Source organism: Benincasa hispida, chromosome 8 (genome assembly GCF_027475165.1).
Source record: "Benincasa hispida cultivar pf3 chromosome 8, pf3_genome.v1.1, whole genome shotgun sequence".
Lineage (NCBI taxonomy): Eukaryota > Viridiplantae > Streptophyta > Magnoliopsida > Cucurbitales > Cucurbitaceae > Benincasa > Benincasa hispida.
This window is the reverse complement of record NC_143485.1, coordinates 326,941-399,029: the sequence shown is the minus strand read 5'-3', so window position 1 is coordinate 399,029 and position 72,089 is coordinate 326,941. Positions and strand designations below refer to the sequence as shown.

The window sequence follows — 72,089 nt, the reverse complement described above, 5'->3', positions numbered from 1 at the left end:
TTGTTCAACTAAGTCAAATACTCCCTCATCTTCTCATAAGAATCTTTGTTGTTATGCCCTCCTTTCTTGCCTATCCCTCATCATTTCCATCATGCCTTGAATGGCTTGAGGAATAGCCATATTAGTATCTTGTACTTGTGGTACTCCTTCATGCTATGACATTTTTAAGTTAGTAATAAAAGGTCCTCACCACACTTTTCACCAATTTCACTCGAGAACACTCGTGTTTATCACTCAAGGATAGGCTTTTGGTACTAGGTCAAAGATGCAAGGGTTGGCTTATATTTTTGGTGCAATCTTACTAAAATTTTGATAAAAACCAATTCAAAATGATCAACTCTCACAAACTAAGACTAGAGTAGCTAAAATTAGGCTAAAAGAAAACAAATATGGATTTTTTTCTCTTTTTTTTCAAATGAATGACAAGAAACTTTCATGTGCCTTGGATCTTTGATTTCTTTTCTTCTTCTTTTTTCCTACTGTTTTTTTTCTTTTTTTTCTTGCTGAGTTTTTTTTTCTTTAAGATCCAAGAGCTTATGAAGAAGTTTTCAAGACAAGTTGTAGTATGTCTTGTAGTATAAGATGTAAACAATTTCTTTGGAGATTTTATTTTTTAAAATAAAGTAAAGATAACACCTCTAAAGTCGGCCAAGAACGATGAACAAATACACTGATACCAAATGATAAGCACCTGCAATGCTTGTTGGATGCAAAGTTAGAGGTCCTTCTAGGATCCTTGCAAGCACTCACAAAGAAAGCTAACTTAGATCAAACTTAGAATTTATGATGGTCACTCTTAGATCCTAAGACAACTCACTCCAGAATTAGCTTGATCAAGACTAATCCAATGAATTGATTTAAACATTAAATCTAAAGCAAGATTTGAAAGAAAAAGACAACACCAAAGGGTTGAATAAGCACAAACTTTTTTTTAATATGGATAATATGAGTTTTGAAGAGAATTATAAGCTATTTTATAGGTCAAATGGTCGTGGATAGACCAAGAAACTCAAAAGTCATTCAAATACAATTAATTGCGAATTATAGAAAATAATACCTAGAAACTTGAAACTTAATTGTATAATAAATTATAAGTCAAAATGCAAAACGAAAAATGTAGAAAGTATTCAAATTGCCTTAAATATCTCCTCTAGAAGGCGGTTAAGTAGATGTGCACGTTTGACAAGGTTTGACATCACATTTTCCCATGCAGTGCACACTTGACAGCATTTTCTTCACAAAATCTACACACTTATTTTACCACCGTGTCATCTTCCAAACTATAGGACTTATCCCATGCCATCTTCATGCTATTCTCTTCTTGACTCATTGAACTAACATTATATAAAACCTTGGTCTCAAAATAATTTGTCGGTTCTTGTGAATTTGCTAGTTTTTGCAGATGTAGTGTGAATGCCTCTTGAATCTTCTTTGCCTTGCTTCTTGTAATTGGTCCTTTAGGTCTGTCTTTATGAGTAATCAAAACCAAGCTTAAAATAATTGCACATTAAGCAAATAGGATAACTTCTTTAAAATTTTCTTGGCTTCACGATAATAACCTTCCTCCGTAGCCCATTAAATTTAGTGATTCATGGCTAAAATAAAAGCGGAAGCACAGAAGGGACCAGTGATGAAAAGTGAAATGTTGATATTAAGAAAGCAATATAGTTAAAGAATACAAAATGATAATGTCTCAAACAAAAAGTATTACAACAACTATAATTGTAAAGAAGTGAGGTGAGTAGTCAGTTGATAGCAATTTCTTGCGTTCAACAGATTGTTTTCAAGGTTGCTAGTGTAATTGAGGTTGAATGAAGAGAGAAAGTCTTCTCAGACTATTTTCCGACAAAACTTCAATGTTGGATCGGGTGGAAAGTGAAGGTGGATTGTTCTCCTAAAACTCTCAGAGCTTTTCTCGATCATTCCCCGTTATTCTCTTCATGGCATCAAGGCTTTATTTATAGAACCATGCGTTGTTCTTTGTTGGGATTCCCACTCTAATCTGTCGTCACCATCTGACGCGATAGGTAAGAATGTCAGCATTGGACTCATGGTCAACGTACTGAAGATATGACAGAAGATCTGTGGGGACAATTTCAAAGAAACAAAGTGTCGTGGCTCGATCATGAAATGTGGTCAACAGTTACTTTTAAGGTACTTTGGCGCAAACTTAATGTTTAGCATGAATTCTAGGCATGATTGATGCATAATCTTCTTCTTACCTTTATTACTTTAAACGAAATAACTACAATAATCTATATTTCTACAAGTTATCACTATTACATACTATTTTTAGATGACTTTAGTAGATTTGTGTGGGTTTATCCCTTAAAAATAAAGAGTGATGCCTTAGCAAACTTCAAACATTTCTTAACAATGGTGAGAACTCAGTTCAATTCAAGAATCAAAACTATTTAGTTAGATAATGGTGGAGAATACGTAAAAATCCATCAACTGTGCAAACAACATGGCATTGAATCACGCATGTCATGTCCTTATACCTCTCAGCAAAACGGTCGTGTTGAACGAAAACACAAACATGTTGTGGAAACTAGACTCACCTTGAGGGCTCAAGCATCTATGCCCTTGTACTTTTGGTAGGAGGCTTTCTCTACTGCAACTCAACTAATCAATGGTCTTCCAACACCTATTGTAGCCGAAAAATCACCCATGGAGGTATTGCTTGAGAAAAAACTTGATGTACATAGTCTACGTGTTTTTGGATGCATCTGTCTTCCCTATATTCCTAGACTAACAAATTTGGTTTTCACTCTGAAAAATGTGCTTATCTGAGGCCAAGCTCATCACACAAAGGATACAAATGTATAAACAACAGTGGCAGAATATACATTACTCGACATGTGAAATTCAATGAAGATGAATTTCCCTTCTCAACAACCTTCGACGAAATGGGTCTTGCTAATTGACCCACATCGAACTCTAAAACCCAATCCACATCCAATCTCACAGCCCAACACCGAACCTGGTCCTCTCTACCATTAATTACACTCATACCCTTATATCAGCCCCCATCTAAAAATTAAGATCACTAATTAAATCAACCCATAAACCAAACCCAAACCCAAAACCAACCCCTGTCCTCCACTCTAGCTCCTTCACTAGACACCTCCAACCCCTATTCTCTTCCTCAACCAAGTCATCTAATGATCACAAGAGCTAAGGTCAAAATTTTTAAACCTAAAGTCTGGGTGTCCAAGATAACTAGAAACTAAACTACCATAGAGCTTACCCGTGTATCTAATGCTCTTGCTACTCCACAGTGGAAGACTGCCATGGACAATGAGTATCAGGCCCTTATGCACAACCGGATGTGGACTCTTATTCCTCTTAAGCTTCATCAAAATGTAGCTGACAACAAGTTGATTTTTTGGATTAAGTGAAACACCGACGACACAGTACAACGATATAAAGCCCACCTTATTGCAAAAGGATTTCACCAACATTCGGGTATTGACTTCTTTGAAACATTTAATTCTGTTATTAAGGCATCCATAATTCGGATTGTCCTCAGTCTTGTTGTCTCTCATCAATGAATTATTTGGTAGCTGGACTTTAATAATGCATTTCTAAATGGAAACCTTGATGAAGAAGTGTACATGTGCCAACCGCCAGAGTACGTTGACCCGTACTATCCAAATTATGTATTGTCTTAACAAAGCTCTCTACGGCTTAAAACAAGCTCTAAGGGCATGGGCAAACATGTTGAAAATTATTATATTATCATGGGGCTTCAAAAACTCAAGGTTAGACACCTCTCTATTTATTTTACAAAACGAAAAACTTGTCGTACTTCTCTTGATATATGTTGACGACGTCATTGTGATTGGAAATGATGGTGCTCTAATTTCTCAGTAAATCACCACCCTTGACTTTAAATTTGCATTAAAAGATTTTCAGAAACTAAATTACTTCCTAAGAATTCAACTTCACTATATAGGTTCAGGATCTTACTAAATCAGTCGAAATATGTTGACGACTTATTCTTCAAACTAAAAATGGGAGATACTAACCCAGCACAGTCAACATGTGCTACTGGAAAACATCTGTCTCTTCACGATGACAATCGACTTGAAGATCCCTACCTTTATCGGAGCACCGTGGAAGGCTTGTAGTATCTGACACACGTACGACCTGACATAGCTACATATTAAATTACCTCAGCCAATTCCTTCAAGATCCAACTGATATTCATTGGCAGGTAGTAAAATGAGTTTTGTGCTACATAAGTGGCACAAAACATCATGGAATTCTTATTCAACCAAGTTTGGACACACAAATAATAACCTACTTAGATGCTAATTGGGCTTCAAATGTTGACGATCACTGTTCTATTGTTGCCTACTGTATATTCATTGGTAACAATTTAGTATCCTGATCCTCAAAGAAACAAAGTTTCGTGGCTCGATCAAACACTGAATCAAAATATCGAGCCCTTGCGCATGATGTTGGGTTTTATGTCCTAAAACTTGTGGTTTGTAAACAATAAAACTTATTCTGAAAATTCAATAAATTGTTATTGGTTATATTGTTTTTTTCGAAATCCAATAAACCTAAAGTCCTTTGACTATTACATGAGTACTTGAACTTTATGTGGAGACATACAAGTGGATCAAGTTCGAGTAAATAGTCAAAATGATTTATAGTATATGAATAAGATTGGGTGCCTTATTCTGGTAACACTATTGGATACGGCATACTCTGTAGTCATTACAGAGAGTTGTAAAGTGCTACATACGATGTGACCCTAATTCGTGCATGTTATGACATGAGGAGTGAAGGCATCCTATGCAATTGAGTTTTGTATAAGATCAGACCACGAAACTAGTCACTCTTACTTTATAACATTGCTTATTGTTTAAGATTGACTGTTTCAAAGCGATGACCTAGGTAACTTGACCTTAATCCTGAGCTAACTATGAACTCTTGTTTATTCGGGATTATCCTTTGATCTTCAAACGGTGAGAGTAGACCAACGTCTCTGCTCAATAAGCCTCCCATTTTAGGGATATGACCATACTAATAGCTAGGAACATAGGGTGCAAGACAGAATTCACTCCAACCCGATTAGGGTTAGTAGAGAGGTTGTTCCCTTTAAGTGTTGATTCTGGGTCTTGAACAAGAGGTCTCACCCTCTCATTGGCCTAAGAGGGATTCGATTTGTTGATTGGATCCAAATCAATTGTTCATTATGGGATCAGTAGGTCTTAAGGAACAAGAGGTAATTTTGGGGGTAAAACAGAGATTCGACCCAACTGTTATTATGAATAACCTGTGAGGGGTTAACTTACTAATTATGGTTATATCGAGTGGACATAATATATCTACAGTGAGGGGAGTTCAACTATGGACTTTAGTGAAATCACCCATTAGTTAACGAATAGGGGTTAATTCGGTCTAATGAGTTTAGCTGATTAATCTCGGATCATTGGAGCCCATGATTTGTCGGTCTGCGAGGTCCCTCTACTAGCTCGTAAATGGATTAGCTCTAGAGTATCATGATAAATTAATTTGAAATGTTCGAATTAAACAAATTGGAGAAATAATATTTAAATATGATTTAAATATTCGAAGATGGAATTGTGTAAAATTAATTTAATATTTGATATTAAATTAATTATAATTATTTAAATTATTTAAATAATTATTTATTAATTTTATTAAGAAAATTGATTTGTGAAATTAATTTTATAAAATTAATAATATTTTCAATTTTATAAAATAAAATTGATTTATGAAATCAATTTATTAAAAATTGAAAAAGAAAGAAATACACAAAATGGAATTTAACATTTCTCCATTGTCTTCTTCAAGTAGCTCACTAACAACCCACTTCTTAAGTCTTCATTTACTCCAAGCATGAGTTGCATCTCATGTAGCTAATCTATTTGCATGCGTGTCTGCAATATATTGAAGAGATTGGAGTGAATTTGAGGCAATGCAACCGAAAGAATTTCTCTTAAAATTCGTGTGAAGAAGTTGTTCTTCTGTTGGGTTGCTGCTGTGAGTTTGTCTCTTATTCCCTTAATTCAGGCTTATTTTGAGTCCCACAACTCAATCTAGAATACCAAGAAGATAGTAGGGAAGATCATGGGGTGGTCTACATCAAGATTTTGAGAAGATTTGCAGCTGGATTCAAGCTTTAAGGAAGTTCTACAAAGGTATGTCACGAAACCCATTTATTTCTGCTGAAGCATGCTTTCATTTCTACAGAGATCACATGGCTTCAACAAGTGTTATCTGAACTACAATTCTCCCCTCATAAAAAATCAATCATGGTGTGATAACATATGTGTCAGAGCCCTTGCCACGAACCCAATGTTTCATGCGAGAACCAAACATATAAAGATTGACATTCATTTTGTACGAGATAAAGTTTTAAATGGAAAGCTTGAAGTTCGATATGTCCCATCAAGTGCTCAGTTAGCTGACTGCCTCACAAAGATCCCACATTCCCACTTTGAAAGTCTACATAGCAAACTTCGTGTCATAGACCTCCCCTCTCGTTTGAAGGGGATATCAATGAAGTGAGTCGGCATGTTGAAAAGCCCAATACACAGTCAGCACAATCCAAGTATGTTGTCAATACAATCAGCTATGTAAGAGAATTCACAACTCATTAAATCCAGAAGCATCAGTTTGTTGAAAATCTGTTAAAAAGAATATTCTCCCGCAACTAAGATTGTGCCATGTGTAATATATTTTTCACTATTTATCATTAATATTTTTGCCCTAATTATTCATTCGAAGACAAGAAAATCAAGGGAAATTCTCTCATCATCTATTTTACTTGAATTCCAATTCTAATCTCTATTTCATGCAAGTAAAGATTGTTGAAAGTTTGAGTTTCTGATTTTTATACTATTCAAAGTCATTATTTTTAGGAATCCCTCATTGACTTATATTTCAATTATGCGCACATTGGCTTCTATTTTATGGATTTGATCAAACTATTTGACCATGTTATACCCCTCCCATATTACCTTTTTAACTTAGAAGGAGATGTGAGGATAGTAGATACCAACTTTTTTATGATACTTACTATCCACACCTGAATCTACTCTACTCGATAATTCCTTATAGTTATTTAAACATCATAATTCAAACTATTATTAATTCAACAACCAACATTCAATATTCATACAAAATATTTTACATGTCCCACCACCAACTGTATACAAGCAAACCCCTAATATACTAAAACCACGTAATAAGACCAATCATGTGACAGACATCATCTTTAAATGGTAACCTGAACTCCTTCACTACTTGGGGGGTAAAAATAAAAATGGAAAGAATGAGCTAGGAAGCCTAGTGAGTGACATTTTATATAAACATAGAGTTTTCCTTTGATAACCTTTTTTAGAATTCATTTTAAGCACTTATAAATCCACAATAAGATATTAAGATATCCAAACCAGTACCAAGCATAATCATAGTAAAACAGCCTTTGGAACATATCAAATCAGTAAAATGGCATGACCGCAAATTTTCCTCCAAATATATGTAAGAGTGAATATCCAATAAATTCCAACTAAGTCCCAAACACCACACCAATCCATGTACCCAATTCAACCCGTCTCATGTGCACATGTTGACAATTTCTATCAGACATACTCAAGTACGTTGAAAATCCCAGTTAAAGCACGGTAACAATCCTAGTTAAACGTTCAAAAAGTATGTTGACACTCCTTGGGTACATAATTCTGGTTTAAAATCCATTTCACTAAAGTAAATCACAAATTTGTTATTAAGTTAGGAAATAAACATGGTTTTCCAAATGGAATAACTAAAATTAATGATTCCATCTAAAACTAATTAATTCCATAGAAATTACAATTAACTGCAGAAATATGCATAAAATAGATCATGCCAGTACTTTTCCACAATATGTACATACTATAATACCATATAATATAATATCAACCAATGCATTTGAAAATAAACCACTCACAATCACCGTCAAGAATTCCTTGGCCTCTGAGCCTTCCCAAAATCTACTTGGATCCCTAACAACTTCAATGGTTGCAAAACTAGGCTTTTGGCATCCAAAGACAGTGGTGGATATAGGGACAGTTATTGGTGACAACTCCCAACTCATAGTTTAGCCAGTTAGATGGGTAGCTTATCAATGAGTTGTGCTGATGATAGCACTCAATGCATAGGCTGTTATTTTGGACGAGTAGACAGACCTCTTGAGTGCATAATATGCATTGGTGGGTAGTTCAAACCTCTTCTTTTTCTTCTTCCATTCACCTCAGCCTTCTAAGACCTTCCCTCTTATCCCTCTTTTATTTTAAGAAGCTCCGAAGATGAATGTATAACTTGTGAACTTTCCCTCTTGGACTTAATATTTATAGGCTCCCAAAACTATCCTTGTCATCTAACAACATCTCCTAGCTTGCCAACTCCTTCTTCCTTATTTGTCTAAGTATCCATTTCTAAGGTTTCTTTACCTTGGAGTCTGCCACCTCCACCTTCTATACTAACCAAAATTTTCCTATGCTGCCACCTACCTCTCTAAGGTGTTCAACTCAAAATCAGCCACCTCCTTCTATACTTAGCCAAATTTTTACTATGTTGCCACTTGTCTCTTTAAGGTGTTCACCTCCTACATGCATTGGCCTCTTCCTCTTTTCCTTTCACTCCACGTTTGACTTACTTATAAATGCATGGTCCTCTTTCTTGTCTTCTTCTTTTAAGTTTGTAAGCCTTCATCCAACTATTTCTCCCTCTTTCTTGACTATGCATCCAAGATGCTTCCTTTGCATCTTCTCCCTCTACTTAGAGTATGTGTCCAAGACTACTTTTTTAGGATGATGTATCCAATTGAAATCCCTTCTAGATCACGTGGCCAATTTCACCTTTCTAAGCTATGCACCCGAGGTAACTTCCTAGGTTGTGTTGACCTATATTCTATCTTATCAGTTTTGGCTTTTCCGGTGCATGGTTTATCCCTTGTCACTAAGTATTTAAGCACACTCACCTCCCTATTGCTCAAGTATGCGTCCAAACTATCCCTATCAAGTCATACGGCCAACATGTCTCTATCAAGTCATGCGTCCAATATCTAGGAGGTGAGAGTATTTAAACTTCTTTAAGTGTGTTGCTTTGCACATGTTTCCTAGATAAGTATTTCATTTGTCTATATATAAGGTATGCGCCCAATGTGCCTCAACCATGCGTCCAACCCTAAGAAACTAAGATGATGAGTTGAACTTGCTCTTGTGCTGTCCAACACTTAGTCAAATTTTCATCCTTGACCTTCCATGCATCCAACACTTTTATTGTGAATATTTTGAACCAATTCTTAGGTATAATGCATTGGACTTGATTTGATTGTGTGTTCCCCAATGCAAGCTACATAGTTCAACTCCTACCCCCCTTTTCCCTATTAAATACTTAGTCAAATTTTCAACCTTCTATTAGGAATGGCCTAAACTCGCAGTTCATAAATGTTGTTAAAATATTCCATTTATCAATAAAAATGTTGTTGAGTTTTTTATTCAATAAATTACTATTGATATTGCATCCTTCTATGAAAATCCAATAAACGAATCCATGGCTATAGCATGAATACTTTAACTTTATGTGGTGACATAAAAATGAATCAAGTTTTAGTGTGTCGCCAAAATGGGCTATAAGTATACGGATGAGATTGAATACCTTATCCTGGTGACACTATTGGATGCGGTCCATTTTGTATACTATACAAATGATGTGATCTAGAAATCATTCATGTAGAGACATGTGAGTGGGGGCATTCTGTGCAATGAGTTTGCATAAGACTGGACCTCGAAATAGTCATTTTTCTTTATAACAACCGTTTACTGTTAAAACTGACTATCTCAAACTCAATGACCTAGGGTAACTCGATCTTAATCCTGCGCTTACTATGAACTCTGATTTATTCGAGATTATCCTTTGATCTGCATGGGTGAGAGTAGTCCAACAACACTACTCAATAAGGATCCCATTTTGGGGATAAGATCGGATAGATAGTTGGAGATATGGCTTTGCAATGTGGAATTCACTCCTACCCAATTTAGGGTTAGCAAATGGGTTGTTCTCTTAAGTGTTGATGCCTTGTCTTGAACAACGAGGCCCCACCCTCTCATGAAATAGAGGGTTATGGTTTATAAGTTGGACTATAAATCAATTGTTTAATGGAGGATCAGTGGGAGCTTAAGGAGCAAGATGTATTTATAGGGGTAAAATGGTAATCTTTGACCCAACTGTAAATACGAATGACCTGTGAAGGATTGACTTACTGATTATAGTTAAAATGGACAGAAATATATCTACAGTGAGGAAAGTGCAACTATCGAGCTTTAGTGGAATGTCTTGGTAGTTAACGAATAGTGATTAATTCGGTTTAAAGAGTTTAACCAATTAATTACAAGTCGTTGGAGCTCATGATCTATAGATCCATAAGGTCCCTCTATTAGCTCGTAATTTAGATTAGTAAATTAGGTAATCTTGATAAGATTTGAAATTAGGGTTTAGAATTTGAAATGTTCAAATTCAATTAGGGTTTCTATTTATTGTATTCAATACAATTAAAATGTTTACTTTTATCGAAATTAAATGAAATTGGAGAAACAATTAATGTTTAAAATATGACTTATATATTAATTTCATTATGATGGAATTGTTTATTTATTAATTTAATATTAGATATTAAATTAACAAAATTAATTAAAAGGTTTAATTAATTAGTTTTATTTAAAATTAATTAATTGAATTGATTTTTATAAAACTGATCAATGAAATTAAATAAGTTTAATTTAAAAAAAATTGATTTTGGAAATCATTTTTTGAAAAAAAAAAATTGAAAATCAAAATCAAAGTGGAGATTTCTAAAAGTAGGAAATCTCCACTATGATTTATACCACCTTATTCCATTTTCTCTATGAAGTAGGAGTTGGCCTTCATGCAAGCCATGAATTTGCATGGTGAAAGCTCTATAAATTGAAGTGCAGAGCTGAATAATGATTCATGCTTACAAGAACTTCAAAAGAACTCTGCAGAAACCTTCAAACCCTCTTCATATCTTATATACATGCATCTCTATTTAGTGTTTCCACCACACAATCCTTGCAAGAGAATAGTAGAGGAGATCTTCGTGGTGGTCTACTTGAAGATTGAAGCTCTTTCACGTGGAACTCAACTGAACTTGAAGAGGATTTTTCAAAGGTATTGTGTTCAGCAAACCCTCTTCTGTAAAAATTACTTTGAAGCATGTTTTAAACTCAAATTAAATATGATTATGGTGCTTATTGATTTTATTTTTCCTCCACTGCAAGTTAATATACTCTAACGCCTTCAACCCAACCCTAAGCATCCAACCTTAAACTCAAGTGAAGGGACAAGAGAATGAGGGCTTACCAACCACGTCCAACAAAATATCATAACATTATACTATGCATAATGTGACAATTTTCTCATCATATTCATCTTAAACATGTGATATAATAACAACAGTATGCTTATATTGAACAGCCTTTGTTAGTTTGGTTTTCTAATATTTGTTTGTTTGTTTTGCCTTTACTTAACAGTCTTTGTGATGTAATCATGTGATTATTTTGCATATCAATTTACATTTCATTAATTGTATGGAATATGTTTTTTTTCAATATTTTTTTTTTCTTTCCTATTCATGGGTATTGTTATCTATCTCATTTGTTTGTTGATTTCAGAATGATTATATGTAGATTTTTTCATGAAATTCTTGGGATGTCTTTTAAGTATACTTTCCATAATCCTGTGCTTTTTTATAGAGTTGAAGTACTGTGATTTTTTTTTGTTTCGTGTTTTGACGAAAAAAGTTCGTTTCAATATATATCTTCTTCTAGTATTTTAACTTCCATATTCAAATCTAACTTGCATTTTTTTGTACATAGGTTCATTAGGTTATGATAACTCATTGAATACAAGTTATTGTCACTCAAATTTAGGAATAATTATTACTCATTGGTGTGAAAAGATATACAGAACCAAATACCTCCCTAGCACTAGAATAAATGTCAACTAAGAGACGAGATAATAAACCTCAAAAAATGAGGGAAATGAGTAAAACTCAAAGAATTGATTGCCTTGCGTTCAGATGACCATGTGACAACTAGGGATGCGATGAATGACCAAAAGCACAGGGTATTGGGATTGTGCCCTAAATCTCATGGTTTGTAATGTATAAATAACGATATTCATTTATTTAATAAAAATAAGGAGTTATTTTATTTGACGTTTAGATTTGTGTAACTCAATCCAATAAACAAGATTCGAGGTTATTTAATGTAACTTAAACATGTATGTGGTTGACATATAGGTGAATCATGTTTAAGTAATAACCTAAATGGTTTATGGTATATAGAATTCTGGTGAGATTACGGATACAACCTACTTTGTAATTATTACAATAACAAACGATTTGATCCTCATCGTTCATGCGGAAACATGTAAGTGGGGATTTCCTATACAAAGAGTTTGTATAAGACCGGACTACAAAATGAGTCTTTCTTTATAATGTCGTTGCTTGAAAAGACTTACATTTCACTAGGATAACCATAGGTAACTTGACCTTAATCCGGAGTGAGTTGTAAACTTCTGTCTATGAGGGAAATTCTTTAATCTGTATGGGTGAGAATGATTTGATTTATCGACTCAATATACCTACCATTTTGGGGATTTTTCTAAGCAGGGAGATGGTAACACAGCTACACAAGATGACATTCACTCATTTCTGTTATTGGGGAAAGTAGATTAATTGCTCTCTTAATAGCTGATTCTGAGTCTTGAACGATGAGATACCTCACCCTCTCACTGGCAAGAGATGGGTCTAGTTTATAGTTAGACTATAACTAATTATTCATTAAAGGAATCAATGGTACTTAAGGAGTTAGATGTAACTACAGAGGTAAAATAGTAATTTTGACCTAGCTGTAGCTACGAGCAATTTGTGAAGGGTCAACTTACTATTGATTGGTTAAATCCATGGACATAGAAATAGATCTACAGTGCGAATAGTACAACTATCAGTGGAGTGAACGACAGTTAATGAATGTTGATTAATCTAATTGATGAGTTTAATTGATTAATCTCATATCATTTGAGCTTCTAATTTGTAGGTCCATAAGATCCTCTTGTTAGCTCATTCAAGATAAAACAAGGAATAATTGTTTTTTGAATGATTTGAATTGTTTAATTATTTATGGGAATTTTAAGTTATTAATTATATTAAGATGATTAATATAATGTATAATGTATATTGATACATTATGATATATAGTTTATTGTAAATATGATTTATGATTAAAACTATATGCGAGAGATAAATATTTGAATGAGATTTAAATAAGATTCATATAAATACTATAGGTTATATAAATAGTAGAAATGTGCAACATGAAAAAGAAGCCTAACATGTATGCCTACTTTAACAAAATAGTAAAGAATGTTCCTAACTTTTGCCTATAAATAAATGCACTAAAAGAGAGAAAAGAGAAGATAGAGACACACCAAGAAAAAGCTATTCAAGAACTTAAGTCCTCCATCCGCTCGTGACCTTGAGAAGGAAGAAACACACCCTCTGCCCCCTTCCCCATGCCGAAACCATACTCTACTCGACGGGAAGCAAGAAATTGTTAGCTAGTGAGGACGAGCTTGAGCAACGCAAACGCAAACCACCAAACATCACCCATTTTTACATTAGCCTTGCTTTCTTCATAACTCTATTCAATTTACTCTATTTTAACTTGAGCATGTTTTATCATGAACATTTCCATTTCCATTTAATAAGGCTACTAAGTTATTCTTACCCAACATTGTGTCGAAAAAAATAGTCTGACATGTTTAAAACTAAACATAATGGGGATCCTAAATTATTGAAACTAAATTTGGATACTTTAATTAAATTTGAGAAGGGAAAAAAACGAGCATTACCTAATAAATCTTACCTAGAAGTTTGGGTTATTGTTGGTGTTGGGTTTTATGTCCTAAAAACTCGCCGTTTGTAAAATGATAAACATTTTCTATTATACTTGTTATTGATCTCATAAATTGTATGAAAGTATAAATCCAATAAACTAAGACCCATGACTACTGTATGAGTACTTGAACTTTATGTGGAGACATAAGAGTGAATTGGGTTCGAGTAAATAGTCAAAATGATCTATGGTACATGAATGAGGTTGGGTACCTTATTCTGGTAACATCATTGGATGCGACCTACTCTGTGGTTGTTACAAAGAGTTGTAAAGTGCTACATACGATGTGATCCTAATTCGTACATGTTATGACATGAGGAGTGGGGACGTCCTATGCAATGAGTTTGCATAAGATCCAGACCAAGAAATAAGTCACTCTTACTTTATAATGTTGTTTACTGTTTAAGACTGACTATTTCATCTAGATGACCTAGGTAACTCGATCTTAATCCTGAGCTAACTATGAACTCCTGTTTATTCGGGATTGCCTTAGATTTGCATAGTTGAGGATTGGCTCAACAGTGTCGGCTCAATAAGACTCCCATTTCAGGGGTAAGACCGAATAGATAGTTGGGGACATAGGGTGCAAGACGGAGTTCACAGCTACCCGATTTAGGGATAGGAGAAAGGTTGTTCTCTCAAGTATTGAATCCAGGTCTTGAACAAGGGGCCCCACCCTCTCACTGGGCTGAGAGAGTTTGTTTTGGTGATTAGATCACAAACCAATTGTTCATTTGAGGAATAAGACGTAATCTCGGGGTAAAACACATATTTGACCCAGCCGTTATTACGAACAACCTATGAAGGGTCGACTTGCTGATTATGATTAAATCATGTGGACATAATATATCTACAGTGAGGGGAGTGCAACTATGGGCTTTAGTGAAATGACTCATTAGTTAATGAATGGAGATTAATCTAGTCTAATGAGTTTAGCCAATTAATCTCAGATCGTTGGAGCCCATGATCAGTAGGTCCACAAGGTCCCCCTACTAGCTCGTAACGGACTAGCTCTAGAATAGCGTGATAAGATAATTTGAAACGTTCAAATTAGAATTAAAGGAATTAGTAATTATATGAGATATAATTATATGTTTAATTTTAGAATTAAACAGAATAGGAGCATTTATATATTTAAATATGATTTAAATATATAAAGATGGATATGTGTTAAAATTAATTTAATATTTGATATTAAATTAATTAAGTTTTATTTAATAATTAATTTATGAAATTAATTAATTTTTTATTTTTAAAATCAAATAGATTTTTAAATCAAAATTTGATTTTTGGATAAAATTGGAAAAGGAAAAGAAAACGAAAACATAAATGAAAAAATGGGTTTTTCCATTATCCATCACTTAACTAGCTCACGCATGAAGCAAACATTTTGCCTTGTCTTCTCCAAGCATGAGCTGCAACACATGCAGCTCTTCTCTTTGCATGTTGATCTGCAATTAATGAGAAGATTGGAGTGAAAATCGGGCATGCAATCAAAAGGTTTTTTAGAGAAAAACTGGTTTGAAGAAAGGTTCTTCAACCTTGTTGCAGCAGTGAGCTTTTCTCCTTCATCCCTTGATTCAAGCTTGTTTTGAGTCCCACAACTCAATCTAAAGCACCAAGAGAATAGTGAAGAAGATCTTGAGGTGATCTACAACAAGATATGAAGAAGATTGCAGCTGGAGCAGAAGCCTTGAAGAAGTTCTACGAGTGGTATGTCTTGAAACCCATTTTTCTGTAGAAGCATGTTTTACATTATGCCAAAATTAGTGAATTTGAATGCTTAGATGATCCTTGTGCTTCCGCTGCAATTGATACAATCCTACAATTTGTATCAGAGCATCAAATAAGCATTCAATTCGGTTTAATTTTGATTTGGTGGGTGTTTTATATGAGAAATATGAAACTGATGCACTGATATGGTTTTTTTAGTTTTGGTTGTTTAATTCTCTTTAATTTCTCATTTAAATTTGTAATTGGCTCTTGCTTGATGAGCTTTAATGTGTTTCCAAGAGTCTGTAATTTATTTGGAGTCATTAGAATAGAAATTAAGCTGTAAATCGAAGAAACAAGCGAAGAGGCCGAGTTGCAGTTCTAGAAAAATCAGCCTCTGTTCTTATCGTCGTTGTGGTTCTAGTTGCTAAACAATCATCTAGCTCTAGATGCTACATGATGTGAAGAAAAGCTCGGCAATCATATAGCAATGGGCACTAGTCATTGTGATGTTGAACGCTAGACGATTGTGTACCTGCGGGAGCTAAACGATGTGTTCAATTTGCTATACGATAGCATTAAGCGATCGTTTAGCTTTGGTGTGGGAACTAAACGATACGTTGAATTTACTATATGATGGTCTATACGATCATTTAGCAACGATGCGCGCTAAGCGATGCGATGAAGTGCTACGCGATAGTGCTGAGCGATTGTTTAGATGGGGAGCTAAGCGATCGTATAGACAAAGTGCTAAGCGATGCGTTGAAGTTTCTATGTGATGGAACTAAACAAATCACTTACCTATGATGTTGAACGACGCAATGATGTTCTATACGATGGAGCTAAGCGATCGTTTAGCTACACGGCGGATACTAAACGATGACATGCAGTGCTAGACGATTGTGTTAAGCAATCGTTTGGTTCTATACGATATAACTAAGCGATAGTTATGAAGAGCTATACGATAGCCCTGAGCGATCGCTTACTTCAATCGTTTATCTTTGATCGGGAGCTAAACGATGCGTTGACTTGCTATGCGATAGCACTACGCGATTGTTTACCTTTATGCAGGAGCTAGGCGATGCATTGAATGCTATGCAATGGCATTAAACAATCATTTACCTTTTCGCGCGCTAAACGATCAAGCATTTACTAAACGATTTGGCAAAATGCTAGACGATGGTCATCATTGCTAAATGATAAGACTTAGCGAGATGTTGAACATGTGCAAGGGATGCCGGTTCGATCGATTCTCTTGTGGCTTGTCCGGTTTAGCTTTGAATGGTTCTTGGCTAGTCCAGTTCAGACATGGCTGGTCCGGTTCAAGCTACTTGAGTTCGTTTTGGAGTGGTTCGAGTGGTTCGAGAGCGGTGTGGAAGCTGTTTTGTAATAATTAGGTTTTGTTTGCTTGTTTTTGCCAAAACTAAAACCATATCAATCTGTGTTGAATTATTTATGCATTTGATGTATGTTATAATTAAATAAATCTTGTATGTGCATATAGTATACCATTTAGATTTAAAATCCCACCATAGGAAGCATGTAACATGCATTGAAAGTATGTTATAATTGTTATAATATATAGTATTCATGTTAGGGTTTCTCATATTTAATATAAATGTTATATTAAATGTTGAATGCCTCATGTATGTGATAACGGATAGAAATGCACGTTATTACAGTGCTAAGTTATTAAACAATGCAGGTTTGTGTTGATAAAATATATAAGATTGCATCCAAAAAGTATTAAGTTTATAACATTGTGGTCGCATGCGTTCATCGCATAAAAACAGTTAACTTTTGTATTTTTTTGCAGAATATGCGTTGACGCAAAGTGTAAAATGCGATCACAAGAAAGCAACGGTCGAGCGCAGCATTACCGCAAGACTTTGCGGTAGGATTGCCGCATAGAGCCGCTGCAACTTGGTGGGCGCATCTGGGTGAAAAGCATAATAAATCACGATGGGATAGAAAGCTGATGACGGTCGATTCTGAATTAATGTGACAAGCTGCTAACGAACTACTGTAGCAAGTACACTCAACTTTTCAGTGACAAATATTCGACGTATCAGACAGAGAATTAATGCCATCCCATCAGTGCAATCATAAGAGAGAAGCAGCCTTTCACCTCAAAGCTCTATAAATACCGAAGGCAACCTTCAGTGAAAGAGTTCGGACAGTTAGAGAATTTTTCCTAAAAAAGAAACCGCCTTGTTCATAGTTTTCCTTTTTATTTAGAAGGCGGAGCGAGAGAAGGGAAGAAATGTTGAAAGATCACTCTGGTCAGCTCGAGAGAGAACTGCGAGGCATGGAAAGCGGAGAGAGGGCCGACTCTCGCGAGAGCGAGACTATCTTTTGAACATAGTAGAAAAGACAGTGTAAAAGCCTTGGGAAGCAAGAGATTGCTACCAGGCTCTTTATTCTCATCTTGCATTGTTATTTTGTATTTCAACTCTTTATCCATAAAATAGAACTTGCTATTCTACATCTGTTCACTCTCTTAAAAGCACGCATGAGTAGTTAACTTTATAGAATGGGTTGAGAAGAACTAAGCTAACATGACCTAGGATCTTCATCGCATGCGATTATCTTGTCTTATGCCACGCCCAATACCCCTTTAGAGCTACTCGAGAGAGAGTCTAAAGAAAGAACCTAATACTTGAGAGAGCTAGGTTAGAATCTAGACTCGAGAGAGCAAGATTATATCTGCATAAGCGAGAGATAGGGACTTAGAGATAAGCTCTGTTTGCTAACATGCATTGCATGCATCCTAGAGATAGGTTATGATATTATGTGGTCGCCTTGTTTGTGTGTGTGTCATTTGTCATTGCATAAATAAGAATAGAGGCTTATGTGTAGATCCTATAGACTCATCGCATATATCACATGCATTCTAGTATTAGAAGTCGTGGCATTTGCGTTGAGAGATGATTTGCTATTGTATGTGTGTTGCATGATCGCATAACATGAACGCATCCTATGAAATGTTAGCTGAACACCTTCTCAACCCATTCCCCTCATATTCATCGCATCTTCCGTATTATCAAATCTTTTTGTAACTCTGCGGCATACATTTATTTCATACCACAAACAACAACCCAAAAATAACTATTTGATTTATTGGTTACCGCAAAGTCTTCTAAAAAATTATCATTGCATACCGTTTTTCCTAGTCCCTGAGTTCGACCCTGGACTTACCAGAAAACTCAGTGGAATTTATACTTGGATTCTGCTGAGAAAACTTGTTGCTCAACGCATTTTCATCACCGCATTTCATTTCATAATTTCACCTCATAAAATAATGCACCAATTTTTTTTGCGCCGTTGCCGGGGACTTCGGCAATTCAGTGTGCTAACGGTAATTTTTCTGATTTCTTTATAGCTCTCAATCTCTGGCGAATTACGACCCGGAGATTGAGAGGATGCTCCGACGAAGATTGAGAAACAGCCGCCAACAATAACAACCAGATAAAGATGATATGACGGAGCAGCCTAGAAACTGAGGACCAAACGAAAACAATGTCATGGTGAATCCAATCCTACTGGCAAACGATCGAAATAGGCCCATTCGGGACTATGCATCGCCAAACCTCTATGATTTCTCTCCAGGAATCATGAGGCCTGCCCTTGATGCATCCCGATTCGAAATGAAACCGGTGATGTTGTAGATGATCCAGACTGCAGGACAGTTCAGAGGAAAGCGTGGCGAGGACCCCCACGCCCACCTCCGAAGATTCATAGAAATCTGCAACACTTTTTTGTTCCCAAATATCTCTACCAAAGAAGTTCGACTAAATTTGTTCCCATTTTCTTTGTGTGATCAGGCACGAAAATGGGCATACTCTCTCGAACCGGGGGAGATCACTTCCTGGTAACAAGTCGTAGAGAAGTTTAAGAAGAAATGTTTCCCACCCACTGAGAATGCCAGGAGAAGGAAATTAATAACCAATTTTGAACAAGACATGGATGAATCGCTCAGCGATGCCTGGGCAAGGTTTAAGAGGCTGGTAAGGGACTGTCCACACAACGGATTACCAGACTGCTTGCAAATGGAGATCTTTTATCACGAATTGAATACCGCTTCGTAGACCGCTGCCAATGCGGCAATCGCTGGTGGTCTACTAGAAAAAACGTATGACAAGGCCAAGAACATCCTCGATCGCATCTCTAAAAATCATAAGGAATGGAGAGAGAGCGATCAGAGATTGAGAATAAAGGATAATGACGCAAACAATGGTGCTATCGCATCACTTTAGAGTCAGATGACTGCGATGATGAACCTAATTCAGGGAATCGCAGTCAACAGCCCAACACTGCATAGTGGGCAAGTAAACGCAATTAATCAGACTGCCGCAAGGTATGCAACTAGCGGTGAAGGACATGCAATGGAAGAATGCCCGCAAAACCCACAATCTATTTATTTTGTGAAAAATAATCCATTCTCTAACACCTACAACCCTAGGTGGAGAAACCACCCCAACTTTGCGTGGAAAAATCAGCAGTATATCGAGAAGAATGAAACTGTGTTTCAAACCCAGGCAACGTCCATCCGCAACCTGGAATTACAGATGGGCCAAATTGTGAGCAAACTCAAGAACAGACCGCAAGGGCCCCTGCTGAGTTCAACAGAAGTCCCACGCAATCCAGGGGGAACAGGTAAAGAGCAATGTCAAGTCGTGACATTGCAGAGTGGAAAGTCTGTAGTGGGGGAGAGGAAGGAGCCTAACCGGATGGCTCCAATTGCGCTGGAACCCGAGATTGCGGTGACTCGAGAAGAAGAAAGAGAAAAAGAAGCGATAGAGCTAGATATTGCGTCTATATCAGAGCCAAAAGAACAGGGGACCATGAGAGTACAATTGCCACCTTTCCCACAGAGACTCAGAAAGAAGAAGAATGACGAGGTACAGTACCAACGCTTCATGACTATGTTAAAACAATTGCATATTAATATTCCGTTCACTGAAGCGATTGAGGAGATGCTCGCATATGCGAAGTTTCTGAAGGATATGGTAACCAAAAAGAGAAGCACTGGTAAGTTTGCCACGGTGGCTTTGACGCAAAGCTCGAAATCTATAATCCCACCAAAGATGAGTGATCCTGGGAGTTTTACTATACCTTGCTCCATTGGAGGACTGTACATCAGGCAAGCATTGTGTGACCTTGAAGCCAACATCAACTTGATGCCTCTGTTAATCTTTAAGCAGCTGAATGTGGGGCAACTTGCGCCCACAACCGTGACTTTCCAACTTGTAGATAGATCTCTGGTACATCCAAAGGGGAAGGTGAAGGACGTGCTGGTTACAATCAACAAATTTATATTACCAGCCGACTTCATCATCTTAGATTACGAAGCTGACAAAGATGTGCCAATCATCCTGGGGTGACCATTTTTATCAACAGGTCGTGCTCAAATTGATATGTACAAAGGAGAGATCACCTTGAGTGTGAATGGATAGAAGCTCAAGTTCGACATCATCCATGCCATGAAGTTTCTTGACGAAGAAGACCTGAATGAATCTAATGACGACTAGAGTTTGAATGAAGAAGAAAAGCCTGACGATGAAAACGAAGATGAGGATGCAACCGCATCCATTGTTGCGTGTAATGCGATCATAGAAAAACAAACAAGGCAGATGAGATGATCGTAACCCAAAAAGAAGAGCAAACAGTAAATAAAGAAAGAAAAACAACGCAACTGTCCTTAAAAGAACCACCAATAATCGAGCTGAATACCTTGCCTAATCACCTAAAGTACGCATTTTTGGGGTAGAATGAAAAGCTACCAGTAATTATTTCCTCTGAACTTAATAAAGACCAGAAGAATGCATTGCTGAGCATTCTGAGAAAATATGTGCGAGCGATTGGATGGACACTCGCAGACATTCAAGGAACTAGCCCCGCATATTGTACGCATCAAATTCATCTCGAAGAAAACCTCAAGGGATCGATCGAACATCAGCGTAGACTCAACCCTATGATGAAAGAGGTCGTTAAGAAGGAGATAATCAAGTGGTTAGATGCAGGCATCATTTATCCGATAGCAGATAACACGTGGGTTAGCCTCGTGCAGTGTGTGCCAAAAAAAGGTGGGATGACGGTAGTCCCCAATGCAAATAACGAGCTAGTACTGCAAAGGACCGTCACCGATTGGCGTATTTGCATGGACTACCGCAAGCTGAATGTGGCAACGAAGAAAGATCATTTCCCTTTACCTTTCATTGACCAAATGCTAGACGTCTAGCCGGAAAAGACTTTTACTACTTTTTGGATGGGTATGCCGGTTATAATCAGATTATGATTGCTCCTGAAGATCAGGAAAATACCACATTTACCTGCCCGTATGGAACTTTTTCTTTTCGTCGCATGTCGTTGGCCTCTGCAATGCGCCGAGCACATTCTAAAGGTGCATGATGGCCATTGATAACGGGCAGAAATGCACGTTATTACAGTGCTCAGTTATTAAACAATGCAGGTTTGCTTTGATAAAATATGTAAGATTGCGTCCAAAAAGCATTAAGTTTATAACATTGTGGTCGCATTCGTTCATCGCATAAAAACAGTTAACCTTTGTATTTTTGTGCAGAATGTGTGTTGACGCAAAGCGTAATATGCGATCACAAGAAGGCAATGGTCGAGCGCAGCATTACCGTAAGGTTTTGCGGTGATTTGTGCTCGCAAATATCTGCTCAAGAAGGATTTCGGCATAGAGTTGGCATAACTTGGTGGGCGCATCTGGGTGAAAAGCATAATAAATCACGATGGGACAGAAAGCTGATGACGGTTGAGTCCGAATTAAGTTTACAAGCCGCTAACGGACTACTATAGCAAGTACACTCAATTTTTCAGTGACAAATATTCGGCGCATCAATCAGAGAATTAATGTCATCCCATTAGTGCAATCATAAGAGAGAAGAAGCCTTTTACCCCGAAGCTCTATAAATACCGAAGGAAACCTTCAGAGAAGGGGTTCGTTCGTCGAGTTCGACACTTAGATAATTTTCTCCATAGTTAGAAGTAGCCTTTTTCTTAGATTTTCTTTTATTTAAGGCGGAAGCGAGAGAAGCGAGATTGTGCCGAGAGATCGTTCCGGTGAACTTGGAAGAGTGCCGAAAGCATCGAGATCAGAGAGAGGGCCAGCTATTATGGAAGTAAGAATATCTTTTGAACAGAATAAAGTTGACAGTGTAAAAGCCTTGGGAAGAAAGGGATTGCTACCAGGCTCTCTATCCTTATCTTCCATTGTCATTTTGTACTTAAACTTATCTATAAAAATGGAATCTACTTCTTTATATCTGTTCACTCTCTGTTTATTACGCATGAGTAGCTAAATCTGCCAGATGGGTTGAGAAGCACTTAGCTAGCATAACTTGGGATATTCATTCTATGCGATTATCTTGTATTATGTATGCATCAGTCGTTCATTAGAGATACTCGGGAGGGTAGTCTAAGGACAGAATGTAGGCATGGAAAAGTTAGGTTAGAATCTAGGCTTGGGAGAGTCAGATTAGAACGCATAATCAAGAGATAGGAGCTTAGGAATAAGCACTGTTTGCTATTAACGCATCACATGCATCCTAGAGATAGCTTATGATTGTGTGCGGTCACCTTGTCGTTGTATGCATCTTGCATCATTGCATAGGCAAAAAGTAGAGACTTAGGAATAAGCTCTATGGACATTATCGCATTCATCACATGCATCCTAGAACTAGGAGCACCGCATTTGCATTGGAAAATGATTTGCTGTCACATGAGTATAGCATGATCGCATAGTCTGACGCATTCCCGGGTAACGCTAGCTAAAAACCTTCTCGACCCATTCCTCTGCATACTTAGAGTATCTACCGCATAATCAATCTATTCTCAAATCTGCTGCGTACTTTTGATACTGCAAACAACAACCCAAAAACAACTATTTGATTTATTGGTTACCACAAAGTCTTCTTGAAAATTATCACCGCATACCATTTTTCCTAGTCCCTGAGTTCGACCCTGGACTTACCAAGAAACTCAGTGGAATTTATACTTGGATTCTGCTAAGAAAACTTGTTACTCAACGCATTCCCATCACCACAATTCATTCCACTATTTCATCACATAAAATAATGCATCAAGTTTTCTTTTCAGAATATCTTGAAGACTCCGTAGAAATATTCATGGACGACTTCTCTGTATATGGGCACACATACGAAGTCTATCTTGCCAACTTAGAGAAGATATTGAAAAGATGTAAGGAGACGAATCTTGTACTTAACTGGAAAAAATGCCATTTTATGGTGAAGGAGGGCATTGTGTTGGGGCATAAGGTATCCAGAGACAGGTTGGAGGTGGACAAGGCAAAAATTGAAGCAATTGAAAAATGTTCGAATAAAAGGAACGGATGATGGGGTTATTGCACGCAATCATGCGTTGTACATGCTTAAGCTATGCGTTTATGCCCATGCATTGGAGGTCATGCGTTAATATAGTATGCAATGACCATGCATTCCTATCACAAGTTTTCTTGCCTTCTCGCCAAGTATAACGAAAACGCAAGTTTCTTAGGTAATCCGAGGCCGAACATAGGGACTTGTCACTCAATAATGCTTGTGAAGAAATGCATTTGAGGCGATGAATAAAAGTAAAAAGAAGAAGTTTAATGGAAATACACAGTACTCCTACTCCTAACTAAACAGATTGAGCAATAGGAGATTTGCGATGAGAATTGGTAGATACACAACAACCATTAACGCATAGTAATGTTTATTATCTTCAATCGCTCAAGTAATCCCAGCTCGTCACACTAACGCATCGCATACCTCTCGGTGGTCAGCCGCATGACTATATCTCTATAGTGCATAGTTGTGTAGAGCATAAGATCGTGCCTATCTCTAGGAACAATGCATACTTTGCTTTAGTACATTCCATCTCTTACCTTCTCAGGCAGTTAGACGCGGCTAATTAACTTATAGATAAGAATTGCAACAACCCATAGACAAACATTACTACAGCCTTTCACCACAAAAAGAGGATTAACTCACTATACTTACACAACGCACACCTCTCGGTGGGTTGCTACATGCATCCTATCTCTAGGCTACACGATTAAGAATGCAATCGTCTTTGATAAATAAACGATGAAGGTAAATGTTGATAAAGATAAAGATGATGAAGAAGATGGCATTGAAGGAATCAAGATATGCATTGATTACAAAATGTATTAATATCTTAAGCTAAAATGTAATACAATACAGAGGTTAGAGGAGAAATGAAAGACTCTACGTCAAGGCTATCGGTGGTGCCATGGATGAATGGTGGAGATGTCTCTCTTAAGCTCTATCTCCGGTGAAAGCTCCGGTCGTCACTCGGTCTGGTTGGTGGAGATGAAGAAGTTTGGATGCCTTAAAATGAAGGTCCAAGGGGCTATTTATAGAGTTTAAACGCTGACAGCTATCATGATTGCGTTATGTCTCACTGCTGCCTTTGTCGCGGTATGGGCAATGTCACATCGTCTTATCTTGTTGATACTCTCAAGGTATGCATCCGAGCTTGATTCAACTGAAGTATCAACGCATTCTACCCATCTTGTGATCGCCCTTCTATTATGGTTGTCACTCCGTGGCCGCAATCTCTTAGTGATCACCGCATTCGCTTGATCACCACAACTTCCATGCGATGGGCGCATTCGATCACCGCAACTTCCATGCGATGGATGCATGCGATCACCGTATGCATTCGTCTATGCGATAGCTCGGTTTTCAGTGCATGTGTTTATCTTTGCGGTCGCCTGGCTTCAGTAGATGCGTTTGTCTGCGATTTCTTATTTCCAACGCATGCGTTTGATTCCTGCGATAGCTACAAAAATAGACACTTTGGCACGGAGTAACGCATAATATTGGGGTCAGTGAGGATTTAGGTGCTAATCGACGCAAAACTCAATTTTTCGCAAATTCTAAGTATTATCACCGCATTTTCTACTTGCTAACGAACTACTGTAGCAAGTACACTCAACTTTTCGGTGGCAAATATTCGGCGCATCAAACTGAGAATTAATGTCATCCCATCAGTGAAATCATAAGAGAAAAGCAGCCTTTCACCCCGAAGCTCTATAAATACCGAAGGCAACCTTCAGTGAAAGAGTTCAGACAGTTAGAGAATTTCTCCTAAAAAAGAAACAGCCTTGTTCATAGTTTTCTTTTTTATTTAGAAGGTGGAGTGAGAGAAGGGAAGAGACACCGGAAGATCACTCTGGTCAGCTCGAGAGAGAACCCAGAGGCGTAGAAAGTGAAGAGAGGGCCGACTCTCGCGAGAGCGAGACTATCTTTTGAACAGAGTAGAAAAGACAGTGTAAAAGCCTTGGGAAGTAAGAGATTTCTACCAGGCTCTTTATTCTCATCTTGCATTGTTATTTTGTATTTCAACTCTTTATCTATAAAAATAGAACTTGCTATTATACATCTGTTCACTCTCTTAAAAGCACGCATGAGTAGCTAACTTTATAGAATGGGTTGAGAAGAACTAAGCTAACATAACCTAGGATCTTCATCGCATGCGATTATCTTGTCTTATGTTGCGCCTAACACCCCTTTAGAGCTACTCGAGAGAGAGTCTAAAGAAAGAACCTAAGACTTGAGAGAGCTAGGTTAGAATCTAGACTCGAGAGAGCAAGATTAGATCTACATAAGCGAGAGATAGGAACTTAAAGATAAGCTATATTTGCTAACATGCATAGCATGCATCCTAGAGATAGGTTATGATATTATGTGGTCGCCTTGTTTGTGTGTGTGTCATTTTTCATCGCATAAATAAGAATAGAGGCTTATGTGTAGGTCCTATAGACTCATCGCATATATCGCATGCATTCTAGTACTAGAAGCCGTAGCATTTGCGTTAAGAAATGATTTGCTATTGTATGTGTGTTGTATGATCGTATAACATGAACGCATCCTAGGAAGTGTTAGCTGAACCCCTTCTCAACCCGTTCCCCTCATATTCATCGCATCTTCCATATTATCAACTCTTTTCGTAACTCCGCCGCATACATTTATTTCATACCGCAAACAACAACCCAAAAACAACTATTTGATTTATTGGTTACCGCAAAGTCTTCAAAAAAATTATCACCACATACCATTTTCCCTAGTCCCTGAGTTCGACCCTGGATTTACCAGGAAACTCAGTGGAATTTATACTTGGATTCTGCTGAGAAAACTTTTGCTAAACTTATTTCCATCACCGCATTTCATTTCATAATTTCACCTCATAAAATAATGCACCAGTATGATGTAGATGTTTAGCATGTCTAAAGTTTTATAAGTTGTTATAGAATTGGGATAGACATTTAAAATCCATAAACAACAGTTGCATGCTCACGTAGGTTGACCACCTGTTTTAATTGTTAAAACTTATAAAACTTAGGTTACAAACTCAACCGGTATATAATCATGTCTAAGGCTGGGGTACTTAAGTTGACGCTTTACGGAACACCTCCTACCTAGGGATTATGGCCAAATTATTGAGGATTAGTAACTGGTTTTATGAGCATACGTGAGTGATGTAAGGTAATAAAATGGTTTATCACCTAGACATCGTAGGTTAAAATCAAATTATAAGAGTTATACTTGGATAAACCACATCGACTTAGGGTTGTTTTATTAGCCGAAAAGAACCTAAGTATAAATCTACCCAAAATAGAACACTTCAGTGGCAGTATAATAACTTCTATATGATAGAGTTATTAGAAAACTTCAGTGGGAGATTAATAACATATACGATACGTTATTTTTAGCTCTCACGTCTTTAAGAGTTCACAATCCAGATTTAAGCGGTACTTCGTGTCACCGTGGAAGTGACCTCCATCCGGAAAGTATTTTTAGCTTAAATTTAGATTTTGGTGAATAAGAGAAAGTTGTTCAAATATAAGTCTATTATACGATAAATAGATTTCAACTGCCACGTCTCCATATAGTTTACATCATGAGATTCATATGACGCTTCGTGTCACCCTGGGAGTGACCTCCCTATGGAAAGTGTTTTGTATAAGTCAATATCAAGGTGAACGGAGGAAGTAGTTCATAGTAAGTGGGTGAAGAATATGTGTCAATATATCCTGCGGTCTCTTCCATTAATCTTAACCATGAGATTCTTATGTTGCGCCTACTGATTAGCTTTAAACGGTCCTTTGCTAGTCGTTTAGCGACGGCTATCCCCACGGAGGGTTGTAACATAGGATTCGGAACAACCCAGGCTTCAGTAAAATGAATAGGGTCTTATAGTTCTGTCTTGGATGTTGTCTATTTCGGAGGCAAATTCATACCATCCTATAGGATCTGAAAATGGCGGGTCACACTTACAAGAATTACTAAGTTGTTAGTAAAGATCTTGACCGAAAACGATAACTAAACGACTATAGGAATAAGAGTTATTCCGGAGACAATAGGAAGATGAGTTATTCGGGGGATAGTGTTTGGTCAAAATTGTTTGTTTTAGTGAAGGAGTATCTGACTGCCCCACGGTAGCACATATTCTGACTCACTAAAATATCGTTGCAAATAAATAATGGTTATGGGTACATTATTACTTTTTGCTAAAACTTGACTTTGGATTTAGTTACAATTTGCTAATTAGAATTTGTTTGAATTTTATCAGCATGTCAAATTCTAGAATACTCGCTTCCGATGTATATAACAATAAAATCAAATCAACAAACAAAATACTAGCGGTTGATTATACCAAAAGAGTTTTAACAGAGGATTATCCTCTATCTTCCAACTCATCTGAAATTATGAATTATGTAGATGAGAATACTGAATTCGAACAACAAGATAAATATGATTTACTTGTTATCGAAGCATGTTTAGTGGACAACGATAAAATTTGGATAATTGATTCAGGTGCCGCTAATCATGTATGTACTATCTCACAGGAAACAAGTTCCTGGAGATAGTTGACAGAAGGTGAAACAATCTTTAAGGTAGGAACCGGGGAGATTGTTTCGGCCAAAGCAGTGGGAGATATGAAGTTATTTATAGGAGTTAAGTACATTTATTTGAAAAATGTATATTATATTCCTTCTATGAAAAGGAATCTAATATCTGTCTCATGTTTGCTAGAACAAAATTATAAAGTTTATTTTGAAAATGGTGAAGTGTTCATCAAAATTGGAAATAAACAGATTTGCTCTGCAAAATTAGAAAATAACTTGTACATGTTAAAACCAACTGAGGTAAAGCTGTTTTGAACATAGAGATGTTTAAAACTGCTGGGACTCATAAGAAGAGGAAGATTTCTCCAAATGCCTATCTTTGGCACTTAAGACTGGGTCACATAAATCTCAACACGATTGAGAGATTGGTTAAGAACAGTCATCTAAATAAGTTGGAAGACAGTTCATTACCACCATGTGAGTCTTGTCTTGAGGATAAAATGAAAAAAAGATCTTTTTCTGGAAAAGGTCTTTGAGCCAAGGAACCGCTAAGGCTGATTCACTCAGACCTTTGTGGGCCTCTAAATGTTAGAGCAAGAGGAGGGTTTGAATATTTCATCAGTTTTATAGATGATTATTCCAGGTATGGGCATGTTTACCTAATGCGCCAAAAGTCTGAAACTTTTGAAAAGATCAAAGAGTATAAGGTTGAGGTTGAAAACCAATTAAGTAAAAAGATTAAAACACTTCGATCGGATCGAGGTGGTGAGTATATGGACATATAATTCTAGAACTATTTGATAAAACATGGAATTCAGTCTCAACTCACAGCCCCTAGCACACCTCAGTAGAACGAGTGGCAGAGAGGAGATACAGAACCTTGTTGAACATGGTTCGTTCCATGGTGAGTTACGCTCAGTTATCAAATTCTTTTTGGGGACATGCAGTTGGAACTGCGGTGTATATTTTGAACATAGTTCCCTCGAAAAGCATTTCAGAAATGCCTTATGAGCTATGGATGGGACGTAAAGAAAATTTACGTCAATTCAGGATTTGAGATTGTTCAACACATGTGTTGGTGCAAAATCCTAAAAAGCTTGAACACCGTTCAAAAGTATGTCTATTTGTAGGCTACCCAAAAGAAAGTAAATGTGGTCTCTTTTATGATCCTTAGGAAGATAAAGTATTTGTATCGAAAAATGCAACCTTCCTAGAGGAAGATTATATAAAGAACCATCAACCTCGTAGTAAGCTAGTAATAGAAGAAATGTCCAGAGAAACAATAAATGTATCAACAAGAGTTGTTGATCGAGCAGGTCCTTCAACAAGAGTTGTTGATAGAGCAGGTCCATCAACAAGAGTTGTTGATGAAACTGATACTTCACGTCCTTCTCAAGAGTTGAGAATGCCTCGTCGTAGTGGGAGGGTTGTGCAACAGCCTGACCAGTACATGGGTCTAACTGAAACTCAAGTCATCATACCGATGATGGTTTAGAGGATCCATTGTCTTTTAATCAAGCAATGAATGATGTGGACAAAGACCAATAGATTAAAGCCATGGACCTTGAAATGGAATCTATGAATTTCAATTCTATCTGGGATCTTGTAGATCAACCAGAAGGGGTAAAACCCATCGCTTGCAAATGGATCTACAAGAGAAAATGAGACCAAGCTAGTAAGGTACAGACCTACAAAGCTAGACTAGTGACAAAAGGGTTTACCCAAAGAGAGGGGTTAGATTTTGAAGAAACCTTCTCTCTAGTTGCCATGATAAAGTCTATTAGAATACTATTGTCCATAGCCACATTTTATGATCATGAAATATGGCAAATGGATGTCAAGACAGCTTTTCTGAATGGCTATCTTGAAGAGAGTATCTATATGTCTCAACCATAAGGGTTTATACAGCAGGGTTAAGAGCAAAAAGTTTGCAAGCTTAATCAATCCATTTATGGATTAAAACAAGCTTCTAAATCCTGGAACATGAGATTTGACGCTGCGATCAAATCTTATGGCTTTAAACAAAAGATTGACGAACCCTGTGTCTACAAGAAAATCGTCAACAAAACTATTGCTTTTCTGGTGTTGTGATGATATTCTACTCATTGGGAATGAGGTAGAATATCTAGCTGACGTTAAGAGGTGGTTGGCTTCACAATTCCAAATGAAAGATTTGGGAGAAGCATAGTATATTCTTGGAATCCAAATAGTTCGGAATCGCAAGAACAAAACATTGGCATTATCTCGAGCATCTTATATAGACAAGATGTTGTCTAGGTATAAAATGCAAAATTCCAAGAAAATATCTTTACCTTTCAGGCATGGAATTCACTTGTCTAAGGAGTAGAGTCCTAAGACACCTTAAGAGGTTGAGAAGATGAATCGAATTCCATATGCATCTGCAGTTGGGAGTTTGATGTATGCAATATTGTGTACTCTTCCCGACATATGCTATGCCATAGGAATTGTCAGCAGTTTTCAGTCCAATCCTGGTCATGACCATTGGACTGTTATTAAAAACATTCTCAAGTATCTTCAGAGAACGAGAGATTATATGCTCGTGTATGATCCTAAGGATCTGATCCTTACTGAATACACTGATTTTGACTTTCAGACCGATATTGATTCGAGGAAATCAACTTTGGGGTCAGTATTCACTCTAAACGGAGGAGCAGGTATTGCGGACTCCACAATGGAAGCTGAGTATGTAGCTACAAGCGAAGCAACAAAAGAAGCAATATGGCTCAAAAAGTTCCTGATAGATCTGGAAATAGTTCCTAACATGCACCTGCCTGTCACTCTCTATTGTGACAATAGTAGAGCAGTTGCAAATTCAAAAGAACCACGAAGCCATAAAAGGGGAAAAAAGCATATCGAATGGAAGTACCATCTCATCAGGGAGATTGTACATAGAGGAGACATCATTGTCCCTCAAATTGCTTCCCAAGACAACTTAGCTGATCCATTTACGAAGGCCTTCTCGGTTAAAGTGTTCGAGGGTCACCTAGTAGGACTAGGTCTACGAGTTTTGTATCACTAGGGCAAGTGGGAGAATTGATGGGTATTGTGATGCCCTAGTTTATTGTATTTGTACATTTTATTCTCTCTATATAAACTCAACATTGTATATATTTGTATATATTGATCCACTAGAGTTTTAGTCCAAGTGGGAGTATTGTTGGGTTTTATGTCTTAAAAACTCGCAGTTCGTAAAATGATAAACATTTTCTATTATACTTGTTATTGATCTCATAAATTGTATGAAAGTCTAAATCCAATAAACTAAGACCCATGACTATTGTATGAATACTTGAACTTTATGTGGAGACATAAGAGTGGATCGGGTTCGAGTAAATAGTCAAAATGATCTATGGTACATGAATGAGGTTGGGTACCTTATTCTGATAACATCATTGGATGCTGCCTACTTTGTAGTTGTTACAAAGAGTTGTAAAGTGCTACATACGATGTGATCCTAATTCATACATGTTATGACATGAGGAGTGGGGACGTCCTATGCAATGAGTTTGCATAAGATCCAGACCAAGAAATAAGTCACTCTTACTTTATAACGTTGTTTACTGTTTAAGACTGACTATTTCACCTAGATGACCTAGGTAACTCGATCTTAATCCTGAGCTAACTATAAACTTCTATTTATTCAGGATTGCCCTTAGATTTTCATAGTTGAGGGTTGGCTTAACAGCGCCGGCTCAATAAGACTCCCATTTTAAGGGTAAAACTGGATAGATAGCTGGGGACATAGTGTGCAAAACGGAGGTCACACCTACTCGATTTAGGGATAGGAGAAATGTCACACCCCGCCCCAGACCACCCTCCGAGCCTGGGAGAGAGCATGATTGGCAGCAGTTATCAACCCTTTGGTTGACACTTACTGCCTAATAACTCTTGCGGAAATAACTCTGATACCAATGTACAAATTTAACAACCAAATTATTAAGTAGGCCCATTTTATATTACAACAATGTAACGTTTATACAACTGAAAGACTTAACAACAAAGTTACAACAACAACTGTAAACCCTCCAGAAGTGTAACTGTGGCATGTGGCAGGCCTTAACCATAGCAGCATCCTAGAACTTCTCACCTTTCCGCTATCTGGGGGATATAAGAAAACATTTTGAAGAGTGTGAGCTACTAAGCCCAGTGAGTGGTATTTTTTTTATAAACGAAACCTTGGCTTATTAAAAATAAACTTTTGGGGAAAACAGCATGCAATCAACAACACATTAATACCATTTCAAAGTCATTTCCTCAGCCAAGCCGCTGAATCATTTCCTGTTAACGGTCAACTACTATCAACCCAACAACACAACAATTTTATGGAAACTTTCCCTATACCCCATTTTCCCGCCAATGTGCACATCAACCATTTCTTTCCCGCTATTTATGCTTAGGTAACTTGGCCATATTTTCCCGCTGGTCATCACCGACTATCATTTCTCGCCGACCGAAGCCGACCATATTGTCCCGTCAAGTACCCTTTTCAAGTATACTAACCATATCCCGGGTATAATTCTACCTTTCATCACAATATAACATGCAATATCACGGCAATCACAACAGAAATCATGCATCCCTACTCATGCACATTTGACATTACCCTCTACGTACAAGGCTCATATATACATATACATACATAAATCAAAACAACACATAGTAACCACTCACTGTCAGTAAATCCTCCTAATGCAATTTACTTGTAAATATCTTCCTACATCATTTTCATTGTTTCCAAGAAAATTCCCAATTAATATCATTTCATAAATATATTTAAAAACCCCTTAGAAAAATACTACTAGCTTACCCTACTCAAACAGAATATGAATCTGTGCAGCACCTCCTTCGAATTCCTTGCCTCCTCCACCAACGACAGCTTTCCCACTATATGCTCACTCTCTACTTAGGATTTTTACTACTGAAATTGTTTGGAATGAGTTTAACCTTCATGCCAAGGCCTCCTATTTATAGCCGTTCCCAACCTCTTTCCTCACGACAACTCACCATACAAATGGCTCTTCATTAGGCTGCCCACGCTAACTCTGGCTAGCCGAGCTTTGAGTTGTCTAATTTTGGGTTTGCCAACCAAAATTATCTTAATTTGCATGTAATCTCAACCGTACACCACCTACTTAAGTTGATAAAAATATTCCTGCATGTAATCTCCTTTTGCCACTTTATCTGCTAAATTTCTTATTTATTTATCCAAATTACTAATGAACGCACCCAATTCTTTTCAAATGTGTCCATCTGTCCCAATCTCGCTGGTTTTGCTCTCGTGGCTCTTGCTCTCTCCAACTTTCTCGCTGGTTTTGCTCTCGTGGCTCTCACTCTCTCCCACTTTCTCGCTCAAACTCTCGCTCTCTCCACTCTCGCTCTCTCCCATTCTCTCGCTCTCTCCAATCTCGCTCTCGCTGATCTCGCTCTCAGCGATCTCGCTGATCTCAATGATCTCGCTAATCTCGCTCTTAGCTACTGTGAGTGTCGTTTACCTCTGTGCAATTACTACACGATCACCCACCTCATCGTGTCGCGCTACTCATCTACTAGACAATTGTCTACCCAGTGCCTTGCACACAACATTTCGCTTTCGCATACCTAACACATGAGCAAATTTTGGCAATGCCTTTTGCCAACACTTCGGCCAATCATGCGTTCATCCCTACGAACGCAGGTCACCTTTCTTCTCATCTTATGCGTTAATGTCTCTTAACGCATGGTTCATTTTTGACTTTACACTTAGGCAAATTTCACTACAATTTCACCAATTAAAGCTCAACTTAAATTACTCAAAGAAAATCTACTAAACACTTGGAAATTTCCTTCCCTTTAATATAGGATTTAACTTTCACTTAGTTAATTCCTTTTAACACTTGCTTAAGTAGGAAAAATGAAAATCTAGGTTTCACAAGAAAGGTCGTTGGAGCCCATGATCTGTAGGTCTGTAAGGTCCCCCTACTAGCTTGCAACGGACTAGCTCTAGAATAGCATGATAAGATAATTTGAAACGTTCAAATTAGAATTGAGAGAATTAGTAATTATATGAGATATAACTATATGTTTAATTTTAGAATTAAACGGAATAGGAGCATTTATATATTTAAATATGATTTAAATATATAAAGATGGATATGTGTTAAATTAATTTAATATTTGATATTAAATTAATTAAGTTTTATTTAATAATTAATTTATGAAATTAATTAATTTTTCATTTTTAAAATCAAATAGATTTTTAAATCAAAATTTGATTTTTGGATAAAATTGAAAAAAGAAATGAAAACTAAAACACAAATGGAAAAATGATTTTTTCCATTATCCATCACTTAACTAGCTCACACATGGAGCAACCATTTTGCCTTATCTTCTCCAAGCATGAGCTGCAACATGTGCAGTTCTTTTTGCATGTTGATCTGCAATATAATGAGAAGATTGGAGTGAAAATCGAGCATGCAATCAAAAGGTTTTTTAGAGAAAAACTAGTTTGAAGAAAGGTTCTTCAACCTTGTTGCAACAGTGAGCTTTTCTCCTTCATCCCTTGATTCAAGCTTGTTTTGAATCCCACAACTCAATCTAAAGCACCAAGAGAATAGTGGGGAAGATCTTGAGTGGTCTAAAACAAGATATGAAGAAGATTGCAACTGGAGAAGAAGCCTTGAAGAAGTTCTACAAGAGGTATGTCTTTAAACCCATTTTTCTACAGAAGCATGCTTTACATTATGCCAAAATTAGTGAATTTGAATGCTTAGATGATCCTTGTGCTTCTGTTGGAATTGATACAACCTACAGTTGGTTGATATATGAAAAAGTTCGAACTTCACAAATCTAAAGACGATGGAGTGGGTATCCAAATATGAGTTTAGCAAGATGTGTGGGTACAATGTCGTTGTTCATAAATTTTCGTTGTCCAGGGTCAATCGTTGAAGTAATTTGACGCTTAAATCATCCACCATTATTTGTTGTTTGTGAAGCGGGCCACCGAGCAACGGTCACAAAACTATCCCCTTCGTTGCATACATCTAAGGTCAAGGAGAACATGTCACACCCCCTCCCAGGCTACCATTTTAACCTTGAAAAGGATGTGAAGATAGCAGACACCAACTCTCTTATGACATCTACTACCCACTTAGAACCTGTAACTTGTTTCTACACTCTTAGATCACCTAATAGACAAGTATATGAAAGTTATAGTGCATGCAACCTAACTTAAACTTGTAAAGTAACCAAAAGACATTATCATTCCCAATGGGCTTTACATACCAACACATAATTACATATATTTACACCTAGGGTGCGCAACTTATACAACAAAACATAATTACAGGCAGGGTTACTCTACCCTTCACAACTAGTATGTACACGAACTTCAAAAACATCATAGACATGATCAAGACCTAAGACATCTTCAAGTCTATCAATCATCTACTATTTTGTGGTAGACTGGCAGCTGTAAGCTAGGCTCCAGGATTTCAACCGCTACCTGGGGAGGAAAACAATTTAAAAAAGTAAGTTGGAATGCCCAATGAGTGACTGTTTTAAAATAAATATTCATAACCTAATCATGCTAGGAAATATGTAAAATAACTAACAACTGGAAATGCTTCCTCAGTTTCAGGGTTAAACATACTTACCTAAAACTCATACCTATAAATCATAAAACTTATCATATTACTTTTGGAAACCTTAAAAACGTGTCATGCTTTCTGCATTTCTCTTAAAAAAAAATCATATATAATTTGTACCCTCTAAACCTTAGTTGGGGAGCCCCTTTTGCTCACATTCTTAATGTCAATAACCTTAGTTAAGGTGGAATTTCTACATCACAAACAACGTCAATAGTAATAATATGTGCACATAAAGATGCCTCAAAGGCTAATAGCATCCTAACACACGACCCAAAGCCTTCATGTGTGCTAAAGTGGGTCCCAAAGACCTTCCTACGATACGTTCATCTCCTTCAGCATCAGGGTCCTAGATTCCTTCACTACATTCAGTATCGGGTTCCATAACTAGGGTAGTGAAATCATGCTTTACATAAAACAAACTTTGCATTTAAAATAACTCAGCATGCCTCAAAACATAGCTTTAGACAAATATTATCAGAGAAACTCGTGAACATTAGTAATGCTTGAATCAACATTAGCATGTTTGAATCATCACAGTGAAATCCAACATATATCATCCTTTTTATAAGAACTCATGCACTAAAACATTGGAACTCATAGCTTTCAAGTAAACTTTATGCCTAAAAATTCATGCAAGATAAAGTATTCATTCAATCATAACTATGCATTCACGTACTTGGAGTTAATCGTTCATAAGTATGCATAGAAAATACTTTAAGAAATTCTTTTTCTTAAAACGTTGTTATTCACTATCTAAGGCTAGCTTTTTAGAGGTCTATAGGCCTTCCCAATCTCCATTTGGCCTATCATAACAATTAGAAACCTTGGGTTAACTATGCTTGGTCGCCTTGAGCTTAAATGACTTAGCTAACTTAGCCTTACAAGTCACTTTTCCTTTTCTTATTCAAAGGACCCTATATTCTTCCTAAAAGCCCTCATTAATGTGTCTTGGTGAATTAATATCCATATTATTGTCTAAGGGTCTTAACAATAGTTTACCAACACCAAGAATCCAAAACTATGTCAAGACTAGGCTCACAGCATCATAGGCACATCAACGGGCTGGATGGTGCACAGTAACATTGTGAGTGGGTGTTATCTTACGCACACTGTCCTCCAGGCGTACACAGGCTACTGGATGGCCCCCCGTGGGCAAAAAATCATGCACACAGATGCTCGGGTAGAATGCGTGCTCAGTAGCAACACGCACGACTAGGCATCAGGGGCGCGCATGGACACTGGGCGACGAGCTACTCTCTCACAAGGCAATGGGCTTGTTGCTCGCCTAGTGGTGTGGGAATGTGATAGGCGTGCTCGATAGGCACTCGCCTGGGGTAATTGCTTGCCCCTTCTCTCCTAATCCACCTACTTGCTTGGTTCAACCCGTTCAGCTACCTACTTACTCATTCAAAACCTTGTTTTAAATTCCAGCCCTTATAACTTGAAATCTATTCATCAAAACTTAAAACTTCCTTCTATAAACTTACATATCCTTTAAACTATCTTACCTCAAAAATTTTTAGCCTCTAATTTTCCATGATGAGTTAAAAAATCATCAATCTGCTCAGCTTGCTCCAAATGAACCAAAGATTAGAACACCCTCCAATTCTTCATGATTCAACCATCAATCAGTGGTTATTTCCTCTCAACAGCCCTAGGTCTTCTTCCTCACTGGTTAAGCTTTCCTTTGGCTGCAAAACCTCTCCTTTGGCACGAAAAAAATTGCAAAACCCTTTCCTTCTTTCCAACCTATATTTATACTTGCCCTCGCATGACTACTTTGCATAAATTAATTTCCACCTCATGCCATTGAACCTTGTCTTAGTCTCCTAATTGTGCCACTTGGCCCACTAATTAGGATTAATAAACTTATTTCCTCAACATACCAATGCCTAAGATAGTTCATTTCCCAGCCCAAGTCTAACGAACATGATTCACTTCCATCGCCCAACTAACCTCCAAGTCATCACCTACCAAGCTCTTCTTCATGCCATCGCCTACTTCATGTCGAATCCCTCACCTAGAATTGCCTTCACACCTAGGCCTCCTTTCTCATGTTACATCTTGGCAAGCGCCACAGTAACCTCACCCACCAAGCTCATCGTCTAAGCTTCTTCAATCACAAAACTTCTCAAAATTTGGCTTAGTGTCAAGGATATTCTTTTAGACCCAAGAGCAACCTTTTCCAACACTTAGAATATTTTTCAACTACTACTTGATTCCTTCCTTTTAAAAGATTAAACATTTAGGAAAATTCTTTCTTTCACTATTCCCTACTTGTCTAAATGAAACTAACTTCATAGGCATACTTTAAAACACTTTATAACAACAACAATAATAACAACAACCAAAACATTTATGAATTCCAAGCATGCTATTTAGGGAATCAACTTCTAGGGTTTACAATTTACCTTTCCCTTAGAAAAGTTTCATCCTCAAAATCTTAGTTGTGCTTCCTACAAGAAAAGATAGGGATACTTGATCTTCATTTAGTTCTCTGTCTTCTAGGTGGCTTCTTCTACTCCATGGTTCTTCCACTACACCTTCACTAGAGGAATTGTCTTATTTCTCCACACATGTTCTCTCTTGTCTAGGATTTGCACTGGTTCTTCCTCATATGTTAAGTTCTCCTTCAACTAAATTGGTTGATCTCAAAAAACATGAGACAAATCAGAAACATACTTCTTTAACATGGATACATGGAAGACATCATGTATCTTAGATAACTTTGGAGGTAACTGTTCGGGTTGGTAGAATCGATGTTCTTAATTCGAATCCGAACCAAAACAAAAGAAAATTTGTACAATCACCAAACTACTCTTATTACTACTAAAACGTAGCAACAGTGGTAAGTGCAAGGTCAAACCACAGAGAAGCGAAGAATTAATTTCTTTTGGGATTTGACTGTGGAAAAACAATAAAAACTGGGTTTTGGTTTTTGGTTTTGAAACTAAAAACATTCAAGAAAAGGAAATTTCAAGGGATATATGAAACTTTAATGGATTCGTCTTGTTCTCGAATCAAGTACCTATTCAATGTAGTTTAAATCATTATTTTCAACCAACATATCATGTATTCGAATTATGCATGCATAACTATCCAATTGATGTGAATTAACTAATCTCTACAAAGGCCGACAATCAATTAATTGGAACCAATCGAGCATCCTAATTCATAATTATGGTTGGAAAGACCGTACCTCAACTAACCTACATGCTCCTAGATGCAATTGGGTCCTTAGAGGCCATAAGAAACTAGAAACACATACATTAAGATTTAGGATTCAACTATGTTAATTAAGTGTTAGGATAACCATGTTCAAATAATCAATTTATTCTTTAAATCTGGATTAAACGTGTGATGCAAAGATTCAAGGATAGCCTATAAACTTAAGCATGCTCATCTAATTTGTGCTACATGGGTAAATTCAAAACATGGACAATTACAAGGATGCGTGCGAGCTTGAATTTAACTAGCTAAGACATGCGATCATGATAGCAGCATCAATCCAACACATAAAAGCAAGTATAAATTAAACAAGATTCAAGAAAAACATAATTCTAAATTAAAGCACAAAAATTGAATAGAAAACTCATCAAAATACAAGAATGTTCGATCCAAGAACTAAATGAAAGATTATCTCATTGATTCATAAACAAACTGATGGGGTACAATCCAAAACACGTCCATAATCCAAAAATACAATAAAAAATAACCTAAAGATACTAAAAATTAAAGGAAAAGGAAGAAGCATAAAGTTTTACTTCGGCCTCCATCAATTTGGCGTTCTAAATTCGACATATTTTGACATAGGGCTTATGAGGAGTATTTATAGGAAAAATCGCAATGTCGCAATGCTGGCATTGTGCAACTTCGGAGTGTTGCAACGCTGCACATTCTGCCTTAGAGCGTCAAGCTAGTGTTGCAACCTTGTGACAGTGGTTGTTTCATAATTTTCACTGCTTTGAAGCCTGACTGCTCAAACCACCTCCAAATTGCTTCAAATTAGCCCCGTTTGACTCTGATTTCTTGGTTCAACCTCCTCAGCATGATACATACAAAATAAGACAATAAACACATAAAATCCATTAATGAGCCTAAAGTAAGCTAAGAATAATGGCTCTTTTTTAGAGCTAACAGTAACATTAATCTGTAGGTAGATGTCCGACTCGTTCAACTATCTCATATGGTCTAATATACCTCGAACTTATCTTCCCTTTCCTTTCGCAGTGTATCACACCTTTCCATGGAGATAACTTAAGAAAAACTTAACTTAAGAAAAACTTGATCTCTAACTCCCTTCTCCTCTTATCTGCATAACTTTTCTGACGATCTCGTGCTACTTTTAAGTTTTCTCTAATTAGCTTAACATTCTCTAAAGTCATCTACACCAACTCTGGTCCTATCAACTTTCTTTCCCCAACTTCATTCCAACAGGCTGAAGTTCTGCACTGTCTCTCATACAAAGCCTGATATGGTGCCACTTCAATACATAATGGTACCTATTGTTGTATGCAAATTCCAGCAGAGGCAAATGTGTGCCCCAACTACCTTTAAAATACAACACACAAGCTCTTTTATATCTTCCAATATATGGATAGTCCTTTCTAACTGACCATCTGTCTGAGGATGAAATTTGTACTGAAATGCAACTTAGTCCCCAGAGCTACTTGCAAACTTGGCCAGAACTTCGAGGTAAATCTAGGATCTCTATCAAACACTATCATTACCAGTGCTCCAACTGGCGCACTGCCCTGTCTACGTATAGCTTGGCCAGCTTGTCGAGTGTAAATGTCACCTTGACTGGCAGAAATCTGACTATCTTCATGAGTTGTCTACTATCACCCAAATGTTGTCATAACAACAACAAGTTCTGGGCAATCCAAATAAGAAATCCAACGTCACGTGCTCCCATTTCCACTCAGGTACTGGAGGCGGGTTTAAGAGTCTTGCTGGTCTCTGGCGCTTGGGCTTAATCTGCTGACAAATCAAACACTTATTCTCATAGCCAGTTATGTCCCGCTTCATTCCTGGCCACCAGTAAGTCTTCTTCATGGTTCTATACATCTTAGTACTTCTAGGATGCATAGCATAAGTTGAACTATGCTCTTCTTCTAGGATTGTATTCTTCAGGGTTACACTATTAGGCATACACAACTTGTTTTCCTTTACTAGTGCTCCATCTGATCTCAATTGAAATTTTGCTATCTTTTTCAGGCTAATTTCTCTAGTTAACTTCCTGAGAACTGCATCTTTGGGTTGTTCCTTGATGATTTCATTCACCAACGTAGGCCTTACCTAAAAATGAGCAAATAAGATTCCTAAGCTGCCTACTGTTAGGGTAGCATTAGAATTCCTTAACTCCTACAACAATACTCCTTTTACTACATTTAATGCAGCCTTGGGATGATTAGATTTCCTACTTAAAGCATCTATTACTACATTGGCTTTTCCTAGATGGTACGCAATCGTACAATCATAGTCTTCGATCAGCTCAAGTCATCTCCTTTGTCTCGAGTTCAACTCCTATTTAAAGATATACTTTAGACTCTTATTATCTGTATAAATGTGACATTGTGAAAAGAAAAACCCTAGCTTCCACCAAAATTCCTCTCTACTCTCTCAAAAAATTCTCTCTACCTCTTTTTCTTCCTAGTGTTAGAGACCACACTTCTAACTCTTGGAATCCTAGAGAATAACATGGTTATTCTTATAGTGGTGTCCTTGATCGTTGAAGAGGTGTTCGTGAGACAAGCAAGAGAAAATTACGAGAAGACCGGGATTCAACAACGGTGAGGTCCTTCTATCCCTTTTCTTCTTCTTCTATAACATGTTGATTATGATGTTTATTGTAACGACCCGACCCCCTAGGACTTAAGTTAGGCCGTTACTAAAATAAATGCATGCATAGAATTTGAAATGACGCTCAGTTATGTTGAAATAAATGCTAAATAAACAAGAGAAGTTCAAAAGACATTTATTAAATGTAATTGTTAAAACAATATTAGGGTACCCGTAATTTGTAAAGACTATTAAAAGCATATATAAAATAAATAGTCCGTAATAATAAGTTTCAAACAGTAAAACTAAACATTAAGGGAAAAATAAGGACTCTAAATTTCATGATGCGGAAGCGTAAAAACTAGTCCTAGTGACACGATCACGAATTCTGCTACGCCATCACTGGTGCATCTCTACCCTTACCTGAAACATCAACATAAGAAAGAATGAGTATGAAATACTCAGTAAGTAACCCCACTACTGGGTCAGGCTAGGCGCCTATGTCCTCTAGATGCCTACCCGAAACACAATCTCTTACATACGCATGGTTATGCATACACCTCTTTCGTATACACATAACCCACTTAATGTGTACCTCTTTCATACACATAACCCACTGAAGGTGTACCTCTTTCGTACACCTAGTTAAGTATACACCTCTTTCGTATACACCTAACCTACTAAGTATGTACCTCTTTCGTACATCTAATTATGTATAACCTATTTCGTATACACATAATCCACCGAGTATGTAACTCTTTCGTACACCCCAGATCCTCTCTATAAATGTAGGGATGTGTACCTCTTTTGTACATATGGTTAGGCATACACCTCTTTCGTATACACATAACCCACTGAGTATGTACCTCTTTCGTACATCTAATTATGTATAACCTCTTTCGTATTCACATAATCCACTGAGTATGTACCTCTTTCGTACACTCCAGATCCTCTCTATAAATGTAGGGATGTGTACCTCTTTCATACACATGGTTAGGCATACACCTCTTTCGTATACACATAACCCACTGAGTATGTACCTCTTTCGTACACCCCAGTACCCTCTAGGTATGTATCACTTTCATACACACCAGCCCTAGTACATCTCTTTCATGTACTAGGTCCTTGGACGTGCATTACTTTCATGTAGTCACATAGTCTGGAAAGGAAAAAATGGCATCTAACTTCCTATTACATATAACATTCACCTAATCATGAATCCTCTAAAATCTCCTCATCAAGGTCATGTTAATTAACTTCAACATACGTAATTAATCTAGTGTTAAAATTAATCTAGTGTTAATGGATCTGCTCTAGTACATCACTTTCATGCACTAAACTATGTAAACAATCAAGTATTTGAGATTTCATAATATATAGTACGGTCTACACATTCTCATCATAAATCGCAAAACTATATGAATCAGCAAATGTCGAATCCTCATCTAACTTTAAGACATTCCAGTAGGAGTGCCACTTAACTTACATTTAAGAGTCATGCTCAATCATCCTTTTAATATAACTCATAAAATTCTAAATCATGCTCATACATTAAAATTCTTCAGACATATTATCACATGCTCCTATATCTTTTCTAAACAATCCATTAAATCTCAGAATAGTCAAAAGTATCCTTGCAACTAGTCTTAAAATCCTCAAAAAAATAAATCATAAATTTATCGCCCGATACAAAGGCAATTCCAGTAGTAAGATTACTTACCTTAGAGTTTGAGCTCAATCGAACAAATTTATCTCCTTCCTTGCTTAAAAAGAATCCTGAATCGAACCTCGAAGTGTTTGCTCAAGTCGAACTACAGTGGAGCTTCAGACACGAAATTGACTATAGATACACGCCGAAACGAAGGGTGTTAAGAACCCAATTAAACTCACCAATTGCTCACAATCCTTGCTTGACGGCGACTCGGAACGACCCAATCTCCAAACCAAACTTCGATCACACTGAATTGTCAACCAAAAATATCGAAACTTAATGCGCATCCAAGATATCCAAAACCCATCGTAAAAATCAATGAATAACTTACCACAAACTCTAACGTTCTGGCATTATCGACGACTGGGAACTTGGCAACTGCAAAACTCGAGGCTGGGCGTCGATGGGGGCTCGAGTTCGTTGCCGCCGGTCTGAGCAGTGGCTCGAGTTCGTTGCCGTCGATCTGAGCAGCAGCGACCCACGAGCGGACGGGCAACACCTCGACAATGACCACGAGGGACTGGGGAGAGACCTTGTGCGTGTGGCTCAGACTGTTGACGCGAGGAGGTAGGGGCGACGGCTGACCTGGGGGTGGGTCTTCGGCGGCAGGCGGCGGCGATTGGGGGTCGACGAACGACTGCTTCAGACTGCAAACACCGAGCGACCGAGGCGTTCCGCGAGCGACTATCGGAACTGATGTCTAGCTGGAGGTGCGGATGGCCGGCGACGGACTCAAGGGCGGCTGCTGGTTTCGACAGCTAGGGTTTTCACAAAAAAAAAGGGGCACACGGTGAGGAGGAAGAAGGAAAAGGAAGTTTTGTTTTTATATAAAAAAAGAAAATAATAATAATAATAATACTTAAAACTTAAAAAGGAAATAAATTAAACTTTATTTTATTACTTTCCTAATTCCACTTTATTTTATTAACTTCTTTTATTTCTTAGAAAGTGAGATTAATTCCTGTCATAAATTTCTAAATTGAATAATTTTGTAAGGTCAAAAATTAATTTCTCATATTTACACTTGAACTCCAAAATTCTAAAAATGCCCTCTACTAGCAAAATTACTGAAATTATATAAAAATGAAAATTCACGGTGTTACATTTATCATCTACTCTTCTTGTGTGGACTCCTGTATTCTTATTTCTATTAAATGGAAAAAAAAAAAACTAAATGCAAGATGATCTCACGCTTTCGTGGGAATTTGATTCTTTTCATTGAGGTCCTTGTATTTAGACATTTGAACCAAATTTTGTCCAAATAAGCCCAACTTTCTCGGATGATTCGGTTTCCTAAAATTTAACTCAATCAACCACATTAAATCACACCAACTAGTAATAATAACTCTAAATTTGAAGTCAATTAAAGCACTTTTCAAGTGTTTTTCAATGCAAAGTAAAGTTTATAATGAAAGGACAAACTTGGCATAAAAAATTAAAAATGTGTGTGAGAGAGATATATTCCCTAATTTCTTTTGTTTCAAATTATATGGTTGGGGTAAACCTAGACCAGTTCGGTTCCAACTCTAATAAAAATTTAACTCCCGGTTCGATTTTTACACCCTCAAACTCTATTATACTCGACCTATGAAGCACAAATACTTCATGTGAGGCAAAGAATCAGTATCAGACACGTATCGGATACCATACTTCCCATATACGTATCTGACACGCGATTTGACGTATCTATATTTTTAGATACTTTTCAGATACACATTTGACACGCGATTTGACGTATCTATTTATATGCGTACTTTTTTCTTTAAGAAAAAAGTCAAAGTAACTCATCTAACCTTTCCTAATCTAAAATTAGGCAACCTATTTAAAAAGCTCACTATTCGAGTCCAAAACTAAAAGAAAAATAAATAAATAATGGACCAAACCCTAGACTAAAATCATCTAAACTCAAAATTCACATTTGAGTCCCCATAAACTCCACCAAAATATAAACCATTTGGATATCTTTAACAATAAGTTCTTCGTTTATCTTCATACTTCTCTCTCTAATCTTCTTTTTCTTCTTCTTTACAATATGAATCACTTTTCTATTGTATTTTATTAACTATTATACTTCAACATCTTAGATGTTACTTTTTTGTATTGTATTTCAATGTTTGTATTCTATTTTGTGGTTATTAACTTTATGCTAAATTTATCTATATCCTAAATTTTTTTGAAGAAAAAAAATGTATCTTCAACGTATCAGTATCCTCGTTTTTTAGAAATATATATATTAAAAAAAATATATAAAAAATTATACATCTTTAGACGTATCCGTATTTTGATTTTTTAGAAATTGATGAATTACCGTATCCGATTGTATCCGTATTTTGATTTTTTAGAAATTGATGAATTACCGTATTCGATTGTATCCGTATCGTATAACCGTATATATGTTTGTGCTTCGTAATACTTGACTTTAATGATCAATTATTAAAAAATCCAATAAAAGATGTGAAATCCCTCGATCTCTCTTTTTCATCTTCTTCCTCGAGACCGCCACGCGTTCCACAACCGCTGCTGCCTTTTCCGTTCAGCACCGCCCCTCGCTCCGATCACGCCGTCGCCATCCCTGTTCAACGCTTACGTCACCTGCGCGCTGTGCACGAGAAGGCCCACGTAATTCTTGAGTCGTCTGCAACCCCAACTCCGCGCCGGTCACGGTCCAGCCTGAATCACATCACCGTGCTATTAACTGCCGCCGCCGCCTTTGGTTGAGGCCAATCGCACGCCGCCCCTCCTCCACTTGGGGTCAGTGTAATTTTTGAATCTTTCTGTTTCAATTGAAAGTCCTTCCGGATCAGTTCTAACCATTGAGAACCTTTCTGTTTAGTGCCAGGACTGATTCAAATTTGGTTAAATCATTTTAGAAGCAGTGTTGGTTAAGGATCTGTTTGGCTAATCCCTAAACGCTTCTGGGGTAATTTTACAATAAACTCTATGACCTCTAAATCACCTTAGGCAAAGGTTTACATCACTAAAGGCTTCTAATTTCTGTTTAATTTATATGGATTCTTTAGATTCGGGGTTATAAGTTGTTCTAAGACAAGCTAATTCATTGGACATTTTCATGTTGTATGAGTTATTGAGTGCCTGGATTATGTGCTTGGAATAATGAATAAACTGTTGAACATTCTGAATTGTGTGTTTAGAATGTCGAGTGAAGTAGTGAATGTTTTGACTATGTGGCATGGATGTTGAATGAACTGGATGTTTTTTCTAGGTGGCGTGAATATGGTTTGAATGACTTGATATACACATGTAGATGAGACCTTAGTCTGGATTGTTAGGATACATGGAAAATGTTTGATTATAGGAATTCATGCATAGTTATATTTGAAGCATGTTTATGAAAAGTGGCAAACATCTATCGATCATGTGGATATACTATGATTGAGGACCTATGTGAGCGGAGTTTGGCTTCACAGGCTGCGTGCCAGCTACCATCGGTTGAAGTTGAGTTCCACTTAACGCCCACCACCCACTGGAGAGTTTGTAACCTAATGTATATTATTTAGACTGAGGTGCCTTGTTGGATGAGACTTGGCTCCACTAACTGAGTGCCAACTACCATTAGATAGAGTAGAGATCCCTAGGATTCTTGCTTGCACCAGTGAGTTGGTATGGTTTAATGAGATGGTGTATCTGCTTTGACTAGTTGGAAAAATTTTGACTAAATTTTGGATCCTTCCTATTTATTCACTAGGTGCATCTCGTACTTGTGCATGCATGTCTAACCTTAGTGGGTTTCTTGCACACCTTGACCAATCTCACGGGACAATTGGCCTGATCATACACCATTTGAGTGCCAAGGAAACTCATATAACATCAAATCCTAGGTAGGTGGCCACCATGATTTGAACCCATTCCTCTAAGTCATTTATTATACTCATGATTCTTATTGACCACTAGACCAACCTATGAGGATTCATCAGTGGGGTTACATATTGAGTATTTTTAATACTCATTCCTTCGGAAGGTATGTTTTAAGGTAATGGAAAAAGCATAGGAGGCACACTATGGGTTGCTAAGTGTGCCAGGGAGATTGTGTCAGCATAATTTTCTATTTTTGTTGGAAATTTTGCATTCTTTTTGTTAGTTAGGCCTTTATCAGGATGTTGTTTGTTTCCAGTTTTTTGATAATCTTAAACCCTAATGTTATTTCATCTCTGTTTTATTTGGGATCCCAACAAAAGGGTACTCTATTTCGTGTTGAGATTGTTCTAAGGAATTTTCCTTGTTTCAGGGAACAAAGTTATTTTCTTTGCACTTTGGTTAGAGGATTTAGGAAGTTGGGTCATTGCATAATCTATCCTTAAAGAGCATTGGTGTTTAATATGGAAGCATTTTTATATGAATTATTCATCAATCAGTTGCTTTTAAATTTTCACAGGAACGGTGAGAAGACAGTAAAAATGAGCAAATATGGCCTGCAGCTTAGGGTTAAGCCATCACAGCAGAAGCAGCCTACAAGACCACCCCTTCCTGCTCCTCTTGGATTTCAAGATGATGATGATGATGATGTTGAGAGAGAGATATCCCGTCAAGCTTCCAAGAATAAGGCACTTAAGGATGTAAGTTAGCTTGTTTGCGACTAATTTTTCTTGTGTTGGTACCTTTTTCTTTACTAGTGGCAATTTGTTCAGCAAAGATAATGTCATTAACAAGAAATCTCAGGGTTGTATATTAGACTTATTTTATTTTTTCCCCTCGAAAAATCAAATTAGATTGAGGACCAACACAGGAAAGCACTAGAGGAGGATCCATCTGTTTTTGACTATGATGGAGTCTATGATCAAATGAAAGAAAAGGCTGTTCAACCTCGAGCATATGATCGTGAAGAGCGAAAGGTATGTTCATAATTTGATCCAGAAACTTGCTTGGTTCCTTTGTTACTATTTCAGATTTCTTCTAGAAACTTGCTTGGTTCCTTTGTTACCTTTTCAGATTTCTTCACAAATTTTGTACTTTCAAAAGGGTTCTAGGCTTTTGGCAGTTGCAGCTGTGAGCTCTATGATTTTGACCAATGGTTGGGTCTTGGTATTATAATTTTTTATGGCTGTGTTTGAGATTAGAAGTTGTTAAATGGTTCAATAATCAAATTCTTGGAAACATGCCTAGAAAAACAAGAAAAATACGACTAGATATATTATTGTACGAATTAGAAGTACTATGTTCCTTTTTGCAGTTCATCTGGAGTGCTAGACTTCAGTTTTTCTTTTTTTTTTTTTTAAATAGCAACAAACTTTTCATTGATATAATGAAAAGAGACTAATGCTCAAAGTACAATGAGTCAAATAGATGGATAGACATAGAAAACAAAGAGAACAGAGGGTCAGTAGGCGCATTGGACTATCTTAACTAGGTTGACACAACCTTAGCGCCCTCCTCATATCCCAATACAAAATACATCGAAAATCACACTTTACTTCTCATAGTGCATTACATCAAAAGGACTTAAATACACAATTAAGCTGAATATATGAAAGCATTCTAGTTAAGACATATATCTTGAATGAAGTAATCAACGAAGAACTTGGATTGTGAACACCATGAGGAAGCAAGAAGACTACTGAACCAAACCGACCCGACCAATCAATGGCTTTGTCCTGAAAGACTCACCGATTGTGTTAACCAAATTTCTGACAGTACTGGCTTAATTGCATTTGACCATAAGACTTGAGCCTTTGATGATAGTGAATGACGCACAGAAGTTGAGAGACATCATCTCGAAATGAAGGTCCAAACACCCAGAACACATTGAAGTATGAAAAGAGCTTCCACCAACATTTAGGAGAGAAGGGGCAAACAAAAAATAGATGTCGTAAATCTTCACCACTGGCTAAACAAAGTGGACAGATGATTGAGGATAAATAATGAATTTGGAGCTTATGTTGAAGAGTTGCCTAGCAGTTGAGTGATCCAAACAACATAACACATACCAAAATGTTAACTCGCATGGGGTTCTTGGATTTCTATAATGCTTTAAATAAGACTTTATCTGGGGGATGGTGCAATCAAATGCTTTGATAAAGACACAACAGAGAATTTCCCGGAGGAATCCAAGGACCAAATTCTAGAATCGGGGGAATGAGACAATCTTTTACCTTCCAAACTGCCCAACAGTAGCTGAAACTCTGAAATTTCCTCTTCTTTTAGTGGCCACCGAAATGATAAATTCTAAGAGGAAGTTGTCGGGTCCCAATGATCATTTATAGTTCCCTTTGGTGTTTAAGCAGTGTGGTAAAGAAGAGGGAAGGCCAAATTAAAACGTATTTCCAAACACCATGGGTCACTCCAAATGAATATATTCCTCCCATTTCCCAGTTTGAATCCCGCGAATGGTTCAAATTTACTCCAAATCTTGGATATACTAATCCATGGACTATGTAAGCTCAAGCCAAATTTTCCGGGAAGTTTGCCAATGGTGAGGATCAATACCATGAATACTTTTCACTATTTTGCACCAAAGAGTGTCAGGTTCTTTAAAAAATCTCCATCCCCATTTGAATAACAACGCTAAATTTCTGTTTTTCAGATTGCCAACACCTAGACCTCCATCTTGCAGCATTTTTTAGGCTATTTCCCGTCTTACTAGGTGCTTCATTTTGCTTCCTTGCTGACTTTCGCAAAAAAAGTTGCACATTATTTTTTCCAATTCTACTATAACCAAACTAGGCATTTGAAATATAGACATGCAGTAGGTTGGTAGATTCGCCAAGACTGCATTACAAAGAGTTAACCTGCCACCTCTAGATAGGTTATACCTCTTCCAATGGTTGAGCTTCAAATGTACTCGATCAATTATAGGCTGCCAAAAGGAGAACTTTTTTGGGTATCCACCTAAAGGCAGCCCCCAAATAAGTGAAAGGAAAATTTCCAGCCTTGCAATTAAATCGGGAAGCTGTGGGAACCAAAGTGTCCTCATCAATGTTGACCCCATATAAAGTGGATTTCTCCCAATTAACCTTTTGTTTGGAGCACCACTCAAAAAAACCAACTGTTTGTACAAGATTTTCCAACGTAACATCATCATACTTACAAAACAAAAGGGTGTTGTCTGCAAATTGCAAGATGGAGAGATGAACTTTTTCCTTCCCTACCAAGAACCCTTCAAATAACCCATTCTCATGTATTTGATGAATAAGATTGCTTAGAACTTCACCAATGATGAGAAATAAAAAAGGTGAGAGTGGATAACCTTGTCGAATTCCTCTTGATGCAAGAATACGTCCTCTAGGTCTTCCATTGTTATAGACTAAAAATTCTGGATTGTGAATGCATCCATTAATCCACTCAACCCATTTTAGATGATAACCCATGAAATTAAGGACACTTTCTAGGAAATTCCAATTTACTCTACAAAAGCTTTTTCCATATCTAGTTTGAGTATCTATCCGTTCCTTTTCTTTGCACGATAATTTTCCACTGCTTCATTAGCAATCAACACCGGATATTGGATTTGTCTTTCCCCAGTGAAGGTGCTTTGAGTGTTGGAAATTAATGATGGCATTTACCTTCTCCAACCTCTCGACATGGACTTCAGTAATTATTTTGTAGGAAGAGGTGGTGAGGCTCATTGGTCTAAAATCTTTGACATATAAAGAGTCCTCCTTTGGAATAAGGAAAATAAAATTCTCCTTGATACAAGCGTTTCACTTCCCATTTTGGTGAAATTCATGGAACATTTTCTGGAAAATGTCTTGGAAGCTAGACCAAAATTCCAAGAAATATCCCACTTTAAAGCCATCGGGTTCAGGAGCTTTATTAAAATAAAGAGTTTTATAGCTTGCTGTATTTCCTCTCTTCGAAATGTTGCTATTAAGGAGGAGTTTTGTAGGGCTGAAACTTGCCTCCGAATGATGCTTGTGGGGATGGATCTTGGATCTAGGTGCTGAGATTCTTTTGTATAAAGAGGAGAAATAATTCAATGTTTCCTCCTCAATTGCACGAAATGAGTGAATGGAGGTTCCATCACTAGAATACAATTCTGTTATCAAGCTCCTTCTCTTCTTTGCTGAAAGATATCTATGAAAAAAGTAGTAGTCTCATCCCCCAATTTTAACCAGTTCAGTTTACTTTTCTGGATGAAATTCCTTTCTTCCAGAGAATACAGATTCAGAGAACACAACTATCCTCCAAGAAATCCGGATTAATTGAGTGATTAACCAGAACATCGGCCAAACATTTGTTTTTTTGAGTTTGGGAAGGTGAGGAGGAAGTTATGGGGCTTTCTGGATTCAAGTCCTTATCGAATTCATGCTGAATATCTTGTGCTGGCTCTTCGTCATCATGTTGTAGAACCCTCTAGAATTAAATTTGAAGATGAAGGTTGAGTAGACCGAGAATGTTGTTGAGACTTTTCAGATTCCAGGCTATCGGGATGCAAAGCTTGATCCTCCACAACTTTAGAGTTGGCTCCTTGGCAACTGTTCGTTTGCTGTAAACTTTGGGATAAATGTGTCGGCACTTCTACAGTAACGTGCGTTTTATTATTGGTTAACCTGTTCTTTGAGAAAAGAGAATGTTTACCATTTAATTCTTTAGAAACCGGCTCTTGTGCTTTTTTGATGTATGAAATGATTTCCCCCGGTTCCAATGGCCCTTCATTTGAAATTTCCTCGTCAACGGCTGGAATTGAAATCATTTTTCCTATGAGAGAATCAACTTCGAAACCCTCATCAACCATTATTTCTCTGATCCGTGGAATATCCAGTGAATTTGAGAAGTCTGATGCCAAGAAATTTCATTTGTTAGGTAGATAATTCATCTGGAAGTTCAAATCTTCCTTGTGTTCAAAATGGATAAAATTTTTTCCCAAACTCGCATCCTCAATGGGTAATTAAGCTGGAATAAAACCACATAAAATTCCTTTCGACTTTAATTGCTGCAGAAGAACAGTCAAGTAAGTTCAAAGTTTGTGTTGATATTTCAAGAAGTCCTCCCAAGTAATGACCGATGGCTTCAAAAACCTATTTCTTCCAAAAAGTCAGTGGCAGATTCGTGATAGAAACCCAACCACCCTAACTATTGATGACTTTTGGAAGGGAATGCATCTCCTTTGACCATGGCTCCCCTTCAAGATGAAATTTACCAATTGCAAATTCAGAATCAATAAGCTTATTGCATTTAGTTAAGTATTTGTCATCAAAGTATGGATTGATTGCAACCACTGGCAGATTTAGTATAGGCCCAAACCCTTCCTCAACTTTATGCTCTTTATATGATATATATATATATATAATTGACATAGTATCAATACGATTAGCAAGCCCAGTGGTAAATCTAGCTTTCAGTTCCCTCCAGACCCAGGTTTAAGCCCCACTCTTTACATTTGTTTTTCAGATTTTCCTTCCTTAATAGCCCTTCGATTTTTGGAAAACAAAACAATAATTACACACTAATCTCCACCAAATACAGCTGGAAATTAAGAAGGAATTCATCTACATGACTATTCAACTTCATTTTTAATGTTTTTTTGTTTATTTTTATAAAGCTTCAACTTCAATAAATCTTTAGCTTTTTAATTTCTTCTTCAACTTCTTGTCGCCTTATTGCCTTCTTCAACTTCTTCTCCTAGTTTGTGACATAAGTTTTTTTTTTTCAAAAAAAAAATATTTTTCTTCTTTTTAAGTTTGTTATTTTATTTTTATGCATTTGGTTTTAATATTTCAAATCATTATTATTTTTTGTTTTAGTTTTCTTAAATTTCTTCTTCAACTTCTTCTTGGCTTCTTTTTCAACTTCTTCTCCCGGTTTGTGAGGTAAATTTTGTAATTTATTTTTCTTCTTCTTTTTAAGTTTGCTATTTTATTTATAATTATATGCATTTGGTTTTCATATTTCAAATGATTCTTATTTTTTGTTTTAGTTTCTTTATTTTATATTTATTTTTATTAATTTTTTGAAATAATTTATGGATCTTAAGTAAACATCTTAAGCGTTGCTTGTTGGGTTGTTTAAGTTATGATATTGTTGTTAAACATCTTAACCATTGCTTGTTGGGTTGTTTAAGTTATAATATTGTTGTTATGTTGTTAATTTCTTCTTGATTTATAGTCGTTACAATGTTATTGTAGATTTAATTTGGAATCTAAATGAAGAAATTCTGATGTACAATTGTGATTTATAAATTTTTAAAACTACTCACTTATAAATTATTTTTACTGAATTATAAAGCCCCCTCCAGTCAACAAAAATTCTGGATCCGCTACTAATTGCAATAGAGGCTGGAAAGAAATCTTCAAGAGTAGTCTTAATGTCAGCCCAAGAATAATACCCCATCAATCTTGTTATTACTAACATGGAATCAAAATCCAAATTCAGCATATCACTCTCTTTTTTGACCCAAAATGACGAGATTGGAGGGATGACTTTGTTGGAGTTCACAGTATCTGGTCATACCTGGATATTCTTGGCAGCTTCATGTTTGCTTTGGATATTACAGCATCAGCATACGATTTTGGAAGTTCCTGATCCGTGAACTCTTCCTTATTAATCTGAAGAATTTGAGGATGGGAACAGAATTTCAGACTCTCAGTTCAGACATTGAAACTCAAAATGTCTTCTGGAAAACTGATTAGAACTTTATTTATTTACAATGCTGGGGTCGTTGAGGCAACGGCTTGATTTATAATAAATAGACACAACATCTTTGAATCCTTCTAGATTTGAACTAGGTCATATGATTCAACTAGAATTAGGAATTGAAGAAACCAGTGAGCTTTCACCTAACTTTTTTCTCACTGTATCTAACAAAGAGAAAAAAGATCATCCTAGAACTTAATGAAACATAATAATGATATATTAAATGAAACTTAATATGTATATAATTACAATATCACCCTATTCTAATGTTGCCACTCTGGTGAAAACACTTATTGGCTCCCTGCCTTACTATTGCAGCCAAAATATATTCAGAATTTGATGAAAAAGGCACAAGAGAGAGAGAGGGAGCAGGAGATTATATATGAAAGAAAACTAGCCAAGGAGAGAAGCAAAGATGATCATCTGTATGCTGGTAAGGACAAATTTGTCACTAGTGCCTACAAAAAGAAACTTGCAGAACAAGCAAAATGGATGGAGGAAGAGCGTCTCCGACAACTTCGGGAGGAGAAAGAGGATGTATGTATAATTTTTTCACATTGTGTCTTTTTCTTTTCATTTTATAATTTTATAAATGCTTATTATTTGTGAAATTCCTTGCAGTATAGTGATAGAATGAGCAAAGTAAGTTTTAATATATTATTATTATTTTAATATATATATATATATATATATATATATATTATTAGTTTTTAATATATATTATTAGAAGTGTGAATTCTTTTATATATATATATATATGTATGTATGTATGTATTATGGGAAACCAACCTTTTATTGAGAAAAATTGAAAGGAAGTCCTGCTCCTGTTAAAGAAAGGCATCTTTGAAGTTTTATGGACGACTAAGATTCCAAAGAAAATCAAGTTTTTTTCTTTTTCTTGGCAAGTTTTTCTTGAGCGTGTGAACACGACGTATAGGCTTTTGAGAAAGATGCGTTCGGTAAGGGGCCGTTGGTGTTGTATCCTTTGTTGGAAGGCAGAGGAAGACTTGGATCACTTTCCTTGGGAGTGTCAGTATGCCAGATTTGTATGGAGTGACTTCTTTTAGGAGTTTGATTTTGCCTTGCTTGTTAGACAAATGTTCATTTTGATGATTGGGGAGTTCCTCTCCCATTTGCCTTTCAAAGAGAGGCTGTTTTCTTTGGCTTACTGGGGGTCACGTTAATGTGGGACCTTTGGGGGGAGGGGAGAACAAAATATTTTGTGGTGTTGAGAGAGACCCTAGTGAGGTTTCATGTTTCTCCTTGGGCTTCGGGATCGAAGATTTTTTGTAATTTTTCCCTAGCCAATATTTTACTTAGTTGGAAGCCCTTTCTCTAGGGTGTTTTTGTGGGCTTGGTTCTTTTTTTATGCCCTTGTATTCTTTCATTGTTTTTTTTCCTTAATGAAAGCCGTTGTTTCTATTAAAAAAAAAAAAAAGGATTGGGACTCCAATTTTGGAAAAAAGACCTAAAAAATAATTACAATAAGATTTCGGGACCAAATTTCAAAGGGATACATTGAACCTAACGAAGGTCCAAATATCCCAGTGGTCCCTCACAATTCTAAACTTTTATCTCCCATAAACTCCAAAAAGCAAACACACCGGCTTGCCACAAAAACCTCCCATTCTAATGAAAAGACGGAGGAAATTTTCGATGATCTCCCAGAGGTCTCTTTTATAGGTTTGAAATCCTTAGCCTTGCCTGCCCTCTCCTTTGGGATGAAGCAAACTATTTCAGTTATGGAATTATTAAGGTTACCTTTGGCAAAGAACCTTCCTTAATTTCTGCCCATGCAAAGTCCTCCTTAATTTCCTCCCAATTATCTTGAAAGATAGCTCTAAAGAAACAATCATGCCCTGGGGCTTTGTTTCTCTTACAGTCAGAAAGAACTTTCTTGATTTCATCTACGGTAAAAGGGGGAATTCAACTCAGCCTGCTCACTTGCAAAAATGGGGGCAATCAAGGCTATCCATGGATGGTTTATGGTTCACCTCTGGGGCATGAAAGATTCGAGAAGAAAGATAATATATCTTCTTTTGTTTCCTTATCCCCTTTAACCAACTCCCCCTATCCTTCTCTAAAGATCCTAGGAAGTTCTTGCTTCTTCTACCAGTCACCGTTCTATGGAAAAATGCAGAAATACAATCACTATCCTTGGCCCACCTTACTTTCACTTTTTGTCTCCAACTTATGGTCTCTCTCTTTACCAACTCCACAAACTCCACTTTTAACAAGAGACTGTAAGCTTCTTGTTCCCTGCACACAGAAAAACCAACCACCACCACACAAGAAAACAGAAAGAAAAGAGAATAGTGAAGAACACAAGATCCCTTGCTCTTTATTTATCAGGTAACTTCTTCTTTGGCCTCTCAAAAACATTCCATCGTCTCCCCTTACAAACCTTCCCCAAAATACAACAACACGCACCCCAAAATGCCTCTCTACTGCTGATCTAAAAGAAGAAATACAAACAAGGACCTCAGCACCTTAGAGAGAAGGTGCTGGGCACTTTTCTCTGTACGATCCCTACCCCTTATAACGATCTCGTGGTCCCCTTCTCCTTTTCCTCCCACATTCTTTTCCCTGTCATCTTTGGTTATTAGACTATTTCCCTTTTTACCCCTCCTTTTGTAAGTGTAGATAATTTGTGGCCTTACAATACCTCTCTTCTCGAAAAGAACCTTGTCCTCAAGGTTGAATCGTGGAAACTGTTGGTTCATGGCTCGAACATCTTCCCAAGTCGCTTCATTCTCCGACATTCCCTTCCATTTGACCAGCCACTCATTTGTTGCAAGATCGCCATTCCATCTCACTCCAAGAACAGTTTCTGGGGTTGTCTGCAGCTCAAACTCCTCAGTCAACATGGGAGGATGTCGTTGTATCTGATGGCCTTATCCTAGTTTCTTTTTAAGCTGGGATATATGGAACACGTTGTGTATTTCAGCTTCGGCCGGCAAGGCTAGTCTGTATGCCACTTCCCCTACTCGTTCAATTATTCTGTAAGGCCCATAGAACCTCGGTGCCAGCTTCTCACTTCTTCTCCTCGCCAATGATTTCTTTCTATAAGGCCTCAATTTCAAGTAAACTTCTCCAATTTCAAAATTCAGTTCTCTTCTATGATTATCGGCCTGCTTTTTCATTCGGTTTTGAGCTATAGTCAAGTTCTCCTTCAGGGTATTAAGAACCAAATCACGTTCGTGTAATTGTTGCTCCACTGCATTGTTAAAGGTCCTCCTATCTCCATACGTAATTAGAGGTGGTGGAGGTCTACTGTAGACGGCCTGATAGGGGGTTGTCTTGATCGAGACATGGAAGGTTGTATTGTACCACAATTCAGCCCACGCTATCCATTTGTTCCATTTCCTTGGCTGTTCGTTTCAAAAATAGCGTAAATAGGTCTCTAAACAACGGTTCACCCTCTCTGTTTGTCCGTCCGTTTGAGGATGGAATGATGTACTCCTTTTCAATTTAGTCCCATTAGTCGTAAACATCTCCTTCCAAAAGTTACTCAAGAAGATTTTATCTCTGTCGGTCAAAATGGACAACGGAACTCCATGGTGTCTCACTACTTCTTGGACAAATATATCAGCTACTTGCTTGGTCAAGAAGGGATGTTTGAGAGGTGTGAAATGTGCATACTTGCTCAAGCGGTCCACTACTACCATTATGACATCGAAACCCTCGGCCTTTGGTAACCCCTCCATAAAATCCATGCTCCAATCCTCCAAAATCAAGTATGGAATAGGAAGGGGCTAGAGCAAACCTGCTAGTGTTAGAGTCTCATACTTGTTTCTTTGGCATATTTCGCACCCTTCTACATATTTCTTCACATCAGGTTTCATCCCTTGCCAATATAGTTCTCCACCCATTCTTTTGTAGGTCCTCAGGAAACTGGAATGCCCTCCTAGTACTGAGTCATGGAATGTATGCAGTAGTGAGGGAATTAGACTAGACCTTCGGGAGAGCACCAATCTATCCTTGTAGGTCAATCTATTGTGTTGCCATTTATACTTTGGCTTCCCCTTGGGATTGTCCTTCAGTATGGTGATGATCTTCTGGAGTTCCTCATCTTCCTCCACTTCCTTCAATACCACTTCAATATCTATGATAGTTGGAGCTGATAAAACACTCAATTCCACTTGAGTCGGCACCCTTGACAAGGCATCTGCTGCTTTGTTTTGTAACCCTGCTTGGTATAAGATCTCAAAGTCGTATCCAAGCAGCTTGGTTAGCCACCGTTGGAATTGGGGTTGCACTTCTCATTGCTCTATCAAGAACTTTAACGCCTTTTGGTCTGAAATCACTGTGAATTTGCTTCCCAACAAGTAATGTCTCCATTTCTGTACTGCTAGGACAACTGCCATTAGCTCTTTCTCATAGATGGACTTGCCTTGGGCTCTAGTTGAAAGTTTTTGACTGAAATAGGCTATAGGCTTCGAATCTTGTGATAAGACAACCCCTAAACCCGTTCTTGATGCGTCTGTTTCTATCACAAAGCTTTTGGAGAAGTCCAGGAGAGCTAGGATCGGGGCTGTCACCATGGCTTGCTTCAAATTTTTAAAAGCTTGACTGGCTTCTTCATCCCATTTGAACGAGTTCTTCTGAAGCAGTTTGGTAAGTGGAGCTGCGATGTTCCCATACCCCTGAACAAATCGCCTATAGTACCCTGTAAGCCCCAAAAATCCCTTTAATTCAGAAACATTTTGTGGTTTTGGCCACTCCTTCATGACTTTGATCTTCCCATCATCAACTTCTACTCCTGCAGTTGATATCCAGTGGCCCAAGTATTGGACCCTAGTTTGGCAAAAAGTACATTTCTTTTGATTTGCAAACAACTTATGGTCTCTGAGTACATTGAACACCACTCCCAAGTGTCTCATGTGTTGAGATGTCAAGGCTGTACACCAATATATCGTCAAAGAAAACAAGTACAATTTTACGAAGGAACGATTGAAAAACCTGGTTCATTAAGGACTGGAAGGTGGCTGGTGCATTTGTGAGTCCAAACGGCATAACAAGGAATTCATAGTGATCTTCATAAGTCCTGAAGGCTGTCTTCTCGATGTCCTTCTCATTCATTCTGATCTGATGGTACCCGACCTCAAATCCAACTTGGAATAGATCATCGACCCATGTAGTCCATCTAACAGCTCCTCAATTACCGGTATAGGGAACTTGTCGGCCACCGTTGCTTGATTTAGTTTCCGATAATCAACATAGAATCTCCGTTCACCATTTTTCTTCTTCACTAACAGGACAGGACTGGAGTATGGGCTGTGGCTCGGGCGAATAATTCCGGCCTTGAGCATTTCTTCCACCAACTTCTCAATCTCTTCTTTTTGGTTGTGGCCGTACTTGTATGGCCTCACATTGATTGGCTTTTGGTCAGCACTCATCAAAATGCGATGGTCCACGGCTCTCTTAGGGGGAAGTGTTGTTAACTCTTCAAATATATCCATATTCTGCTCGAGCAGGGCTCGGATCATGACTGGAAGTTCCCCGGACTCTTCGACTTCTTCCTTTTCCTCATTCCTTTCTTCACTATCGCATTCACAGTTCTGAAATTCCACTAGGAATCCCTGGTCTTCCTCCTCCCAAGATCTTGTGAACACTTTGAATGAGACTTCTGCTTTGGTTAGAGACGGATCGCCCTTCAATATGACCTACGAATCCCCTGCCAAAAACGACATGGTCAGTGATGGCCAATGGACTCCCATAAAACCAGTTGTGCATAACTAGGGCATCCCTAACACCATGTCCATCTGCCCCAAATTGATTGCCAAGAAATCGGCCTTAACATTCAAGTTGGGTAGCTTCAGTTCAGCTGCCTTGCATACTCCCTCCCTTCTTATAGCCGCTCCATTTTCGATCACCACTGAGAAACTCTTCTTATTTATTCGTAATTCCAGCTCATCCACTAACCTTTGATGCACGAAATTGTGTGTTGCTCCACAGTCGATCAGCACCACAACTTCTTTCCCCCTCATCTTCCCTTTCAGCTTCATCGCACCTCGGGCGGATAGGCCATACATTGATCTCAAGGCTATTTCGGCGGTTTCCTCTGTTTCCAGCTCTTCTTCTTCCCGTAGTTTTTCCCCTTCTTCCTCTGCTCCGGTTGTCTCTTCTCTTTCATTGGTGATAAACAGCATCAACTCTCGATTTTCCTTCGTCTTGCATCGATGTCCTGGTCCATATTTCTCATTACACTGGAAGCAAAGTCCCTTGTCCAGCCGTTCTCCGAACTCACTATCGGAGAGGCGTTTCATGGGTGGCTCCTTCTTCATGAAGTTGTTTTTCACACGCAAAGTGATCCGTTTGGTCCCTTGCACATCCAAGGCTTTCCCCGCTCTTCATCGTAAGACTCTCCTTCACGTGGGCTTCTTTTTTGCCAGGCCCGACTACCCCCAGATCCGCTTAGGCCAACTTCAGGGCCACATTGCGATCGCTCACCAGCTGGGCTTCGTGCATACATTCCTCTAGCGTAATCGGCTTTCTACTAATGACTTTGGCCCTCAACGTTGGTTCCAGCCCATTTATGAAGGCATCTTTGAGAACTTCTTCGGATCGGGTAGAGGTGCCGAATAGGTAACAAACTTCTTCACGTAGTCTGAATATGAACTGTTTGCTTTATTCTCAGCAACCTCGTGCCTAAACTTCCTTCTCCGGTAGGTCTGTAGTATTTGAACATTCTTCTTTTCAGCTCCTCCCAAGTGTTGATGGGTCTTCGGTTGTGGCTCCATCGGAACCAGTCGACTTCCTCCGGCCCAAAACTAATAACCGCGACCTTCACCTTCTTCTGATCGAATAATTCATGGATTTCGAAGTAGTGCTCTGCCCTGTACACCCACGATCCCGGGTTCTCTCTAGTGAAAACAAGTATTTCTAACCTTTTGTATTTGCTCTTATTGGATCTCCCTCCTTCATTGTTGGGGGTTGAATCGGCTTCATCTACTTTTCCCTTCATTTTCATCCTTCGACCATCAGATGCGCCTGACTCTTTGGCTTTCCCAGCTGCATTACTCTCCCTCATCTCTTCTGTCAGCTTCTCTATATTTTTGCAAAGCCCCAACAGCATTTCCTTCATTTCGGAGACTTCTCTCTCATTCTTTTCCATCCTTTCTTTGATTTGTTTATGAGTCATCGCACGCGTACGCCCCAGGATGAAACGGCTCTGATACCACTTGTAAGCTTCTTGTTCTCTGCACATGGAAAAACCAACAACCACCAGATAAGAAAACAGAAAAAAAAGAGAATAGTGAAGAACACAAGATCCCTTGCTCTTTATTTATCAGTTTACTTCTTCTTTGGCCTCTCAAAAACATTCCATCGTCTCCCCTTACAAACCTTCCCCAAAATACACCAACACTCACCCCAAAATGCCTCTCTACTCCTGATCTAAAAGAAGAAATACAAACAAGGACCTCCCCTGCACCTTAGAGAGAGCTGGGCACTTCTCTCCTCACCAAAGCCTACTCAGCTTTCAGCTAATTCTTTTCCTGCCATCTCTGTACGATCCCTGCCCCTTATAACGATCTCGTGGTCCCTTTCTCCTTTTCCTCCCACATTCTTTTCTCTGTCATCTTTGGTTATTAGACCATTTCCCTTTTTACCCCTCCTTTTGTAAGTGTAGATAATTTGTGGCCTTACAGAGACACTCTTGAGAATCTCATCCAAGCGGCCCTCTTCTCCAAAATCATCGATAACAATAATCGTACCCACCACCTCTTACTTTTTTATCCTTATATCTTCAAAGGTTTCTCAATTTCAGGATTTTTAACACCTGTTAAGAGCCTTCAACTTTTCTATAAACTCGTACCCCTCCCAGTTACCAGGAGTCTCCACATTCCACCTTGAGGGGAAGGACGGTTGGTCCAAGTTCTCGAATCTGAAGGGGCAATACCCCAAATGGCCAAACCCCAATTTTGAAAATCGAGAAAAGAGATAAAAGGCCACAATGATCTGAAGTAATCCTAGCCTCCTAGGATCCAACACTGGTTTCACACTCACATAGACATCCATGAGTTCCCTGATTTTTGTAATTGTTCGCTAGGTCACATTTTGTTAGATTGAAGACCCTTTCTCCAGGGTGCTCCCTTATGTGGGCTTTGTTTATTTATTTATTGTTGTATGCCCGTGTTCTTTCATTTTTGTATGTTTTCTTTCTCTTTTTGTATGTCATCTTGGTCATGGTCTTTGTTTGGTACTGTATGTACCATCTGACCCCTAGGCTATGGCTTATACACACCGATCGGGAATAGTACCACAGTTGCATTGCATCCCGGCTGTGAATATCCTTGTCACTTCAACCATATTTTTTCTTGTACGCCTAAATAAGCACAATCCAACTGGTTGATTTGGACATCTTTCTCCAATTAGAAAGTAAAACCAGGTTATTTTACTGGTTTTGCAACCATGCATGATAAAAATTATTTTATTGCAAGTTTGTAGAAGCTAGTGGTATGCCTGAGGTTTTCTTCAAGTGTCCGACTATGTTTTATAAGAAATAAGGATTGGGCCATGAAACGAAAGGTGCATTCAGAAGTGGCTTTGGGTCCAAGTAACCAAAACATGACTCAACTTTTAGGAGTTGGGATTTTTGACCTATAAGACTCACTACCAGCCTCTATATGTTGAATTTCTGATGTCCCTGTCCCCATTTTTAGTCTGTTTTAGACTAAAGGAATTCTGAAAATTGAAGGACGTTTGTGAAGAATAGATGAATTGACTAAATTCTAATAGAAAATGTAGTTGTGTACCAGGAAAGGATGTTAAAAAAGAGGCCTATAACTATGTTGACTGACATTGTATAGGGGCTTATGTCGCTACCTCTGAACAAACCTTATTTACAGTTTCTCGTGGAACTGTAAATATTTTATTTATTTATTACTATTTGCTCGTGCTTGCTGCTGCTGTGTCGGTGTCGGTGTGTTTTTTTTTTTTGGGGATGTCTCCATTAGCTTCTATTTTTGTTATCTTTAGTTACTTTATGCTTCCATTGATGTGTGTTTTTCATCAACAGCCAATTAGCTGATTGTTCTTTCTGTACTCATTTGAAGGTTACTAAGAAGAGCGACATTACCGACTTTTACTTCAACCTTCAAAAGAATATTGCCTACGGTGCCAGGAATGCAATTGAGCCAAGGGAACCTCCAAATAAGCTTCTATCAGAGAAGCAAGAGAAGCAGACTGAAGTTCATATATCGGAGAAGCATGAAGAGGGTGCTAATGCCGATACCTTTAATGACCATCAGTCTTTGAAATATTCCAACTTACCTTCCCAGTCAGCTAAGACAAGAGAAGAACATCCTCGTCTTGAAGAACACCTTTCAGTTTCAAACAAAACAACACCATCTGATGTACGAGGTAATAGCCCCCGTACAATATGCAATAAAACTCCAGTTGAGGAACAACCCAAGCATGAGCAAGGTGAACAACAACCAAAGCGTGATCACCATAAAAGAAATGAAGATGCTGTTGCTGCTGCAAAAGAGCGCTTTTTGGCTCGGAAAAGAGCAAAGGAGGCATGAAATACTTGTTGAGCTAGATTAAACTAAGGACTAATATGTAAATGTCATTGTTGTATGGAGGACATTTGATAATTATGTTCTAATGGTCAAATTAGTCTTCGAGCTTTGGCTGTAACATCACATTTTTGTTTTACGGTTCATGTAAGACTACAGATGAAACCCGAAGAAGTAGCTGCTTGAACTTGCAGCGTCTTCGTCTGAAGCAAGTAAAGTTCTCCTTATATAGGGACAAATATCAAGTTATGATTTGTGAAGTGCATAGACGTGTATATAGGTAGACTCCTTTTTTTAGTCACGTTGTGAGAGTTGCACAGATGCATGAACCTCCAAACATGTTTTATTCTTTCATTAAATGGACCTTTGCTTGTGGGCAGATGGAATGTCATTATTAAACACCTGAATTTTAGAAGGATTTTTTTTTTTTTTTTTTTTTTTTTTTTTTTTTTTTTTAATATTAATATTAATATCAATATCAATATTAGTTTGACAATGAAGTTTTTTAGAAGTTAGAGATTGGACATAACGCCGTAGCACGTCAGATTCATAAAGTAGGGAGCAATTTAAAGCCGATCTTTCAACCTTTATTATCTATCCGCGTATGGAAAATGATTAAAAAATTTGTACCAAGGAAAATTAGCCATGAGTTTGAAATCAAAGGATTTTCGCGTTCTACTCATCGAATGCTAGGTAAAATTACCACTTTTAATCTCAAGTATACGCTTCTTCCTTTTTCTATTCTTCTCCGGTCTATAACTTCTTCCATCAATGCTTTTTCTTCTTCAATCGATTTTTCTTCAATCGATTTCTCAATTTTTCTTTGGCTTAATTTGCAATTTTGTTTTCTGAGGAATAAGAAGAGCCTGTGAGAAGCAAGAGCAAGAAGATTTCTAACCATAAAAAAGCAAATTGAGAAGGATAGGAGCGAGAAGTGAGAGCAAGAGATCCAAATCTTGACTTGTGTATTCTTAGGTCAAAGTAGTAATTTCATATGACAATGATGCAAGCAAAAAACAATTTTTAAATCTTTGGCTAATTTTCTTTGGGGTCCAATTCACGTAATTAATCCAATTCACATAGTTAATATTTGAATCATATTCGAATATTTATTTTCACTCAAATAAACTTTATATTATGTATCAAATACATTATATTAATTATATCACATATAATTAAGTTAAATTAATTATATCACATATAATCAATTTTCTCAATTAATTTGAACAACTCAAATTAATCCAAAATTGATTCTCATAAATCCCTGTTGAGCTATAGAGATGATCTTATGGACTTGTAGATTGAAGCTTCAATAGTACTTGAACAATTAATTAAACACCTATTAAACTATTCAACTCGACCACTCCACTAGAGACCGACAACTGCATTCTTTGCGCTACAGATATATTTCTGTGTCTATTGGATATTACCAATCAACAACGCGATAACCCTTCACAAATTACTCGTAAGTACAACTAGGTCAAAATTATCATTTTGCCCCTATAGTTATATCTAACTTCTTAAGTACCACTAATCTCTCTAATGAACAATAAGTCATGGTCCAATTATGACCAATCCCCTCTCGAGCCAAGAGAGGGTGTGGCGCCACATTGTTCAAGCCTTGGAATCAGCTCTTAAGGGAGCAATTTATCTACTTACCTAGACGTTGGCGAAGGAGTGAATTCTGTCTTGTGTACCTGTGTTCCTAGCTTCTCAATCAAACGATTCTCCAAAATGGTGGGTTTATTGAGTCGGTGATCTAGTCACTCTCACCCATATAAATCAAAGAACCGCCTTTGTAGGTAGGAGTTCTCAACTGACCCTGGATTCAAGTCATATCACCTATGGTCATCCTGGTGAAATGTACGTCTCTATTATGAATGATGTTATATAATGAGACAAGTCATTTCGTGGTTCGATCTTATACAAACTCCTTTGTATAGAATACCCTCGCTCATATGTCTCTATATGAATGATTAGGATCAGATTATTTGTAGCACTTTACAACAATTGTAACATCTACAAAGCAGGTCGTATTTGTAGTGTCATCATGATAAGGTACCCAACCTTATCCATCTACTATAGACCATTTAGGTTATCACTTAAACATGATCCACCTATATGTCTCTACATACATGTTTCAGCTACATATGATAACCTTGGATGTTAGTTTATTGGTTTGTGGGTTAATGCTACTAAATTTTGAATAAAACATCTCATATTTTATTAAATAAATAAAATGTTTGTTTATTACAATTTCAAACTACATGACTCACGAGATTTAATGCATTAACCCCAACAATCTCTTACTTGTCCTAAAGCTAGTGGGGTGTACAATATAAAAGTCACACTAATATAAAGTACACATAAAACAATAAACTAGGGCATAATATACACCCAGTACAAAATCTCCCACTTGCCCTACACTAGATGTGGCCTGTCTCGTAGACCCATACTCTGCAAGTGACCCTCAAACACCTTAGCAGTGAGAGCCTTTGTAAACGGATCATCAATGTTATGCTCTGAAGCTATCTGCATGACGATCATGTCCCTTCGATGCACAATCTCTCGGATGAAATGATACTTCTGCTCTTTGTGCTTCCTGCGCTTATGACTCCTAGGCTCACACAACACCACTAGTATCACAATAAAGGTTGATGGGCTTAGACATGTCTGAAGCCACTTCCAAATAAATCAGAAATTTCTTAAGCCACACAGCTTTCTTAGCAGCTTCACAAGCTACTACGTACTCAGCCTCCATAGTTGAGTCAGCAATGCATCCTTACTTGGTGCTCCTCCAGACTACTACCCCTCCGTTAAGGCTGAACACTAATCCTGATGTGCATTTCCTAGAATTCTTATCAGTCTGAAAATCAAAGTCCATATATCCTGAAAGGATTAGATCCTTAGAACCATACACGAATATGTAGTCCATCATTCTCCATAGATACTTGAGGACGTTCTTAACAGCGGTCCAGTGATCAAATCCTGGATTAGACTGATATCTACTGACTATCCCCACTATATAGTAGATGTCAAGTCTAGTACATAACATCGCATACATCAGGCTACCAACAGTCGATGCATAGGGGATCCATCTCATTTTCTCAACTTCTTGAGGTGTTTTAGGACACTGTTCCTTAGACAATATAACTTCATGCCTGAAAGGGAGTAAACCTCTCTTGGAGTTCTGGATCGAAAACTTGACAAGCATCTTGTCAATATATGATGTCCGAGATAGAGCTAACATTTTTTTTTCAATCTCTAAAGATCTGAACGCCTAGAACAAATTGCACCTCTCCCAAATCTTTCATTTGGAATTGGGTCACTAGCCAATTCTTAATTTTAGTCAGTAGACCTACATCATTTCCAATGATTAGGATATCGTCTACCTACATCACTATAAAAACTACTAAACTATTGATGATTCTCTTGTAAACACTAGGCTCATCAACATTCTGATCAAAGCCATAAGATTTGATTACAGTATCAAATCTTATATTCTAAGATCGAGAAGCTTGTTTCAATCCATAAATAGACCGATTAAGCTTGAAAACCTTTTGCTTTTGACCTAGATTAGAATCCCTTAGGCTGCTCCATATAAATGGTTTCCTCAATATTTCCATTTAGAAAAGTCGTCTTAATGTCCATTTGCCAAATCTCATAGTCATAATATGAGACAATTGACAGGAGGATCTAGATAGACTTTAACATGACTACAGGTGAGAAAGTCTCCTCATAGTCAACTCCCTCAACTTAGGTATGACCCTTTGCCACAAGCCTAGCTTTAAAGGTTTGCACCTTCTCATCAGCACCCCGTTTTCTTTTGTAGATCCACTTGCAACCTATAGGTTTAACACCATCAGGTTGATCTACAAGATCCCAAACTGAATTGAAGTACATAGACTTTATTTTGAGATCCATAGCTTTGATCCACTCATCTTTGCCAACATCCTCCATTGCCTTCTTGTAAGACAATGCATCCTCAATATCTTCATCAGCTACGATAGCCAGGGTTTTTGTTAAACCCATATAATGAATAGGTGGTTCACAGCCCTCCCATTACATCGAGGCTCGCTCAACACTTGAGGTGGATTTGACCTACTAGATGATCCAACTTCAACATCTCTTGTTGAGGTATTGGGTTCTTCAACAACTCTTGTTGAAGGTTCAGTCGTTTCATTGGAAAGTTCACTCAACACAATCTTACTGCAGGGTTTATGCTCCCTTATGTGGTTCTCTTCTAAAAAGGTAGCGTTTGTGACACAAACATCTTATTATCCTTAGGATTGTAGAAGTAACTACCTATTGTTCCTTTAAGGTAACCTATAAATAGGCACAATTTTGAACGAGGTTCCAATTTTTTAGGATTTTCCTCAAGCACATGTACTGGGCAACCCCAGATCCTGAAATGGCGTAAATTACCTTTATGACTATTCCATAATTCCAAAGGTGTTTCAGTAACATTTTTGGATGGAACACAGTTCAAAATTTAAACTACAATCTGTATTACATAACCCAAAACAAGTCTTGTAGGGAAGCATAACTCATCATAGACTGAACCATGTCCAATAGAGTTCGATTTCTCCTTTCTGGTACACTATTCTTCTGAGGTGTACCAGGTGCTGAGAGTTAGGATACAATTCCATGTTCTATCCATGTTCTATCGAGTTAAATGATCGAGTAAGTGGGAGAAAAGTTTAGTCTATCGTATAGACAGTGGGTACTCAATCGTTTAGTGAACAAGGAGCAATCGTCTAGTAAACTCGTTGGTCGTTTACTCTTTTGAAAGGGCTATCGTATACCTTTCTGTTACTCGATCGATAGTATGTGATAATGATGCGATCAATAAAAAAAATGAAAACTCTTTTCATTTTATTCTTCAGTTATTAAAATTGAAATTAACCTCTCACTTACATGGTTAATGGAGAAAAGAAAATAACCCACTAAAACAATTATCTCATAATTGTTTTTATTATAAATAAATATAATAACTAATTTATCGTATTATATTTATAACCTATAGTTTTAATATCACACCATATGTAATATTTAAACCATAGTTCTTTTCTTCTTTATTTAATATAAATCATATTTATATAAATTCCTCCAAATAATGTGTCTAATACATCAAATCAATTATATCACATATAATTAAAATAATTTAATTCTATCATATATAATCAAATTCCCTCTTGTTAATCACATTTCAAACTAACCCAAAATTTGATTCTCAACTTGAATCTATTGAGCTACCATGGGGACCTTATGGACCTGTAGTATGAAGCTCCAACAATACATGAATAACTTGAAGGATCTCATATCTAAGAGTTCCATGAGCGTGTTCGGATCACTCCGATCTCACAGTGACCGAAATACAACATTATACATTCATATGAACAGTTATACAAACAAACACTAATTACCGGCATGCTATGAACAACAAAATAACAAGGGAAAGAGTTCTATAACAATTAAAGACATTCTTCACACTTTGGAACTCCAATGCAGTGGAAACCTCCAAGCGATCTATCAACACCCAGCGGCAGCGTTGACTGCAGCAGCACGAACAACCGCGAACACGAACTCCGTGGGGTGACACCACCACTAAAGAGCCCCGGGTATTCTCGGAGTGAAAACCCAAAGGATGGTCTTTGGTGAATTTGGTAGAGGAAGGAGGAAACACGAATTGTGTAGGCGATAAGCGAGTGAGAGGGAAAAAGACACTATCGCATAGCAGACTATCTATCGTTTAGGAGAATCTATATGATCGTGTAGGATTTACTGAACGATCGTTTAGGAAAAGGTACACGATTGTTTAGTAAAAACGGCACACTATACGATCGTTTAGAGAAGCTATGCGATCATGTAGGAAATAGTGTGCGATCGTTTAGGTGCGAGGTGGATGATCGTTTAGGCACGAGGCGACTATCATATAGGCTCTCGTTTCTTGAAGCGATCATTTACAATACTACCAACGCGCGCTCTTGCAAAATATCTTTGGACGATCGACTGAACGATTCAAAAATGAAAACATTTTTCATTTTAACTCATCGGTTACAATAACCGACGTTGCCCCACTAACCCACGTCCGAACGTGAATTTTGGATTAATTATCATATAATTAACCAAGTAATTAATTAATAAATATAATCATATTATATTTTTATCCTATAGTTTGATATCACATATCTACTATAGTATTTTCTCCTCTACTTGATATAAATCATATTTATATCTAATTTCCCCCAAAATAATTTATCTCATACATTTAGCCAATTATATCATATATAATTAACCAGTCCAATTATATCATATATAATCGAATTTTCTCTTATCAATTTGAACATTTCAAATTAACCCAAATACTGGTTCTCGACTTTATCCAAGCTACCCAGGGGACCTAATGGACCTGTGGCTCGAAGCTCCAACGGTTCGTGAATAGCTGACTAAACTCTCTAGCCACTGTTCGTTAACTGTCAGGCATTCCATTAAAGACCAACAACTGAACTCTTCTTACCACAGATATATTTCTGTGTCCATCGAATATAACCAATCATGAGTACGATGACCCTTCACAGATGCTCGTAAGTACAGGTGGACCAAATTACCATTTTGCCTTTGTAGTTACATCTCACTCCTTAAGTACCACTGATTCCTCTAATGAACAATACAACATAGCCCAACTATGTGTGAACACCTCTCGGGCTAAGAGAAGGTGTGTGGCCCACATCATTCAAGCCCTAGAATCAACCCTTAAGGGAGCTATCTATCTACTTACCCCTGCCTCAGGGAAGAAGTGAATTCCATCTTCTGTTGCTGAGTTCTTCCCAAATCAGACGAATCCCCAAAATGGTAGGTTTGAATCAATGACTTGGCCACTCGCACCTATACAAAGCAAAGGACCGCCCTCAATGGCAGAAGTTTCCAACTCACTCAGGATTAAGGTCATGTTACCTATGGTCATCCTAGTGAAGTGAAGTCTCCATCATGAACGGTGTTATATAACGAGACGTTAACACTTCGTTTCAGGTCTTATACAAACTTTTTATATAGGACGCCCCCGCTCGCATGTCCCCAACACAAATGATCAGAATCAGACCATCTGTGACAAGTCACAACACTTGTGACCATTCCACAAAGCGAGCCGCATCCGTAGCGTTACCAGGATAAGGTTTCCCTTCTATATTCATATACTGCAGACCATTTTTGTTATCACTCAAGACATGATCCACTTGTATGTCACCACATACATGCTTGAGTCACATACAGATAACTAGGGATTTTATGTTTATTGGTTTGTGGTAAAGCAAGTACAACAAGCAACTAAGCAAAAATACAAGATGTGAAGTAAATATCATATATTAACAACACAAGCGTTCGTACATACTATTTACAAACTACAGGACACGAGACTTTAGGGTATCAACCCAACCCCAAAAATCTCCCACTTGTTCTAAAGCAAAGTGGGGTGTACAAAAAACTTAGTACAAAATAATAAACTAGGGTATAAAAGCCCAGTACAAGAAAATCTCCCACTTGCCCTAGTCTAGCCACGGGCAATCCTATAGACCCATGCTCCGTAGGTGACTCTCAAACGTTGTAGCCATGAGAGCCTTCATAGACGGGTCAGCAACATTAAAATGGCCTAGGATAGACTGATCCGTCTCATCTCCTCAACCTCATGAGGTGTCTTAGGACACATTTTCTTAGACAAAGTGACTCCATGCCTAAACAGCAGTAGGCCCCTCCTGAAGTCCTGCATCGAGTACTTGAGCAACAACTTGTCAATGTACAATGCTTGAGACAATACTAGCATTTTGTTCTTACGATCCCAAAAGATCTATATTCCTAGAACAAACTTAGTCTCTCTTAAATCTTTCATTTGGAATTGGGTCGCTAACCAGTTTTTAACTGCAGTCAGCAGACCTACATCATTCCCAATGAGTAGGATATCGTTTACATACAACACTAAAAATACTACTGAAGCGTTGATGATCTTCTTGTAGACACAAGGTTCATCAACGTTTCGGTCAAAGCCATACGACTTGATCCATGCATCCCGGTCAACATCCTCCATTGCCTTTTTATAAGACAACGAATCCTCAACATTGCCATTTGCTACCATAGCAAAGATTTTTGTGAAATCCAGATAGCGAAGGGGTGGGTTCCTAACACTCCCACTACGTCGAGGTTCCCTCAACTCTTGAGGTGGAAATGACC

The 72,089-nt window shown here is 37.5% G+C and overlaps 1 protein-coding gene, 1 long non-coding RNA gene and 1 pseudogene across 4 annotated transcripts; 2 read left to right on the top strand and 1 right to left on the bottom strand.

The window, feature by feature from the left end:
- The first annotated feature begins 21,354 nt into the window (after nt 1–21,354).
- On the top strand, nt 21,355–21,957 carry LOC150034269 (uncharacterized; annotated as a pseudogene).
- A 13,872-nt stretch (nt 21,958–35,829) lies between these two features.
- On the bottom strand, nt 35,830–38,899 carry LOC120069521 (uncharacterized). The gene is made up of 2 exons (XR_016531596.1): nt 38,675–38,899; nt 35,830–36,118 (listed from the first exon to the last, which is right to left on the bottom strand). It is a non-coding gene; the product is annotated as an uncharacterized LOC120069521 (long non-coding RNA).
- A 7,277-nt stretch (nt 38,900–46,176) lies between these two features.
- LOC120069528 (uncharacterized) lies at nt 46,177–64,126 on the top strand. Of its 3 annotated transcripts, none has more exons than XM_039021306.2 (6): nt 46,177–46,506; nt 46,595–46,675; nt 48,149–48,329; nt 48,483–48,605; nt 54,661–54,879; nt 63,402–64,126. In XM_039021306.2, the coding sequence occupies exons 3-6, from the start codon at nt 48,171–48,173 to the stop codon at nt 63,870–63,872; spliced, it is 972 nt and encodes a 323-aa protein (XP_038877234.1). In that variant the 5' UTR covers nt 46,177–46,506; nt 46,595–46,675; nt 48,149–48,170; the 3' UTR covers nt 63,873–64,126. The 3 variants fall into 3 exon arrangements, with proteins under 3 accessions (XP_038877234.1, XP_038877232.1, XP_038877235.1); XM_039021304.2 differs by having other exon boundaries at nt 46,589–46,675; XM_039021307.2 differs by lacking the exon at nt 46,595–46,675.
- Nucleotides 64,127–72,089: the final 7,963 nt, after the last annotated feature.

What these genes read in the sequence shown, in the direction of transcription:
- LOC120069528 (XM_039021307.2), top strand. Translation starts at nt 48,171, where the DNA reads ATGAGCAAATATGGCCTGCAGCTTAGGGTTAAGCCATCACAGCAGAAG. An exon ending in AGAATAAGGCACTTAAGGAT is followed by an intron (nt 48,330 to 48,482) that starts GTAAGTTAGCTT and finishes AAATCAAATTAG; the next exon opens with ATTGAGGACCAACACAGGAA. An exon ending in ATGATCGTGAAGAGCGAAAG is followed by an intron (nt 48,606 to 54,660) that starts GTATGTTCATAA and finishes TTACTATTGCAG; the next exon opens with CCAAAATATATTCAGAATTT.